This window comes from Helianthus annuus, chromosome 17 (assembly GCF_002127325.2).
Source record: "Helianthus annuus cultivar XRQ/B chromosome 17, HanXRQr2.0-SUNRISE, whole genome shotgun sequence".
In the NCBI taxonomy this organism is placed as follows: Eukaryota; Viridiplantae; Streptophyta; class Magnoliopsida; order Asterales; family Asteraceae; genus Helianthus; species Helianthus annuus.
In genome coordinates, this window is record NC_035449.2 from 85193864 (window position 1) to 85265952 (window position 72089).

Consider the following 72089-nt stretch of genomic DNA (forward strand, 5'->3'; position numbering starts at 1 on the left):
AAATGTAATTTAACCAAACCAATATGAAAGGTGTTCAAAACATAAGTGCAATGTCAATGTTTAGCGGAAGCATAAAAACAAACCCAACATAAGTATGAATATGTAATGTCAAAATGTTTAATCAAAGCATTCACGATCCTTGTCCACAACGACCGCGCCTCCCAGTGCAAGCTCCATGTATACCTAACGACCTGTAAGGCATGTAACAGAGAGTCAACAACTAGTTGAGCGAGTTCACAGTGGGTTGTTTAGTAATAGTGTTCATTTAGTAAAACGTTTGTTTGTTTTGTAACCCATGTATCGTTTATAATTACATCGCGACCCTCCAGGCATGTTTGCGAAGTTTAGTATCAGTATCGCAGCCATTCCAGGCATGTGTGCGAAGATCAGTATCAGTATCACGGCCATTACAGGCATGTGTGCGAAGATCAGTATCAGTATCGCGGCCATTACAGGCATGTGTGCGAAGAGTAGTGGGGGCTTCCCCATGTATTACTAGTCTAGCAGTATCATTAAGTGACCTTTCCTAAATGAGGTAAGTAGTACGTAACTCCCATAACCATGTAAGTACAATCAATCAATCAATCCCATTCCCTACCCCGGGAATCCCATGCCTTAGTAAGAGTGTGAACTCACCTTGGTTTGCTGGGTTTGTTATTGTGCTTCTAGTGTTAATTAATGGTTAGGTCCGTTACACACGACCTAAGGTACATTGCACATAAACTCGATGTAAGTGTTTACGTTCAATTAAGGTTTACAATTCCTTGGTGTCCAAACAACTGTGTTCCGTGTGATATTTGTTTATAGATGGACAAGACATAGATTGCACATACATACAGTAACATACAATACAGTAACATACAGTATCATACAGCATCATACAGTAACATACAGTAGCATACAGTATCATACAGTAACATACAGTGGCAGGATAAGTGTTTTCATTCAACATTTAACCTGATTCAAGCTCGGAATATTATTAAACTTGGGCCTTACAAGCATCAACAAACTCGGATCATGCACTACTTATAAAATTCGGACCAGGTTTCATTTACAAAACTCAGACTATATAACATTCAATCAAAACTCGGACCAAACACCCTATAAAAGTCGGACCATACATCCCTTATAAAAGTCGGACCAAACACCCCCTTATAAAAGTCGGACCAAACACCCCCTCTTAAACTCGGACCGGACACCCCCTCTTAAAACTCGGACCAAACATCCATCCCAAAACTCGGACCAAACTTCACTTATAAAACTCGGACCATGTTTCATTTATAAAACTCGGATCATGTGTTTCATTACTAAAATTCGGACCACAAGTCTTGTAAAATTCAGACCATACATTGTTTACTAAAATTCGGACCTTGAGTTCCTTTACAAAATTCGGACCTGTGACTTCACAAAGTCCTGACACTTAACTCCGAGTTATCACATGCGTGAATTCCAAAACCATTTTACAGAATTTCAATGGAACAGTTACATTGCAGGTTACGATCAAAAACCCTAATTTTCATACATTGGCAATGCTGTAATCTAATCAACAATCAAACAATTCTAACATATCAGGCATCTTAACATCAGGCAAGTGATTACACAACTGTTCATAAACTATTTCACAACAATCAGAATGATCAATAAACACAGAACCATTGTTTGGAGAGCTAGGGTTTGCATGAATCAAATAATCAATGATTAACAACAAATAATCATTAAACGTTTACCTTAGATTGATTCTAGATGGATTGGGAAATCAAGATTGATGCGAGAGAACTTGTGTAGCCAAGAATGATGAGAGCAATGGTTGTAGAGAGAATGATTTGAACTGCCGTATGATTGGAATTGGTGAGAATGATTAGGGTTGAGAGGTTTTGTTTTATTTTCCTTATTAACACTAAACACCCCTAAGTATCATCTTTTACATAAAACACACACACCACATATAAATTACAGTCAAGGCACAAAGTTCTCATGTAAGTCAAATCATTCGTAAAATAACACATAACCATGCAACAATCACAATACACTTTATCATATCACAACGTATACAATTACAAAGCAAACAAATTGTGTAAGTAACCCACTAGACAAACAGTTAACGTGCAATAAATGCGAAGGTGGAATCTCGGAAACTCGTGTTGTCACAGTCTCAATTACTCAACGGTAGGGGTGTGCAAAGTTGGTTAACCGTGGGTTTGGTTAATTGAAAAGTATTGGCGATAATTGTAACCGATGGTCGGTTAACCGTTGTTCGGTTAACCGTTGGTTATGGACTGGTTTTGGTTAATTATCCAATGTATATAAAACTTGTAATATATAAACTCATGAATATAAAACTTGCAAAATTATATACCACATGCATATTCGTAATGAGCCCTATGTACATAATAAAACAAACACTAATGGACCCTTAATTGGACTAAAAGGTTAAAAAAATCTATTGACCGTAAACTTATAAATAATATTACATTAAGAGAGTTTGGTATGTGTATATATATATATATATATTTATATATATATATACATATATATTGGAAAATGGTAAAATGAGAACCACCTTGAGTTGTGAGAACCATGAGAACTAGACCTTCGAAAAGGTTTTTCCAAAAAAAAAAAATTCTCAAAAACCTTAGAAAAATCACCTGTTACATTGAGAAAACACATCTAAGCTATCCACTATTGCAGTTATCCAAACATATGTTTGGCCATACAGATGTTTGGTCTTCTCCATCAGACCTTTGACTTCATCAGTGCTTTGGATATCATATGTTCCTTTGTAGGTTTAACAAGCTCTCACCTCACTTTCTTTCATGTTTCTTCACTTCTTCTTCTTCTTCTTGAAAGCTTGGAACACTTCTAAAAGTGTTTCCACAAGTTTACAAAGGAACACAGATGTTTGGTCTTCTCCATCAGACCTTTGACTTCATCAGTGCTTTGGATATCATATGTTCCTTTGTAGGTTTAACAAGCTCTCACCTCACTTTCTTTCATGTTTCTTCACTTCTTCTTCTTCTTCTTGAAAGCTTGGAACACTTCTAAAAGTGTTTCCACAAGTTTACCATGGTAAACTAAGGTGGAACATCACCATTTTGAGGTCCAAACTTTTTGTTTTGATAAAAGTTTTACTTAGACTATCTACAAACATGTTAACCTTGTGAAATCTTACACCTACCTTGCTTCCAACCAAGTATATGGTTGTGGTGCTTGAGTATGATTGATTTTTATAAGTTTAGAGATTCAAATACCATTTAAACTTTTTGTTTTAACAAGGTTTCAAGCAACCTACAAGTGTTGAGACCATCCAAGCTCAACATCTTCAATATGGTGACATTTGTGTTTTTGGTAATTGTGTAAACCATGGAAGCTTTGGATTTCCAACCTTGATTCCACTATTTCACTTGCTTATTTTGTAATCTACATCTAAATTACCAAGTAAACTTACTAGTAACAAAGTGACCAAACTACACCAAGTATCCAAACATTTGCCATGATTGGAATGCACTATTCTAGTTTGAGCTCACTTGGTTACTTGGTAAATTAGATGAATACTTTTATTCTATATTCAATTCATGATAAATCGAAATCATCAACTAAGTTAATGATTTTGTGCTTTGGTGAATTATATAATGAGGTTTAATGGATTGAAATCCTCCTACCTCCTTGCATGGCCATTTTCATGGTTCCTTACTTTATATAATCGCTTATATCATTCTCTATATTCCAAATCTAATCCAATAATCGAATCCGCAACTTACACACCCATGTTTCCCTCTTAGGGTAACTTTGGTGCTCCAAAACTCAAGACTCGTCAAACTCACTTTCGTGGACTCTCTACGCAAACCGTGAGTATACATGACCCTTTTTTATATTAAACGCACTTTGGGTGTAACATATGTAAACTATCAAATTCACACTTATACATGCAATCACATTATTCAATCAATCAATCAATCCTAATGTCGCAGCCCCTGACCCCTACCCCGGGAGCGGGAGCCGTGAACCAGTTATGTGGTATCGGTGTTTATTAATTTGGCAGCGGAATTAAAACATCAAGATCGTAGTTAGGAAATAAATTTCAGAGTTTCAAAACACCAAACGTTTATAATAAATAAATGGGATAAAACCCATGTTTTATTTACAATACATTTATAGGGATAAATCCTAATTATTGAAAACATAATCTCCCCTTTATTTAGGTAACTTTTATAGCCACTTCCTTAAGCCTTCAGTGCTCCATAGATGGCTTCTTATAGCTTCACATTAAGTTACCTGAAACGGGTTTTAAAAAGAATTTATCAGCAAGAAATACTGACGAGTGCATCCCAGTTTAATCAAAACAAGCTTTTATAACTTTACAATATTGAGAGCGATTACAATGTTTATATCTAACAATATACTCATTCAGTACTTGTCACTCGACCGGATATGTAACTATCGTCATATCACACATTGGCTAACCCGTTGTCTAATGGTGACGCTTATCAAGTAATGTATGCAAAACCCTATAATACCGGCAGCAAGTGTAGAAAACAAAGACTCAATCACTGTAAGTATACTTGAAAATATTTGAGATTTTGTAAAAACAGTTTGGTAGAAAAGGAGAATGACTCACTTTTGTAGACTTAGGTAATTCTATAGCTTCCTGTTGCTTTTCCTGATTATTTTCTATTAAAAATAAACAGTGCACACGTGTTAGTAAGATAACCCAAATCACATTAGCCATATAATCACGAGACAGAACTCCAACGAACTTAGTTAGGCAGAGCCTCGACATGCGTTACGGAGTCCTAGATCAATCGGGTACGGTAACGAATTAGTGATCGAGGGTCAAAATACTTACAACGGGGCAGAGCTTCGTTGCTTAGGGGTATCTTAACTATAATTTTTGCCTATTAGAAGTATGAGAGAAGAAGAGAGGATGAACGATTTGAAATGTGCCGTTGATGCTCAATTTATAGGCTAAACCCGGGTTCCCTCGCGCCCTGCGACCTACTGGGGTCTGCGCTTCGTGCCCCGCGGGAGACCCTAGCTAGGGCTTAGGTCAAGTTAGTCACCATCCTAGCTTAGATGTGTGTCATGCCACGTGGCACGTTGGGTGTCCAGCCAGGTAACTCACGGTCGTGCCCCGCGAACCATAGGGATGTCCCTGTCGCGGCTCGCGAGTCACCCAAAGACTTTGTTTTATTTGATTTTTGTTAAAATTAAGGTTATACAGGTGTAATTTAGCGTATACGGGGTATATTTAGAGCGTTTTATGAGGGTTGTTATATCCTCCCCACATTGTTTTAAATCTTGTCCTTGAGATTCATTGGAACATGTGTGGATATTTTCGTTGCATTTCTGACTCGAGCTCCCAAGTGTATTCTGGTCCTCTCTTTGAATCCCATTTCACTTTGACCAAAACTAATCTCTTGTGCTTGAGATTCTTGATCTTTCCATCTTCAATCTGAAGTGGTTTCTCTACAAACTTAAGTTTCTCATTTACCTCTATGTCCTGGAGAGGTACCACTAATGATTCGTCTGCTATGCACTTCTTGAGGTTACATATATGAAATACATCATGTATTCCTGCCATTTCCTCTAGCAATTGTAGCTGATAAGCTAGTGGTCCTATTATTTTGATGATCTCGAAAGGTCCAACATACCTTGGGCTTAGCTTTCCTCTTTTAACGAATCTGACCACTCATCTGCATGGAAAAACTTTTAATAATACCTTATCTCTAACTTGAAATTCCAATGATTTTTGTCGGTTATCTGCATAACTCTTTAGACGATCTCTTGCACTATCTATGGTCCAGATAGTTGCTTTTCTCCAATCTCTGCCCAATAGACTGGAGTTCGGCATTTGCGTCCATAAAGGGCTTCAAATGGTGCAGCATTGATGCTGGTATGATAGCTATTGTTGTAGGAAAATTATATTAATGGTAAATAATCATCCCAATTTCCTCCAAAGTCAATTACACAGGCTCTAAGCATATCTTCCATTGTCTGAATTGTCCTTTCGCTTTGTCCATTCGTTTGAGGATGATAAGCGGTGCTTAGATTCAACCTGGTTCCCAATGCCTTTTGGAAACTTGTCCAAAAATGAGTTATAAAACGGCTATCTCTGTCAGACACAACAGATAAAGGAATTCCATGTAATGAAACTATTTCATTTACATATAACCTGACTAACTGTTCCATACTGAAAGTTTCCTTCATAGGTAAGAAATGAGCAGATTTAGTCAATCTGTCTACAATCACCCAGATTGTATCATTACCATTTCGTGTCTTGAGTAATTTGGTAACAAAATCCATTGTTATCCATTCCTATTTCCAGATTGGCATCCTAATTGCTGCAATAACCCTGAAGGTTTCTGATGTTCAGCTTTAACCTGTGAACAGGTTAGACATTTAGCAACATAGTTTGCTATATCCTTTTTCATTCCTATTGATGTGTGCGGTGTGTTATAGGTTTTATGTATATTTTTAGCCCTTTTTACACTTTAGTCAAGTTTTAAATTTTTAAAACACGATATTTTACTAACACTAAACACACATATGGGCAAGTACACCCATGTTGGGATTGAACCCTACCAAAGGAACAGATAATGAAAGCCAAAACTGGATCACAGCAGTAGATTCAGAATAAGCAGATGTTTGGTTGCAAGTCTCTCCCCTTGAAAGTGGTTTCAACATCTGCTGACCTCCTATCTGCTGATCATACAATCTGCTGACCTACAACCGCTGACCAAGACAAAGTCTGATAGAAGAACTAAAGCTCTGCTGCTCAATCTACTGCCTTGGTTCAAGCACTGCTGATCATGACAAGTACTGCTGGGTTCACATCAGTGGAAGGATGCAACAGCAGTTTATGTTTAGTTTATGCATTGAAATGTAATATCAGTAGTTAGCATAGCAGTGTTTGTATAGATCAGAGGTTAGAGTTTGTTAGGAGGTTAGATGTCACTTTCATGGTGACATCAGCTTTGATGCTCAGTGGTTTGCAAGTGCCTATAAATAGAACAGTACTCTTTACTGTTCTGTTCAGCTCATTCACCATCTTCTTTCTGCACGAACAAACAATGAGCTCAGGCTGAGGGGGAGTTTGCATATCATACACACATTGTAATCAGAGTTTAAAAATAAATTTAATCATTTGATTCAGTGTTAGAAAATGTATGATTGATAGCATTTCTTCTGTTTGATTGTGAAAAGTTTGGTTCCATTAAATTCCGCTGCACTACTCTTTCATTTGTTCATCTAAATTCAAACACAAATCACAATCAATCCAAACTCAGATCCTAACAATTGGTATCAGAGCTTGGACAGTCAAACTTGATCTAACAATCATTTTGACGTAAATAGTTCAGCTCGAAATTGTTGATACAGATCGTTTGTTCGTTGTGTTGAAAAACAGAGTAAGGTTTAATCACCGATAAAGTTGATTAATCAGTACCTGTAAAATAACCGGAAAGATGTCGCAATCACAAGATGATAAAAATAACATTGGCTCTTTGTTTAAACCACCTATGCTGAAAAGAAATGAGTACAACATCTAGGAGCGAAGGATGCGTCACATCCTCGCTCAACAAAACACTGGATGTTGGTGGTCTGTCGTTTTCGGTCCTCATGTTCCTATGGTGCCAAGCGTAGAGGACGCCAAAAAATCTGTTCCTAAACCAACTGAAAATTACACTGAATTGGATTTTCAGAAGTTTGAACTGGATGCCAAAGCGTTTAGCATCATAGCCTCTGCACTCCCCAACGAAATCTATGCTGGACTGTTACATTGTGACAGTGCAAAAGAATTGTGGGATGCATTGAAGGAAAAGTTCGGAGGAACAGAGGAGGTTATCGAAAACAATAGGGAAATTCTGAATCAGCAGTATCAAACGTTTTGTCACATCAAAGGGGAATCACTAACCCAACAATTTGAACGTTTCAGTTGTCTCATCAGTGAGCTAAGGCTTGTTAAGGTTACATTTCCAAATGCAACCCAAAATAGCAGGTTCGGTAGATCATTGCTAGAAAAGTGGGACACAATTGTTTTTGTCACCAGGAATTCAGCTGAATTCAAAGATCTGACCCTGACCCAGCTCCATGGTAGACTCCTGACCTATGAAAGGGAGTTGAACCAAAAAAGGAGGTTGCAAGAGTCTGGTAAAGTTGCTGATGACTATTCATTCGGCAGCATAGCTCTGTTTGGTCAGGAAGAATCTGGCAGTAGTAGTAAGGATCAGAGTTATGATCATTTTATTGACATAACAGCTGGGGGTAACTTCGTCAACTCTGATTCTCACTCTACAAATTATGCTTTCACAGCAAATACTGAAAACTAGATGTCAGATAATTTGTGTTTTGAGCTGAATGATTTGCAACATTTTGATCCCACTGACTTAGAGGAGATGGATATCTTGCATCAGTTGGCCTTGCTTAGTGTAAGAACAAGCAAGTTCTACAAAAGAACAGGGAGAAAATTTCCAGGGCTTCCTGGAAATTTAAGGGTGGGGTTGGATAAATCGAAAATCAAGTGTTACAAGTGTAGTAGGCTAGGTCACTTTGCTAGAGAATTTAGGAGTCAAACTACTGGTCCCATAATAACTCACCCTTGCACAAATCCTAGACCACAACAACAAAACACTGTGCACTATACCCAATATGCCCCTGTAGCACATGTTAACACTGCTCATTATGCTGCATCCCCTGTGTCGGTGCATTATGTTCAAACCACTGTTCCACAAATTCAGTATGTTCAAGCCCCTGTCCCTCAGGCACAAGTGCAACCTGCTGCACCTCAAACATCTGCTCCAACTGTGACACAACCAGATCGGAAAGCTTTTTCACACAAGGCTTTGTTGATTGGAGCAGCATGCCTGAAGAGCTTAGTGATGAAAATTTTTCTCTATATGCTTCTAATGATGCTTTTAATGATGAATTTTGTTTGATGGCATTAGAGTCAATACCAGAAGGGGATGAAGCTGAAGGTGAACAGCTAAGTGCTGAAACAGTGGATGAAGTTGCTGAAGCAGTGGTTACTGCAGTTGCTGGTGAACTACTGCTGGAAGAAAATTCAGAAACCCTGATTGAACCACTTACCGACCCTTGGTCCAAAGAAGACAAAGAGGAAGAAGAGTCGAAGAAAGCCGGTGATGAAGAAGAGAGAGCTGATGAAGAAGATAATCATCAATGTGATTGTGCCATGATGGCTGCTGCTAAGGTATCACCTCAAGTTCTTTAAAATCTGTGTTCAGACAACTGTATTATTGCATTTGCTAACATTAAAGAGGTGAATGAAAACCTTAGAGATAAAATCTTGTCTGATGAGGTCAGATTTGAAAAGTCATTGAAAGAACTTAGAAACAAATTGGCTGAAAAAGATAAAGAGATCAGCAGTTTGAAAGAAGAACAAAGCATAACCAAAACTCAACTCCAAACTATGGTAGAAAAATACCAAGTTTGCAAAAAGGAGTTAGAGTCTACCCAGATCACCTGTGAAAGGTGGGTGGAGTCTTGCAAAGGGTATGAGGTTATGCTTGAGAAACAGCTTAAAAGCAATGTCAAGTTTGGTATAGGTCATAGAAAATATGATGACATTGCAAGCACTGCTGCAATGCAAGCTGTTTCTTCTAAAATCATACGAACCAACAAAAATGGCCAAGAGGTTAAAATAACCGACAAACTTGGTAACAAAATTACTCTGGAAAGATCTGTGGGATCCTCAACTTTTGAGGAAATTGAGAAATACCAATTTAAACCCACATGGTCTGATGAGTGTGATATCCTTGAAAATTTCAAACCAATGAATTTCACAACCACTGATGGTGTAAAAGCTCCAAAAGCAAGAGTCATTCCTATCAAAGATATCCCAACAGAGGTTCAAAACTCTGTTGCAAAAGGAATCTGAGAAAAGGAAGAAAAGAGAAAAGATCAAAAACTTGTTTTGTGAATTCTGTGAAAAGAAGAATCATCTAACAAAAGATTGTTTTCATCTAAAAGCATATGATATAAACAAAACAAGGAACATTTCACCTGCTGCAAGCTGCACCATATGTGGTAAAAATAACCACAAAACTAAGGAATGTGTGTATCTCAAAAACTTTGATGAAAAGAAGAAAGAGTACACTGCAAAAACATCCTTAAGTTCATCAGCATCATCTGTTAAGTTCACCAAGAAACAACCACTGTTCATCCCTGTCCAAACTGCTGTCACAAAACAGCTGAACCAAACATCTGTTCAAAGGGATGTACAGGTGACAGATGCACTTCCAGCCAACCAATTCAGAAAAGGCAAGGAAAAAGCATCATACCAAAGGATTCCACACGTTTATGAGACTTACAAAAAGCCCTCTAAACCAAAAGTGAACAGGCATCCTTTTGGTTATCAACAGATGATAGGTCAAGACCCCCAACAGTGGTTAGATAAATACATTCCCAAAAATGTACAAACCCCTGAGCTAACCACTGTCCATCCAGACACAGTTGAGACCCCATCCAAAGCCCTGTTGGCTTTGGAAACCTTTTTGAACTAATCCTTTACTTCATGTGCAGGGAGCTTCTGCATGCTTAGATAGTCTTTGGTATGTAGATAGTAGAGGCTCCAGGCACATGACAGGATGTAAAGCCCTTCTTCAAGATTTCAAAATTCATGGAGGGGGTGATATATCCTTTGGTAATAATAGTAAGGGAAAAGTTCTGGGGTATGGTACTGTAAAGTCTGGAAATGTAAAATTTGAAAATGTCAATCTTATTGATAATCTGAAATTCAACCTCCTGAGTGTGTCTCAAATGAGTGATAAAGGGTTTGGATCATTCTTCACAAAGGATTGTTGTAGGATTGTCGGACCAGAAATGGTTAGTAAGATTGAAGCAATAATCAAGAAAGGCTCAACAAAACTTGTTGCTCAAAGAAGTGGCAATGTTTATGTTGTTGACTTGTCAAGAGAGTGTCCCAGAGCTGATGCCTGTCTGTTCTCAGCTGCCTCTAACAAAGAGATAGAGTTATGGCACAAAAGACTGCGACACACAAATCTCAAAACAATCAATGAAATTTCAAAAAATGGCTTAGTAAGAGGCTTACCACAAAAAATGTTTTCATGTCCTGAACACTGTGTTTCTTGTTTAAAAGGAAAACAACACAAGAGCTCTTTTAAGTCCATTGAAGAGTCCAAAACAACCTAGTGTTTGCAAATGCTGCACATGGATTTGTTTGGCCCAGTGCAAGTCATGAGTCTTAAAAAGAAAAGATACTGTTTAGTTATTGTTGATGGCTTCTCTAGGTTTACATGGACCTTCTTTTTACACTCCAAAGATGAGACTGTAGGTATTTTGCAAGACCTTGTGATACAGGTTGAAAAGCAATTTGACCTTCCAGTAAAAGTCTTCAGGAGTGACAATGGCACAGAATTCAAAAATAAGGAGTTGGATGCCTTCTGTGTGAAGAAAGGGATTGTAAGGCAGTACAGCATTCCTAGAACACCAGAGCAAAATGGGGTTGTTGAAAGAAAGAACAGAACACTGATTGAGGCTGCCAGAACCATGCTTGCAGATTCAGGTTTGCCATTAACTTTTTGGGCAGAGGCAGTAAACACTGCTTGCTATGTCCAAAACAGAGTTTTAATCAACTCCAGGCACAAAAAGACTGCTTATGAAATTCTGTTTAAAATAAAGCCATTAATCTCATATTTCAAAGTTTTTGGTTGCCCATGCTTCATTTTGAACTTAAAAGATTCTATCTCAAAGTTTGCAGCCAAAATCGATATGGGTTATCACCTGGGATACTCATCCACTGCTAAGGCCTACAAAGTGTTCAATACACGGACCAAAGTAGTGGAAGAGACCTTGAATGTAAAGTTCAATGAACTTTCATCACTAATAATCCCTGCAAATCCTGCAAAATTGTTCGATCTTGAAAAATTCACTTTTGAAAATACTGCTGTCAAGACTAACACTGCAGGTCCATCAGAGAATTCATCACCAGACTATGGATATGAAATCATCATTCCTCAAAAGTCTGCTTCAAAAGGGGGAGCATCAGTTGTTCAAAACAGTTGTCAAAGCTCAACCACTGCTTCCACCTCATCAAACACTGCTGATAAAAGTCCTCAAACAGTGGATCAAAGTCAGCAGGTGTTCACACCTTTACCTCCAATGCCTCCACCTTTTGAAGCCACTACTGGGTCATCAAAGTCACCAGCAGTGGTTAGCTCAGATGATACAAATCTGCAGCCTTCACCACAAAATGCCATCATTCCCTATCAAGGAGAGCTAATCTTCTTGAAATCTCCTCCACCAGATCAAATCATTGGCAACATCAATGAAGGGGTGCTCACAAGAAAGCAGTCCCAAAACATTTGTCTTTTTGCTGGCTTTTTATCACTAAATCAGCCAGTCAAGTACCAAGAGGCACTGAAAGGCAACAGCTGGGTAGAGGCCATGCAAGAAGAGCTCCAACAGTTCAGAAGACAACAAGTATGGGAGCTTGTACCACTGCCAGAGAATTTAAGTCCTATTGGCACAAAGTGGGTCTTCAAAAACAAAACTGATGAAAGGGGCATTGTTGTCAAGAATAAAGCCAGGCTTGTGGTTCAAGGCTACAGACAAGAAGAGGGAATTGATTATGATGAAACATTTGCTCCTGTTGCAAGACTTGAAGCAATCAGACTCTTTCTGGCCTTTGCTGTCAACCACAATATCAAGGTGTACCAAATGGATATAAAATGTGCATTCCTTTATGGTAAGATTCAAGAAGAGGTATATGTCTGTCAACCTCCAGGTTTTGAGGATCCATTTTATCCAGATCATGTCTACAAGCTAAACAAAGCTTTGTATGGCTTGAAACTAGCACCCAGAGCCTGGTATGAAACTCTTTCCACCTTTTTACTTTCCATTGATTTCACCAGAGGCAGGATTGATAAAACACTGTTTTTAAAATGGAGAGGAAATGATTTGATGATTGTCCAGATTTATGTGGATGATATCATTTTTGGAAGCACATGTAATAAAATGTGTGAAGAGTTCAGACAACTCATGACAGCTGAGTTTGAAATGAGTGCAATGGGTGAACTCCAGTGCTTTCTTGGTCTCCAAGTAAAGCAGCTGCAAAATGGCACTTTCATCCATCAAGGCAAATATGCAAAAGAACTTTTAAAGAAATTTGATATGGATCACAGCAGTAGATTCAGAATAAGCAGATGTTTGGTTGCAAGTCTCTACCCTTGAAAGTGGTTTCAACATCTACTGACTTCCTATCTGCTGATCATACAATCTGCTGACCTACAACTGCTGTCCAAGACAAAGTCTGATAGAAGAACTAAAGCTCTGCTGCTCAATCTACTGCCTTGGTTCAAGCACTGCTGTTCATGATAAGTACTGCTGGGTTCACAGCAGTGGAAGGATGCAGAAGCAGTTTATGTTTAGTTTGTGCATTGAAATGTAATATCAGTAGTTAGCATAGCAGTGTTTGTATAGATCAGAGGTTAGAGTTTGTTAGGAGGTTAGATGTCACTTTCATGGTGACGTCAGCTTTGATGCTCAGTGGTTTGCAAGTGTCTATAAATAGAACAGTACTCTGTACTGTTCTGTTCAGCTCATTCACCATCTTCTTTCTGCACGAACAAACACTGAGCTTAGGCTGAGGGGGAGTTTGCATATCATGCACACATTGTAATCAGAGTTTAAAAATAAATTTAATCATTTGATTCAGTGTTAGAAAATGTATGGTTGATAGCATTTCTTCTGTTTGATTGTGAAAAGTTTGGTTCCATTAAATTCCGCTGCACTACTCTTTCATCTGTTCATCTAAATTCAAACACAAATCACAATCAATCCAAACTCAGATCCTAACAATTGGTATCAGAGCTTGGACAGTCAAACTTGATCTAACAATCATTTTGACGTAAATAGTTCAGCTCGAAATTGTTGATACTGATCGTTTGTTCGTTGTGTTGAAAAACAGAGTAAGGTTTAATCGCCGATAAAGTTGATTAATCAGTACCTGTAAAACAATCGGAAAGATGTCGCAATCACAAGATGATAAAAATAACATTGGCTCTTTGTTTAAACCGCCTATGCTGAAAAGAAATGAGTACAACATCTGGGAGCGAAGGATGCGTCACATCCTCGCTCAACAAAACACTGGATGTTGGATGTCTGTTGTTTTCGGTCCTCATGTTCCTATGGTGCCAAGCGCAGAGGACGCCAAAAAATCCATTCCTAAACCAACTGAAAATTACACTGAATTGGATTTTCAGAAGTTTGAACTGGATGCTAAAGCGTTTAGCATCATAGCCTCTGCACTCCCCAACGAAATCTATGCTGGACTGTTACATTGTGACAGTGCAAAAGAATTGTGGGATGCATTGAAGGAACAGTTCGGAGGAACAGAGGAGGTTATCGAAAACAATAGGGAAATTCTGAATCAGCATTATGAAACGTTTTGTCACATCAAAGGGGAATCACTAACCCAACAATTTGAACGTTTCAGTTGTCTCATCAGTGAGCTAAGGCTTGTTAAGGTTACATCTCCAAATCCAACCCAAAATAGCAGGTTCCTTAGATCACTGCCAGAAAAATGGGACACAATTGTTTTTGTCACCAGAAATTCAGCTGAATTCAAAGATCTGACCCTGACCCAACTCCATGGTAGACTCCTGACCTACGAAAGGGAGTTGAACCAAAAAAGGAGGTTACAAGAGTCTGGTAAAGTTGCTGATGATTATTCATTCGGCAGCACAACTCTGTTTGGTCAGGAAGAATCTAGCAGTAGTAGTAAGGATCAGAGTTATGATCATTTTATTGACATAACAGCTGGGGGTAACTTCGTCAACTCTGATTCTCACTCTACAAATTATGCTTTCACAGCAAATACTGAGAACCAAATGTCAGATAATTTGTGTTTTGAGCTGAATGATTTGCAACATTTTGATCCCACTGACTTAGAGGAGATGGACATCTTGCATCAGTTGGCCTTGCTTAGTGTAAGAACAAGCAAGTTCTACAAAAGAACAGGGAGAAAATTTCCAGGGCTTCATGGAAATTTAAGGGTGGGGTTGGATAAATCGAAAATCAAGTGTTACAAGTGTAGTAGGCTAGGTCACTTTGCTAGAGAATGTAGGAGTCAAACTACTGGTCCCATAATAACTCACCCTAGCACAAATCCTAGACCACAACAACAAAACGTTGTGCACTATACCCAATATGCCCCTGCAGCACATGTTAACACTGCTCATTATGCTGCAACCCCTGTGCCGGTGCATTATGTTCAAACCACTGTTCCACAAATTCAGTATGTTCATGCCCCTGTCCCTCAGGCACAAGTGCAACCTGCTGCACCTCAAACATCTGCTCCAACTGTGACACAACCAGATCGGGAAAGTTTTTTCACACAAGGCTTTGTTGATTGGAGCAGCATGCCTGAAGAGCTTAGTGATGAAAATTTTGCTCTATATGCTTCTAATGATGCTTTTAATGATGAATTTTGTTTGATGGCATTAGAGTCAATACCAGAAGGGGATGAAGCTGAAGGTGAACAGCTAAGTGCTGAAACAGTGGATGAAGTTGCTGAAGCAGTGGTTACTGCAGTTGCTGGTGAACTACTGCTGGAAGAAAATTCAGAAACCCTGATTGAACCACATACCGACCCTTGGTCCAAAGAAGACAAAGAGGAAGAAGAGCCAAAGAAAGCTGGTGATAAAGAAGAGAGAGCTGATGAAAAGATAATCATCAATGTGATTGTGCCATGATGGCTGCTGCTAAGGTATCACCTCAAGTTCTTGAAAAACTGTGTTCAGACAACTGTATTATTGCATTTGCTAACATTAAAGAGGTGAATGAAAACCTTAGAGATAAAATCTTGTCTGATGAGGTCAGATTTGAAAAGTCATTGAAAGAACTTAGAAACAAATTGGCTGAAAAAGATAAAGAGATCAGCAGTTTGAAAGAAGAACAAAGCATAACCAAAACTCAACTCCAAACTATGGTAGAAAAATACCAAGTTTGCAAAAAGGAGTTAGAGTCTACCCAGATCACCTGTGAAAGGTGGGTGGAGTCTTGCAAAGGGTATGAGGTTATGCTTGAGAAACAGCTTAAAAGCAATGTCAAGTTTGGTATAGGTCATAGAAAATATGATGACATTGCAAGCACTGCTGCAATGCAAGCTGTTTCTTCTGAAATCATACCAACCAACAAAAATGGCCAAGAGATTAAAATAACTGACAAACTTGGTAACAAAATTACTCTGGAAAGATCTGTGGGATCCTCAACTTTTGAGGAAATTGAGAAATACCAATTTAAACCCACATGGTCTGATGATGGTGATATCCTTGAAAATTTCAAACCAATGGATTTCACAACCACTGATGTTGTAAAAGCAAGAGTCATTCCTATCAAAGATATCCCAACAGAGGTTCAAAACTCTGTTGCAAAGGAATCTGAGAAAAGGAAGAAAAGAGAAAAGATCAAAAACTTGTTTTGTGAATTCTGTGAAAAGAAGAATCATCTAACAAAAGATTGTTTTCATCTAAAAGCATATGATATAAACAAAACAAGCAACATTTCACCTGCTGCCAGCTGCACCATCTGTGGTAAAGATATCCATAAAACTAAGGAATGTGTGCATCTCAAACACTTTGATGCAAAGAAGAAAGAGTACACTGCAAAAACATCCTTAAGTTCATCAGCATCATCTGTTAAGTTCACCAAGAAACAACCACTGTTCATCCCTGTCCAAACTGCTGTCACAAAATAGCTGAACCAAACATCTGTTCAAAGGGATGTACAGGTGACAGATGCACCTCCAGCCAATCAATTCAGAAAAGGCAAGGAAAAAGCATCATACCAAAGGATTCCACACATTTATGAGACTTACAAAAAGCCCTCTAAACCAAAAGTGAATAGGCATCCTTTTGGTTATCAACAGATGATAGGTCAAGACCCCCAACAGTGGTTAGAGAAATACATTCCCAAAAATGTACAAACCCCTGAGCTAACCACTGCCCATGCATCTGCCTCCATCCCAGACACTGTTGAGACCCCATCCAAAGCCCTGTTGGCTTTGGAAACCTTTTTGAACTAATCCTTTACTTCATGTGCAGGGAGCTTCTGCATGCTTAGATAGTCTTTGGTATGTAGATAGTGGAGGCTCCAGGCACATGACAGGATGTAAAGCCCTTCTTCAAGATTTCAAAATTCATGGAGGGGGTGATATATCCTTTGGTAATAATAGTAAGGGAAAAGTTCTGGGGTCTGGTACTGTAAAGTTTGGAAATGTAAAATTTGAAAATGTCAATCTTATTGATAATCTGAAATTCAACCTCCTGAGTGTATCTCAAATGAGTGATAAAGGGTTTGGATCATTCTTCACAAAGGATTGTTGTAGGATTGTCGGACTAGAAATGGTTAGTAAGATTGAAGCAATAATCAAGAAAGGCTCAACAAAACTTGTTGCTCAAAGAAGTGGCAATGTTTATGTTGTTGACATGTCAAGAGAGTGTCCCAGAGCTGATGCCTGTCTGTTCTCAGCTGCCTGTAACAAAGAGACAGAGCTATGGCACAAAAGACTGGGACACACAAATCTCAAAACAATCAATGAAATTTCAAAAAATGGCTTAGTAAGAGGCTTACCACAAAAAATGTTTTCATGTCCTGAACACTGTGTTTCCTGTTTAAAAGGAAAACAGCACAAGAGCTCTTTTAAGTCCATTGAAGAGTCCAAAACAACCCAGTGTTTGCAGATGCTGCACATGGATTTGTTTGGCCCAGTGCAAGTCATGAGTCTCAAAAAGAAAAGATATTGTTTGGTTATTGTTGATGACTTCTCTAGGTTTACATGGACCTTATTTTTACACTCTAAAGATGAGACTGCAGGCATTTTGCAAGACTTTGTTACAAAGGTTGAAAAGCAATTTGACCTTCCAGTAAAAGTCTTCAGGAGTGATAATGGCACAGAATTCAAAAATAAGGAGTTGGATGCTTTCTGTGTGAAGAAAGGGATTGTAAGGCAGTACAGCATTCCTAGAACACCAGAGCAAAATGGAGTTGTTGAAAGAAAGAACAGAACATTGATTGAGGCTGCCAGAACCATGCTTGCAGATTCAGGTTTGCCATTAACTTTTTGGGTAGAGGCAGTAAACACTGCTTGCTATGTCCAAAACAGAGTTTTAATCAACTCCAGGCACAAAAAGACTCCTTATGAAATTATGTATAAAATAAAGCCATTAATCTCATATTTCAAAGTTTTTGGTTGCCCATGCTTCATTTTGAACTTAAAAGATTCTATCTCAAAATTTGCAGCCAAAATCGATATGGGATATCACTTGGGATACTCATCCATTGCTAAGGCCTACAAAGTGTTTAATACACGGACCAAAGCAGTGGAAGAGACCTTGAATGTAAAGTTCAATGAACTTTCATCACTAAAAATCCCTGCAAATCCTGCAGAATTGTTTGATCTTGAAAAATTCACTTTTGAAAATACTGCTGTCAAGACTAACACTGCAGGTCCATCAGAGGATTCATCACTAGACTATGGATATGAAATCATCATTCCTCAAAAGTCTGCCTCAAGAGGGGGAGCATCAGTTGTTCAAAACAGTTGTCAAAGCTCAACCACTGCTACCTCAACAGTTGTTGACCAAAGTAGCCCCTTAACCACTGCTTCCACCTCATTAACCACTGCTGACAAAAGTCCTCAAACAGTGGATCAAAGTCAACAGGTGTTCACACCTTTACCTCCAATGCCTCCACCTTTTGAAGCCACTGCTGGGTCATCAAAGTCACCAGCAGTGGTTAGCTCAGATGATACACATCTGCAGCCTTCACCACAAAATGCCATCATTCCCTACCAAGGAGAGCTAATCTTCTTGAAATCTCATCCACCATATCAAATCATTGGCAACATCAATGAAGGGGTGCTCACAAGAAAGTAGTCCTAAAACATTTGTCTTTTTGCTGGCTTTCTATCACTCCATCAGCCAGTCAAGTACCAAGAGGCACTGAAAGACAACAGCTGTGTAGAGGCCATGCAAGAAGAGCTCCAACAGTTCAGAAGACAACAAGTATGGGAGCTTGTACCACTGCCAGAGAATGTAAGTCCTATCGGCACAAAGTGGGTCTTCAAAAACAAGACTGATGAAAGGGGCATTGTTGTCAAGAATAAAGCCAGGCTTGTGGTTCAAGGCTACAGACAAGAATAGGGAATTGATTATGATGAAACATTTGCTCCTGTTGCAAGACTTGAAGCAATCAGACTCTTTCTGGCCTTTGCTGTCAACCACAATATCAAGGTGTACCAAATGGATATAAAATGTGCATTCCTCTATGGTAAGATTCAAGAAGAGGTATATGTCTGTCAACCACCAGGTTTTGAGGATCCATTTTATCCAGATCATGTCTACAAGCTTAACAAAGCAGGATTGATAAAACACTGTTTTTAAAATGGAGAGGAAAGGATTTGATGATTGTCCAGATTTATGTGGATGACATCATTTTTGGAAGCACATGTAATAAAATGTGTGAAGAGTTCAGACAACTCATGACAGATGAGTTTAAAATGAGTGCAATGGGTGAACTCTAGTGCTTTCTTGGTCTCCAAGTAAAGCAGCTGCAAAATGGCACTTTCATCCATCAAGGCAAATATGCAAAAGAACTTTTAAAGAAATTTGATATGGATGATTGTAAGCCATGTAGTACACCCATTGCAACTAACAAATTGGTCATGTCTGAAGAAAAGGATGATTTGGTTGATCAGACCTTATATAGAAGCATGATTGGGTCTTTATTGTACCTAACTGCATCTAGACCAGATATCATGTTTACAACATGTGTCTGTGCAAGATCCAATCATCCCCTAGAAAGTCAAACCTTATTGCTGTAAAAAGGATATTCAGATACCTCAAAGGTGCTCCCACACTAGGTATCTGGTATCCAGCTGATGGTAAAATTGAGCTTTTAGGTTTCTCAGACAGTGACTTTGCTGGATGTGATAAAACAAGGAAGTCCACTTCAGGAGGGTGCCAATTCCTAGGCAATTTCTTAGTGTCTTGGCAAAGCAAAAAGCAAGCAGCTGTTTCCACATCCACTGCTGAGGCAGAATACATAGCTGATGCAAGCTGTACAGCCAACTGCTCTGGCTTCAAAATCAGTTACTGGATTTTGGTATCACTACCTTGAAGACACCACTCATGTTGGACAGCCAGGCAGCAGAAAATATAATCAAAAATCCAGTTTCCCATTCAAGCACCAAACATATCGACATCAGACATCACTTTGTGAGGGATTGCTATGAAAAAGGTTTGATTTCTCTGCATCATGTTCCAACTAAGGATCAGTTGGTAGATGTGCTAACCAAAGCATTAGACACATCTACCTTTGAAAGCTTGATCTCTAGGATTGGTATGCTCAATATGGAATAACAGGCAAAATCTTGTTTTTCTATGAATAAAAACATTAAAATGTTTTCAGAATATCAAAAATCCATCCTTAAAAATAGCTAAAAATGAATTTTTCATTAAGATCCTAAAAGTCTGCCATAACCACTGATGAGTTCAAAAGTCTGTGCTGCTACAAAAGTCTGTCCTCTGCTGAAAGTCATCCCCTGTTCTCATTTTCTTTGGTTAACCACTGATGGTCAAAATCCGTGGTGTATCCACTGCTAGACTATCTACTGATGGTAAAAAGCATCCACTGTCATCCATTATCACTACAACTACTGTCATCACCAGTTGTTTTCACAACCTGTACTGTTTAAAAGTACCGTCCTTCACCTCACCAGGGGATGGCATGTGGGCAGTACTTAGTGGTCAGACCTTTTGTAACTGCTGCCACGTCAGCATTCACTCTTCATCTATAAAACCCCTTTTTTCAACACCCAAACAAGGTTTCACTGTCGAATTGAATTCTCAAAAATTCTCTTCTCAAAACAGTTTCCATCACATTTCGTCAAATTCCTTCACAATTTCATCTTCGATTCTCATCTTCAAAATGACAAAATCGAAATCATCCGCAAAAGCTTCTAAAGGGGCCTCTCAAAAGGCTACCTCCACCGACATCCCACATAAACCATCTCACAATCTACTGGGTCTTCTCACAAAACCCGGCAACATCGATACATTTGACTCCATCCTCGACATTATCAACGCTTCAAAGTACAAAACTTTGTTGACCGCTGATGCACCAATTTATCTGCAAACTCAGAGAGAGTTTTGGAAAAATTGCATCCTTGAAAAACAAGGAAAAGCTGTCATAGCCATTAACTCTACTCTGCAGAAGAAAGCAGTCCGAATAACACCGCAATCTATATCTGAAGTCCTTCAACTCGATGATCTGCAAGGTAAAGACTCTTTCCCTAAAAACGAGTTAAAAATTGACTTCATTGAGAGAGGGTATGCAGACACAATGATGAAGAGGGATACCTTAGAAAAAGGTTTCTTCCCTTCTGCAACCAGATTTTTATTTCATACCCTTCTCATGTGTGTTTCAAACAAAACCACTTCCTTTAATGAAATACCAATGAAAATTCAAAACTTGGGGTATGCTATTTTACAAGGAGAAAATCTTAACTACTCCAAGGCAATTTTCAATGATTTGGTTAAAAATGTTGAAACAAAATCATTTTTACTGTTCCCAAGATTTTTAAGCTATTATTTTGAGAAACAGTTCAGTAAGGATGATATTGCGGTAATAAACCAAGGTGAATCTTTTCAAATAAACAACTTAACTGCTGAAACATTTTCAAGAATGTTAGCACCTTGTAAACACAAGCAGAGGTGCCTGAGCAGACTTTAGCAGCAAACACTGCTCCTCAGGTATCTGCTCTAGGCAGCCAAACAACTGTCTTGAAACCCACACCTGAAATCACCAAAAAGAGACTGGGCTGGATGTATCAATCTTTGCTAACCCACCAACACAACCTGAGGAGGTTACACCCCTTGAGTTACACGTAACTCTTGGTGGTATTCCAAGTGAAGCAGCCACTACAAGTGTTGAACCTACAGGTTTACACTTGGACAGTGGTTACATCAATAAGACTTCCTTGGAGGCAATTCCTTCTATAACACCTCTGTTATCTGCCAGTGAGTTTGTACTAACCACTGGTAACATCAAAAGATTATCAAGTGTTGAAGGAAGAAGACCCAGTACCAAGAAAAAGGGGCATCAGTTGTTGATGTTTGGAGTACACTCCCTACTTCAACTTCTGATAAAACCACTGCTAGTGGGAAATCATATGATCCCATTAAATTGGGTGATGGTTTAAAGTACCAAGAATTGACGGAACGTGTTGAAAAATTGGATACATCTGTTGCAGAAATTAAAGAAATGCTGCAACAGTTGTTAACAATTCAAAAGGTACCATCCACTGTTGTTCCATCTCAAACACCTGCTCCACCACCAACAGATGTTACAAATGAGCTCTGGAACCTCTTTCAACCTTTTCTCCATCAACAATTTCAGTTGGCCGAGCACCAACATGCCAAACATGTTCAAGAGCTCAAAAAGGCAATGGAGTCTAGGTTCAGGGATACAAACGATGACATCAAGGCTCTTAAGGCCCATTTGTTGACTACCACTGGCACTGCTCCTCCAACTGTGCTTTATATTGATGACCTCCCTGCAGATAATGCCAAAAAGGGGGAGAAAATCAAGGAGTGGACAAAGAAAGGGATTGAAAATGGGCTATATCTTGATACAGTAACAGGTGCAATGCTCAGAGATATTCCTTTGCCAGATGGTAGTAAAAAGGTTGATGTTATCCAGAATGCACTTGATGATGCTGTCATAAGTGTAAAAAGGGATAGAGCGGCAAAGGCCTTGTCAAGGTGGAATGAGGAGAAGAAAGCTTTCATGAAGCTGAATGCGCAGGGTTGTTCTAGTGAAAAGGATGATCAAAATCCGATTCCAAAAAGAAATCTTACTAGAAAAGTAAGGAAACCCAAATCCACACCATCCAGCCTTCAAAAGCACACTCCAAAACCACTGTCCAGAAGCCACCAACATCAAACCTCCACCCAAACAGTTGTTACAACAACTGCTCCCACTCAAACACACACCACTTCAACACACACCACTACCACTGCCTTACCACCACCATCTGTTCCTGCCCTAAAGCAGAAGACAGCAGATGACAAAACATCTGCTGTAATGACAACAGTGGCTGAAACACCAGTTGTTTCAACAGCTGTTAGTCAACCACAAACCACTGATTCACCCAAAACATCATCTGACTTCCCTAAAATAAAAAGAAAAAGGGTTGTCATATCAGATGATGATTCTCCATCACCACCACCAAAAGCTTCAAAATCCCAAGCACTTGGCACAGTTTCAAAACCCATTCCTCTCTTTTCAGCTCAAATGTACAAACCCTTACCTCCTGCAGGTGTTCAATTTCCTCTTGAACTTGTAACAGTCAGAGAAGAAATTAAGTCCTTCTACTATGAGGATGACCCTGCCAAAAGGAGCTTGCCATCGATTGAAGTGTAGGATCGTATGCTGACCCGAACGAGTCGTTCAGAGGTGTTTTCGTCAAGTACAGGTGCGGAAAACAAGTAAATGACGTAGGAATAGCTAGTATATCACTTTAAACGCTTTTTCTATTGATTTGACGATGAGTACAACCTGTTTTCGATCCGGCAGCACTTCGGTACGAAAATCAGGAACTGTTACAAATGAGATCGCTCCTATGGTATATATAGAGATCTGGAACCGCTTATTGGACAGGCCCAATAAGCGGTCCATACATATGTCACATTAGCGATCCTACCTGTTGACACATAAGTGGTCCAACCTATTGTCATATGAGCGGCCCACAGACCCTATGTACCTATGAGCGATCCAAGAACTATAAACCTATACAATCTCACTATTTCTCGTATATTGTGCCCAGATCTAACATTTAAGACTATTGACTCGATACAAGACGTAATCAGCAGATGTAGTGCACCAACAGACTCCCCCTCAGATGTTGATGGAGTCGACTATCGAGTCACACCATGCTGTTTCTTCTCATCTTCAGTCTTGATCAGTCTTCGAGCTTTTTTTCTCTCTTTCTACAGACTCCCCCTCTCGATTTGCTGGCATACCTTTGATCTTCAGCAACATCTTCAGGATCGTTGTCTGATCTACACAGGCCTTCGGAATCAAATAACCTGGCTCTAAAAACACTTTAATTCTCTTGATCAGATTTCTTGATTCCTGCACAATCTTAACCCAGAATTAAATTTTCTAGATTCATCACATATCAACAACCTGTGCATCAACCCATGACTCTTTCTCACCAATCTATGATGAACCACTTGAAGAAGGTTAGATTTAACGAAAACAGTTAGATTTACACAAAAACTCCCCCTCAAATACTGCTCATCATGTTTAGCACACGGAATTTTGAAAATCAGTTTTCCAATATCAGTTGTCGAAAATCTTTTTGACTTTTTCAAAATTATGCTAAAACACACACAAAATCTTTTTGGATTTTTTCAAGGTGAGAAAATAAAATGCAGAAATAAACTATTTACACACAATATTTTTGTGAGTTCGTGCAAGAGGATCATATCAGTTTGTGAGACAAATCACCAACACCGTTAAGCTTGATTTCATTTTTAGTTTTAAACAATTTACCTAGATTGTCAGTATGTTTGTCCTCTTAAATTCTCAACACAAATTTCAATCGATTCGAGATACGATATTAATGTTTTAAAGACTTAAACTTAATTGTGTATCACTCCACTTGAATATACTCCCGTATCCAGATCCCAAATATTCAGTCTTACAGGTGAGTATACCACAGATGATATCTGTAAAGGGTAGATGCGAAACCGTGAGAGCTCAGGTCAGAACTTCCGTTCAGCAGAGAGATGACGGCTCGACTTTTGGTGGGTCCCCTTTAGAGGATCTTTTTGCCTTTCAACAGCAGCGACTATCAATTTTATTGTTTCATCAGCATGCTGAGGGCGAAGCTTATGTTTCAAAGCTTTAGCAGAAAGTATTATCCGGGGACTAGGTCAGTACTTCCATACAGCAGAAGTCCCGGGATAATACCCCAGATATCACTGAGTATAAAGACCTAGTATCTCAGAATACGGGACCTTTCAAACAAGATTTCGGGGGTTACCCATATATTCAAGAATAGTTACCCACGAATTAAGCAAGTTTGATTTAGGTTTATATCTCGTTTCAATTTACTAAATGTGCGAAAATCTACTGACACATCCGCAGTAAGATTGTTTATCACATTTAGACTTTACATTTCTTTAGCGTGCCGTGATAGTCCACTGATGTACTATCATTTCCTCTTTTTCGCAACAAAACTCATTTTTGAATTGTATCATGTTTTTGGCTTTTTCAAATTTTCAAATGTTTTTGGATTTTCTGAAATTTCCCTACTCCCCCTAAAATGCAAACACATTTTAAAGAAAAATTTGAAAACTTCTAGACTTTTGACCTACTAGAAACATAAAAAGTAAAACAAACTATACAGAAACTTGACAACTGACACTGAATCACATCAAATCGCCATTCACCAGGCATAAACAATCTGAACTCCCCCTTTCACAAATCATGTTCTCATTTAGATTTCAAAACACTTAAGTTTGTTTTAATCAAAATGATTTTTCCGGAAAATGAATTTGTGTTGATAACAACCACTTGTAGGAGTATCAATTTTAAGAACGGGGATGTGGTTCATCATCTTGTCTATATTTTGCCATGAATAGTAAATCAAGTACAATTTAATGTCCTTGATTTACCATTTGCCTTTAAGAACCTTCTGTACCACTTGTAAATGTACTCACTTCAAAGTATACAAACTTTTCAAGATTTAACCACAAATACCACTTGTGGGATCAAGATTACCACTTGTAGATACCCAAAAACTACCAATTATAGGAATATTACGTCTACATCACCATTTTACCAATTAAAATGCCGATTCCTGCTTCGCAATTAACCACCTGGAAGCTCCGGCGTAGTCCTTTCACCTGTAAAATCAAACATCCAAACATTAAACACAAACATTCAAACTTCTCAAATACTAGAAAGATGCCGATTCATGATCCACGATATAAACTTGGGATCTCCGGCGTAGTCCTAAGACTATCATGGAAAACAAACATCCATCCAAGTCTTTTCAGACTTGATGGATTTCAACTCCTGAGCAGTCGGGTTGTATGTAGCCTTTTTCGTAGCGTAAAAATCTTTGACCCCCTTTGCTCTTCCACTCAACATTTTCCCAAATATCTTTTTAACATTCCCGTTGAATGTTTTTTCGACATCAAAATCATTCTTTTCTTTGTAGAACTGATTCGAAATCTCAGTTTTTCCCACTTTCTTCTTTACTTCCTCAAACTTCAATGATGGAAACTCCTCATCATTTACTGAGATCTTTTTCTCAACCTGTGGCTCTTCTGGCTTTGTGGAACCAGATTCATCGCCAACAATCACATCATCTTTCTTCGCAACCCACACCTGGTTGTCTTTTCCTTTCTTCTCATACTTGTTCTTTTGTGAACATTCACCAACCTCGAATTTTGAATTCTCAAACATTCTAAGTTTTTCAGTCGGTGGTTCAACATCAACAACTTTCTCTTTCAACTTCTGAGACACTCCGTGTTTTGCTTTGGCATTCCGTGTACAGTTCCATGCAATGTGACCGACTTCATTGCATCTGTAACAGGTTCGAGTCTCTCTTTGATAACAAATCTCATCTCCATTTTTCTTTTTCTCAGCAAGAAACTCCTGGTTTGATTGTCTCCAGAACGGTTTCTTCTGTTCCTCGTCTGAGCTTCCACCTGACACAAATTCAAATTTTGTTTTAGAATTTTTCATATTTTTATCATTTTCTGGTGGAATAAAACCTAAACCTTTCTTTTTGTAGCTACGATTTTGGTTAGGTTTCTTTGAAAAACCAGAACCAGAATTGTAACATTTTTTCTTGTTTAGACGTTGTTGAAATCTGGAAGTATATTTTTTAGATTTTTCAAAATTGTTCAAAGCTTTTAATTCAAGAATATTAATCTCTACTAGTTTAAAAATGTTGTTGATTACTTCCGTTTTGATATTTATTATCAGAAACTCTTTGTTGTAATATAATTTGTCAGAACCATTCAAAGTATAAACAACTTCGAATGTTTCATCATCCAAATTTGCTTTCGATAACAAAAATTCTTTACTGTAACACCGTTTGACCAACGAATTTTGACTGTTAACTGACGACTTTGACCCTCCAGACTTAGATATCGACTCGGACTCCTCATCAGTATCCAACACTTGATCGACCACCTTTTTGATTAGAACAGACTCATGATCAGTATCGGACGAGGTAAACGTCACATCAATATTTTCTGGTAAAACGTCAGTTGTGTCGGTTTTAAGCTGTATATTGACTGCTTTTGCAAGTTGTTCCTCATTTGGTTTCCTAGGTGAATACCCATCCCAAATTGGAGGTGGACACTTGTTATAGCTAACAGTCGGTTTCTTACCACAGTCTTTCTTCTTCTTTAGCTTCTTGTCTTGAAAAGCTTCCAAACCTGCAACAGTTGGATAAACACGATCAATGAGATAATCAGAAGTAGTGTAGCTTAACAATAATCTCCTAATTCTCTCATTCTCTATCTTTTTCGTTTCCAACTCTTGCTTCCATTTCGCACTCTCTTCAATGTAGAAATTTATCGCTTTTTGCTTCGACATTAGAGTTGCATTCATCATTGTCAGCGCCTGTTCTCTCTCAGTGTTTGTTGTTTGTAGACCAGTTACTTTTTTGTTCAATACGTCGTACGATTCCTTCACGTAGTTGAGATTGAACAATAACTGCTCTTTCTTCTTTTCATACTCAGCAATGATGTCATCTTTAGCTGCACAATCCTTGCATGCTTCTAAACACTTCTCACATGGCTTGACAACTTCAACAATCTTTTCTACTTCGACTGTCTTAACAACTTCAATCACTTTCTCTACTTCAATCACCTTTTCCACTTCAATCACATTCTCTTCTTTCACAGCTTCTGTAATCTTTTCAGCAACATTTTCAACATTCTGAAATTCACCTTCAGATTCAAATTGTTGTTCTTTAGCAGCTCGTTTTTCCTTCAGTTTCTCCATCCTTTCTGCAAAATATAAATGAAAACTATCAGGAGAAAGATGAGACTTATCAACATTCATATGTTTTTTCTCGTCATCACTACTGCTGTGATCAGGTGACTGATCAAACTGAACAGATTTTTCAGAATCACCAACATATTTTTCAGAATCACCATCAGAAACACCAGAATCAGACGATGTTTTATCAAATATAACTGGTTTTTCTGAAACACTTTCATTCTGTACACTCTCATCAGAACTCAATAAACTCTCATCTAAACCATCTGAAATTTCTCCAGATCTTTCTGAAAGTTCATCGGTACTTTCTGAATTTTCATCAGATGACACCGATTTTTCATTCTCACTAGGCACATTCACACCAATCGATTTCATCCAAGTAGCAAACAAATCTGGCTCTCGGATAATCTTGGCAATAAAAGCTTTGTATTCTCCCTTCTCATCCACAAACATATCCCAACTGAAACCTTCTGGTAGTTTTTCATCATCTTGATCGATAATGCGTTCTGCAGTGTCTTTGGATGATATATAATCACTCCAGCTGAAATCTACCAAGCATGCTCTTTTCGGATCTTCAATCCTTCTTCCGTGAGCTGTCTGAGGTTCCTGGGATTGACCAACTTGCTGATAGATAGCTTTGCGGTAGTAGTCATCTTTCCCGAATGGATTCTGTGCTCCGCTAGCTTCTCTTCCTTTGCACTCCCATTTGAAATGGCCCTTCTCCCTGCATCGAAAACAAGTAACTTTAGATTTATCAAAACCTAAAGTAGAAACATGTGCATCAAGAAAGTCATTTCTCCCGGTAATGGTTTTGAATTTCTCAGCCCGACGAAGAACACTAGCAAGACACCATTTGATATCCCGGCGTCTATTTGGTCGTAATCCTCTTTAGTGAGCATAGGATTTCCGATCCGACCAGCAACTAGACCTTCATAAGATAACAGAACTGAACCCAGAAGTGCCATGTGGTCTTTAGCAGTGTCTTCAGAGAAGCTTTGACCTTCTGGAAGGTTGAGAGCTATGTTGCACTGAATTATGTATCCATTTCCGGTTTTTGTACTTTGAGACTGAAAGCTTGTGTTAGTCTCTTTTGGATTCACACTCGGAAACGATGAAAACCCGCTGCTAATCTTGCTTGAACTCTGATCAGCCTTTTCTGATGAATCTCCAGCACTAAAGGCGGTTTGAATCTTTGGACTTCTTTCAGCTTCAGAAACTGGAACACTACCTTTATAGTACATTTTAACATCCTGTTGACCACTAGGACTGTTCATTCTAGCGATCTTTTGCTGTTCAAGATTCTGAGCCTCTAATTTTTCAATAAATTGCCCAATTGTCAGTCCATCATAAACACCTGTGTTTTTCAATATCATCAAATACGTTCCCCATTCTTTCTGAGGTAACGCGTCAGCCAATTTATCCACATACTCTTCAGATTTTTTATCAACACCAATCATTGTTAATGATCTCACTAAGTGACAGTATCTCTCAATCAGCTTCTTAGTATCTTCTCCTGGTAGACTGCTAAAAAGATCAAACTCTATATTAAGCAATGCCTTTTTGCTTTTAACCATACTCGTACTTCCCTCGAATTTGGTTTTAAGAGCTTCCCATATTGACTTAGCAGTTTTGTCGTGTTCCAACAGAATGAATATATCTTCTTTAATCGCTTGTTGCAATAAACTAATCATCATTTTCTCTGCTCTGTACATTGCACGTTCTTGATCTGTGAATTCAGATATCTCTTTGATAACATTCATCTCTGTTCTCGGTAACACATACTTCTTCAAGATACATTCCCATGATCTAAGATGATTTGCTTGAACCCAGTTTTCAAATCTATCCTGCCACCCGTAGTATTCTTCAATACTCATCAGTTTCGGGGGTTTCTGGGTGGTTCCCGTCTCATTTTCAAGATTCATGGCTTGAGCAATCGCGACTGGAGTACTTGGTGTAGCAAAGGCATTGAAGAATTCAGAACTCATGTTGACGTAACACAAAATTCAATGCAGCTGACAGAAAAGCGGTTCAACAACAATCACAAAAGCGATCCAATCAAAATTCAACCTAATAAGCGGTCCAAACCAATGATGTTCGAGCGGTTCAAGTGTTGTTGTTCGAGCGGTTCAAGTGTTGTTGTTCGAGTGGTTCAAGTGTTGTTGTTCGAGCGGTTCACGAGTGTTGTTCGAGCGGTTCACAACTGATTTTGGAGCGGTTCACAAGTTACTCGACTGAATAAGCGATCCAAGATAAGTTCAAACGAAAAAGTGGTCCTAAACACGTACGAATAAGCGGTTCAGGATTGGTCCAATAAGCGATCCAGAGTGATTCAGAAAAGCGATCCAAATTCGGACGATGATTTGACCCACAATTTCTTCGAATTTCAACCCCAAACTTTCAAGGGTTTGCCTTTATACCATTGCGCACAATCTCAGGGATTTTGAGCAAGTTTTGACCGTGAGAAATATCTGAAACTGAAACAGAATGAGTAGAAGACAGAATATTCGGCAACTTCCAGCTAATTCCTGTAGAACTCCTCCTCCTGAAGCTCTGATACCACTTGTAGGATCGTATGCTAACCCGAACGAGTCGTTCAGAGGTGTTTTCGTCAAGTACAGGTGCGGAAAACAAGTAAATGACGTAGGAATAGCTAGTATATCACTTTAAACGCTTTTTCTATTGATTTGACGATGAGTACAACCTGTTTTCGATCCGGCAGCACTTCGGTACGAAAATCAGGAACTGTTACAAATGAGATCGCTCCTATGGTATATATAGAGATCTGGAACCGCTTATTGGACATGCCCAATAAGCGGTCCATACATATGTCACATTAGCGATCCTACCTGTTGACACATAAGCGGTCCAACCTATTGTCATATGAGCGGCCCACAGACCCTATGTACCTATGAGCGATCCAAGAACTATAAACCTATACAATCTCACTATTTCTCGTATATTGTGCCCAGATCTAACATTTAAGACTATTGACTCGATACAAAACGTAATCAGCAGATGTAGTGCACCAACATGAAGGATATCCCAAGCCAACTAATATTGAAGAATACTTGAAAATCAAGGCCAAGCAAGCAGAGTATATCTCAATAAAAAACAAACAAGGGAAATCTGATAGAGAGTATCAACAAAACTATCAGTTTCTACTTACACAGGTCAAAGCTTTGGAACAGTTTGCAAAGAATGTATGTCAACAAATCTCAGACAAGGCAGATGAATCCTTGAGAAAAGACTACATTGAAAACAACATGACCTACAAGACATACAAGGGGGAGAAGCACATGTTCAGAAACTGGACTATTCCTGAGCTTAAAAAGGAAGTAGCCAGGATTCATGAAATGATCAAGAATAAAGTCAAACAGACTCCCCCAGAAAAATTCAAAAGGGTTGAAGCTGATAAGGCCTTAGAGCTGAAGAGAATGAAAGAGGAGCTGATAATTGCTGAATATGGGTCAAAGAACTCTGTGTCTAAGTGGGGAGAAGCGAGGGTCAGGGCCACCTACAAAAGTTTGGAAGAGCTAAGGAAGAAAGATCCAAAGGCTCCACAAAAGCCTGACTACTCCAAAGCAGAGGTTTCGAAAGGATCATCAAAGCCACATCCCAAAAGAACCACTGCTCCTGCTGGTACTGCCATCTACAAAAGAAAGAGACAAAGCCAGTTAGGTTCTGAAACAGTTCAAGAGATTCTTACTGGAAATGCCATTGTGAGAAAGGGCACATTGCTAATGTTGAAAGAAGAATCTGAACTGGAAAAATCTGCACATACTGCTCAGCCAGTTATGAATAGGCCAGCCTCACCAAACTCCTCAACAAATAAAAATCTCCCAAGAAATCCATCTCGCCTAAAAATACAAGAGTGGAAAACTGATAAACAGAACCACGTATTGACTATGGTCAGGGCAGATGGTGAAGTGAAGAAATTTACAAGGGAACAAGCTCTTGGCTTGAGACTTGAAGATTTGCAGGATCTCCTAGATCTTCCACTTAGCAGGGATGAAGATGATACAGATGCCTTAACCTTTGAACTACAATTCAAAGGGCAAATAAGGGAACTGTTGTTGAGGCAATAAAAATCTACAATAATGGAGAGTTTTGGTATTATCTGTTCCAGGGGGAGATTGTTGAGATTGAACCCTACCAAAGGAACAGATAATAAAAGCCAAAACTGGATCACAGCAGTAGATTCAGAATAAGCAGATGTTTGGTTGCAAGTCTCTCCCCTTGAAAGTGGTTTCAACATCTACTGACTTCCTATCTGCTGATCATACAATCTGCTGACCTACAATTGCTGTCCAAGACAAAGTCTGATAGAAGAACTAAAGCTCTGCTGCTCAATCTACTGCCTTGGTTCATGCACTGCTGTTCATGACAAGTACTGCTGGGTTCACAGCAGTGGAAGGATGCAGTAGCAGTTTATATTTAGTTTATGCATTGAAATGTAATATCAGTAGTTAGCATAGCAGTGTTTGTATAGATCAGAGGTTAGAGTTTGTTAGGAGGTTAGATGTCACTTTCATGGTGACGTCAGCTTTGATGCTCAGTGGTTTGCAAGTGCCTATAAATAGAACAGTACTCTGTACTGTTCTGTTCAGCTCATTCACCATCTTCTTTCTGCACGGACAAACACTGAGCTTAGGCTGAGGGGGAGTTTGCATATCATACACACATTGTAATCAGAGTTTAAAAATAAATTTAATCATTTGATTCAGTGTTAGAAAATGTATGGTTGATAGCATTTCTTCTGTTTGATTGTGAAAAGTTTGGTTCCATTAAATTCCGCTGCACTACTCTTTCATCTGTTCATCTAAATTCAAACACAAATCACAATCAATCCAAAGTCAGATCCTAACAGTAAGCTATGTAGTACACCCATTGCCACCAACAAATTGGTCATGTTTGAAGAAAAGGATGATTTGGTTGATCAGACCTTATATAGAAGCATGATTGGGTCTTTATTGTACCTAACTGCATCTAGACCAGATATCATGTTTGCAACATGTGTTTATGCAAGATCCCAATCATCCCCTAGAAAGTCAAACCTTATTGCTGTAAAAAGGATATTCAGATACCTCAAAGGTGCTCCTACACTAGGTATCTGGTATCCAGCTGATGGTAAAATTGAGCTTTCAGGTTACTCAGATAGTGACTTTGCTGGATGTGATAAAACAAGGAAGTCCACTTCAGGAGGGTGCCAATTCCTAGGCAATTGCTTAGTGTCCTGGCAAAGCAAAAAGCAAACAGCTGTTTCCACATCCACTGTTGAGGCAGAATACATAGCTGCTGCAAGCTGTACAGCCCAACTGCTCTGGCTTCAAAATCAGTTACTGGATTTTGGTATCACTGCCTTGAAAACACCACTCATGTTGGACAGCCAGGCAGCAGAAAATATCATCAAAAATCCAGTTTCCCATTCAACCACCAAACATGTCGACATCAGACATCACTTTGTGAGGGATTGCTGTGAAAAAGGTTTGATTTCTCTGCATCATGTTCCAACTAAGGATCAGCTGGCAGATGTGCTAACCAAAGCATTAGACACATCTACCTTTGAAAGCTTGATCTCTAGGATTGGTATGCTCAACATGGAATAACAGGCAAAATCTTGTTTTTCTATGAATAAAAGCATTAAAATGTTTTCAGAAAATCAAAAATTCATCCTTAAAAATAGCTAAAAATGAATTTTTTATTAAAATCCTAAAAGTCTGCCATAACCACTGATGGGTTCAAAAGTCTGTGCTGCTACAAAAGTCTGTCCACTGCTGAATGTCATCCCCTGTTCTCATTTTCTTTGGTTAACCACTGATGGTCAAAATCAGTGGTGCATCCACTGCTAGGCTATCTACTGATGGTAAAAAGCATCCACTGTCATCCATTACCACTACAACTATTGTCTTCACCAGTTGTTTTCACAATCTGTACTGTCTAAAAGTACTATCCTTCACCTCACCAGGGGATGGCATGCGGGTAGTACTTAGGGGTCAGACCTTTTGTAACTGCTGCCACGTCAGCATTCACTCTTCTTCTATAAAACCCCCTTTTCAACACCCAAACAAGGTTTCACTGTCGAATTGAATTCTCAAAAATTCTCTTCTCAAAGCAGCTTCCATCACATTTCGTCAAATTCCTTCACAATTTCATCTTCGATTCTCATCTTCAAAATGACAAAATCGAAATCATCCGCAAAAGCTTCTAAAGGGGCCTCTCAAAAGGCTACCTCCACCAAAATCCCACACAAACCATCTCGTAATCTACTGGGTCTTCTCACAAAACCCAGTACCATCGACACATTTGATTCCATCCGCGATCTGCTCAATGCCTCAAAGTACAAAACTTTGTTAACATCTGATGCACCGATTTACCTGCAAACTCAGAGAGAGTTTTGGAAAAATTGCATCCTTGAAAAACAAGGAGAAGATGTCATAGCCATTAACTCTACTCTGCAGAAGAAAGCAGTCCGAATAACACCGCAATCAATATCTGAAGTCTTTCAACTCGATGATCTGCAAGGTAAAGACTCTTTCCCTAAAAACGAGTTAAAAATTGACTTCATTGAAAGATGGTATGCAGACACAATGAAGAGGGACACCTTACAAAAAGGTTTCTTCCCTTCTGCAACCATATTTTTATTTCATACCCTTCTCATGTGTGTTTCAAACAAAACCACTTCCTTTAATGAAATACCAATGAAAATTCAAAACTTGGGGTATGCTATTTTACAAGGAGAAAATCTTAACTACTCCAAGGCAATTTTCAATGATTTGGTTAAAAATGTTGAAACAAAATCATTCTTACTGTTCCCAAGATTTTTAAGTTATTATTTTGAGAAAAAGTTCAGTACGGATGATATTGCGGTAATAAACCAAGGTGAATCTTTTCAAATAAACAGCTTAACTGCTGAAACATTTTCAAGAATGTTAGCACCTTATAAAACATAAGCAGAGGTGCCTGAGCAGACTTTAGCAGCAAACACTGCTCCTCAGGTATCTGCTGCTGAGCCCACTGCTCAAGGTGATCAAGGCAGCCAAACAACTGTCTTGAAACCCACACCTAAAATCACCAAAAACCCACAGAAAAAGAAAAATCAAACCCCCCCCCCCCCAAACCCATCAAAAAGGAAACCCTGGAGGATGAGATACCAGAGCAACTGCCTGTGATTGCACAAAAATCATAACAAACCACTGCTGCTACTTCCTCACAGCAGTTGGTAGAAATATCTCAACCTATACCTGAAACTCCTCCTGTCTCTTCACAAAAAGAACAGGTTGTACACACAGGGTCACCACATCATGAGGCTCTGGAAGCACTCGTTTCCATCCTCCACAGCCCAATACCCGGGGCAATTCCACTTTCTAAACCTACCTTCACACCCCCAATTCCACCAAACACCAAATTGTTGTTGGATGCAATTGATTTGAACCTAGCACAAACCAGTCCTTCTCAATCACCTGTTCATGAGAAAATACCTCAACAAGAGACTGGGCTTGGTGTATCAATCTTTGCTAACCCACCAACACAACCTGAGGCGGTTACACCCCTTGAGTTACACGTAACTCTTGGTGGTATTCCAAGTGAAGCAACCACTACAAGTGTTGAACCTACAGGTTTACACTTGGACAGTGGTTACATCAATAAGACTTCCTTGGAGGCAATTCCTTCTATAACACCTCTGTTATCTGCCAGTGAGTTTGTACTAACCACTGGTAACATCAAAAGATTATCAAGTGTTGAAGGAAGAAGACCCAGTACCAAGAAAAAGGGGCATCAGTTTTTGATGTTTGGAGTACACTCCCTACCTCCACTTCTGATAAAACCACTGCTAGTGGGAAATCAGATGATCCCATTCAATTGGGTGATGGTTTAAAGTACCAGGAATTGACGGAACATGTTGAAAAATTGGATACATCTGTTGCAGAAATTAAAGAAATGCTGCAACAGTTGTTAACAATTCAAAAGGTACCATCCACTGCTGTTCCATCTCAAACACCTGCTCCACCACCAGCAGATGTTACAAATGAGCTCTGGAACCTCTTTCAACCTTTTCTCCATCAACAATTTCAGTTGGCCGAGCACCAACATGCCAAACATGTTCAAGAGCTCAAAAAGGCAATGGAGTCTAGGTTCAGGGATACAAATGATGACATCAAGGTTCTTAAGGCCCATTTGTTGACAACCACTGGCACTGCTCCTCCAACTGTGCTTTATATTGATGACCTCCCTGCAGATAATGCCAAAAATGGGGAGAAAATCAAGGAGTGGACAAAGAAAGGGATTGAAAATGGGCTATATCTTGATACAGTAACAGGTGCAATGCTCAGAGAAATTCCCTTGCCAGATGGTAGTAAGAGGGTTGATGTTACCCAGAATGCACTTGATGAGGCTATCATAAGTGTAAAAAGGGATAGAGCGGCAAAGGCCTTGTCAAGGTGGAATGAGGAGAAGAAAGCTTTCATGAAGCTGAATGCGCAGGGTTGTTCTGGTGAAAAGGATGATCAAAATCCGATTCCAAAAGGAAAACTTACTAGAAAAGTAAGGATACCCAAATCCACACCATCCAGCCTTCCAAAGCACACTCCAAAACCACTGTCCAAAATCCACCAACATCAAACCACCATCCAAGCAGTTGCTGAAACATCTGCTCCCACTCAAACACACACCACTTCAACACACACCACTACCACTGCTTTACCACCACCATCAGTTCCTTCCCTAAAGCAGAAGACAGCAGATGTCAAAACATCTGTTATAATGACAACAGTGGTTGAAACACCAGTTGTTTCAACAGCTGTTAGTCAGTCACAAACCACTGCCATCCAAATCACTCCCACTGGTCCACCCAAAACATCATCTGCCCTCCCTAAAATAAAAAGGAGAAGGGTTGTCATATCAGATGATGATTCTCCATCACCACCACCAAAAGCTTCAAAATCCCAAGCACTTGTCACAGTTTCAAAACCCATTCCTCTCTCTTCAGCTCAACTGTACAAACCCTTACCTCCTACAGGTGTTCAATTTCCTCTTGAACTTGTGACAGTCAGAAATGAAATTAAGTCTTTCTACTATGAGGATGACCCTGCCAAAAGGAGCTTGCCATCGATTGAAGGATATCCTAGGCCAACTAATATTGAAGAATACTTGAAAATCAAGGCCAAGCAAGCAGAGGATATCTCAATAAAAAACAAGCAAGGGAAATCTGATAGAGAGTATAAACAAAACTATCAGTTTCTACTTACACATGTCAAAGCTTTGGAACAATTTGCAAAAAATGTATGTCAGTAAATCTCTGAAAAGGCAGATGAGTCCTTGAGAAAAGACTACATTGAAAATATAATGACCTATAAGACATACAAGGGGGAGAAACACATGTTCAGAAACTGGACCATTCCTGAGCTTGAAGAGGAAGTAGCCAGGATTCATGAAATGATCAAGAATAAGGTCGAGCAGACTCCCCCAGAAAAATTCAAAAAGGTTGAAGCTGATAAAGCTTTAGAGCTGAAGAGAATGAAAGAGGAGCTGATAATTGCTGATTATGGGTCAAAGAACTCTGTGTCTAAGTGGGGAGAAGCGAGGGTCAGGGCCACCTACAAAAGGTTGGAAGAGCTAAGGAAGAAAGATCCAACAGCTCCACAAAAGCCTGATTAATCCAAAGCAGAGGTTTCGAAAGGATCATCAAAACCACATCCCAAAAGAACCACTGCTCCTGCTGGTACTGCCATCTACAAAAGAAGGAGACAAAGCCAGTTAGGTTCTGAAACAGTTCAAGAGATTCTTACTGGAAATGCCATTGTGAAAAAGGGCCTGTTGTTATTGTAGAAAGAAGAATCTGAACTGGAAAAATCTGCACATACTGCTCAGCCAGTTATGAATAGGCCAGCCTCACCAAACTCCTCAACAAATAAAAATCTCCCAAGAAACCCATCTCGCCTAAAAATACAAGAGTGGAAAACTGATAAACAGAACCACGTATTGACTATGGTTAGGGCAGATGGCGAAGTGAAGAAATTTACAAGGGAACAAGCTCTTGGCCTGAGACTTGAAGATTTGCAGGATCTCCTTGATCTTCCACTTAGCAGGGATGAAGATGGTGCAGATGCCTTAACCTTTGAACTACAATTCAAAGGGCAAATAAGGGAATTGTTGTTGAGGCAATAAAAATCTACAATAATGGAGAGTTTTGGCATTATCTGTTCCAGGGGGAGATCGTTAGGATTGAACCCTACCAAAGGAACAGATAATGAAAGCCAAAACTGGATCACAGCAGTAGATTCAGAATAAGCAGATGTTTGGTTGCAAGTCTCTCCCCTTGAAAGTGGTTTCAACATCTGCTGACCTCCTATCTGCTGATCATACAATCTGCTGACCTACAACCGCTGACCAAGACAAAGTCTGATAGAAGAACTAAAGCTCTGCTGCTCAATCTACTGCCTTGGTTCAAGCACTGCTGATCATGACAAGTACTGCTGGGTTCACAGCAGTGGAAGGATGCAGCAGCAGTTTATGCATTGAAATGTAATATCAGTAGTTAGCATAGCAGTGTTTGTATAGATCAGAGGTTAGAGTTTGTTAGGAGGTTAGATGTCACTTTCATGGTGACGTCAGCTTTGATGCTCAGTGGTTTGCAAGTGCCTATAAATAGAACAGTACTCTGTACTGTTCTGTTCAGCTCATTCACCATTTTCTTTCTGCACGAACAAACACTGAGCTCAGGCTGAGGGGGAGTTTGCATATCATACACACATTGTAATCAGAGTTTAAAAATAAATTTAATCATTTGATTCAGTGTTAGAAAATGTATGATTGATAGCATTTCTTCTGTTTGATTGTGAAAAGTTTGGTTCCATTAAATTCCGCTGCACTACTCTCTCATTTGTTCATCTAAATTCAAACACAAATCACAATCAATCCAAACTCAGATCCTAACAATCCATCGTGAGCGTAGTATAGTGTTGGTAAGATACTGATGTCGTCCAAGGACACAAGAGCTTTTAGTACCGGTTTATCCTCAACGTCTAATCAAATCAAAATTTTAGAAAAACGATTAAACATGAAAATAAAAACTAAAAATGCTGAAAATAAAAATAAAAACAGATAGACAAGATGAATCACTTGGATCCGACTCGCCTTTAGTGTAACCTTTGATTATTTCCGCACTTTTGCACTTTTTAAGAGATTATCTTAGTTATAGTAGTAGGCCCCTCTTTTGAAGGTGACGTTACCCTCAACCCAGTAGTTTGAGTCAGCAAGGATACAATCCTAAAGGGTTGGAATATTGAAAGATAATTAATTAAGTTATTAATGTGTAATGTGGTAGGCCCCTCTTTTGAAGGTGACGTTACCCTCGGCTAAGTAGTTTGAGTCAACAGGGATACAATCCTAAGAAGCCGGGTTAATGTTTTAATAGTAGTTTACATATGAGGGGATCAAGAAACTCGGATCCTCGCCATCCAATACCAGTGGGTATTGAAGGAGGTCCTACTAAGCTTGACCCAGGTCCTTGCAGGATCTATACACTAAACAAGGAAAGACGCTTACCAAACCATTCCCTTAACCCCCGACCAGGTAGCCAACATATCTCCATATAGACTGTGGAGATATGAATGGTGTAAATCTTTTATTTTATATAGACAGTAAAATAACGACAAGACACCACGGACAAATGATAAGGAAGTTTCACCTTCAACATAAGAAACTAGTTATTAAAGTCATTAATACATAACCAAATAAAAAGTGCGAAAAGATTAAAAATAAAAAGTATTACACTAAATTCTTGTATTCACCAAGTGATGTAAGAGACTTAGGCAAACATGGCCTTTGATTGTCAAGAACTCTTACTATCAATCTTGGATCCCGAGACTACTACACACACTCTATGATGGATGATAGATGATGGTGGTGGATGTGGGTTGTGATGGTGGTGGTGGGTGGGTGAAGTGTGAGAGAGGTGGTTTGCCAAGGGATGCCATTGAAGTGAACCAAGCACCTCTATTTATAGCCTGCACAGAAGCCCAGACACGGCCCCGTGTCCATTGGGCACGGCCCCGTGTCCATCCATCTTCTCTTTCTTCATTAAATGCAGTTTGTCTGCATTAGTTGACCACGCCCCCGTATCTGCTGGGCACGGCCCCGTGTGCAGAAGCGTATCTGTACTATCAAGATTTGCTTCGATTCTTCGAATCTTAGCGTTAACCACGGCCCCGTGTCCGATGGAAACGCCCCCCGTGTTGGGTGATAGAAGCTTCTACAACTTTATCTTTTCTGCAGACACTTGGGCACGCCCCCGTGTTCAATGAGCACGGGGCGTGTTCAGCCTTCTGTTCTCTTGTTTTTGCTTGGGAAGATGCTGTCGAGGGCTCGGGGATGCCATGCTTATTCCTTTTCTTGTATTAATGTTAGATTTAGCTGCATTTTTGCTTCTTCTGTTCATTTGAGCTCATTTAATCCTGAAAATTCAAAAGGAAGACAAAAGCACACTTTTCCAACATTAGTACTAAAAAAAGGGTTAGTTTTATGCCTCATTTGATGTAATTTATATGCTGCATTTTACACACACCAGAAATTCTTTCTTAAATCTTGATACATCTTATCACTAACAGGATATATCGTATACTTAGACTTATGGGCTTCTTCTAGGATTTGGTTTCATAGGATTCCTTGAATAGGTATCCAGATCCTTTTCTAACGGAATCTCCAAATTCCATATGTTCCTTTTTCTAATTCCTTACTCATACCTTTCAATCCTTCAGCGTCGTCCTTGATTGATGTTTCTTGTATTTCTCTAATTTGCTCATTTAAATCTATCTGCAGATTTAGTCTGAGAGAGCGTACTCGTTTTGGCTTTTCATGATACTTTCGACTTAAAGCATCAGCTACTACATTAGCTTTTCATGCATGATACTGGATATCACAATCATAATTGCTAAGAATCTCCATCCATCGTCTTTGTCTCATATTTATTTCCTTTTGTCCAAAAGCATATCTTAAGCTCTTATGATCGGTAAATACAACAAGCTTACTACGGTAAAGATAGTGTCTCCAAATCTTAAGGGCAAAAATTATGGCTCCTAACTCTAGATCATGGGTTGTATAGTTCTCTTCATGTTTCTTTATCTGTCTAGAGGCATAAGCTATAACCTTTTGATGTTGCATCAATACACATCTGTATCCTAACTTAGATGCATCACAATAGACTACAAAGTCTTCAGTTCCTTCTGGCAACGCGAGTATGGGTGCGTTGGTTAACCTTTGCTTTAGAATCCTAAATGCTTCCTCCTGTTTTGATCCCCATTCAAACTTAACTGATTTGCAAGGCAGTTTGGCTAAGGGAATGGCTATTCTAGAGAAATCTTGAATAAAGTGTCTATAATACCCTGCCAATCCAAGAAAACTTCTTACTTCTATTGGTGATTCAGGGACTTCCATTTAGTAATCTCCTCGGTCTTTGTTGGTCCACATGAATTCCTTCATGATTAACCAGATGTCCAAGGAATTGCACTTCTTACAACCAGAATTCGCATTTTGAGAATTTAGTATAAAGCTTTTCTTTTCTTAACAATGTCAGAAGTATATGCAAATGCTCTGCATGATCTTCCTTACTCTTAGAGTAAATTAGAATATATCTATAAAGACAATTATGAATTTATCCAGGTATGGCTTACATATCATGTTCATCATGTCCATAAATGCGGCTGGGGCATTGGTTAAACCAAATGACATGACCGTAAATTCATAATGACCGTACCTTGTCTTGAAAGCAGTTTTAGGAATGTCCTTTTCCTGTACTTTCAATTGATGATATCCTGAACTTGTTTGTTTATTTCTTGACTTCATCATCATTATTGTGTATATATATATATATATATTGATAAGGAATGTCACATGAAAAAACGGGCTATTTACTAAAATAAAGGGTTTAAAATGAAAAAAAGGGTTTTGGTGGGTAAAAGGTGTTTGTTTTGTGGGTTTAGAAATGAAAAGGTTTAGGCTCAAAGGGGTTAACTAGGGGGATTTTGGGTAGGAGGTAAAAAAAATAATGGTGTTGAAAGAAAAGGGTTAGTCCTAATGCCTCCATCATTTTTACTTACTTGGGTTTAAGTTGGTAAGGATCGGGAATGTATCGTCATGGCAAGTTCTAGAGTCGTAAGAAACCAAGCGATTATTCACACAAGAAACGAAAAATGAGCACTTAGTTTTAAAGATGTGTATTTATATGCTCAATAAAGGCTCAAAACTCACTTTTTGTGGGAATTGGTTTTTATGTGATCAAGTATATATAATCAAATTTTAACTAGATTTGTCATGCCGTTTCATAATTTTCTTATGTTGGTTCTTTTTATCACGACGCCATCGGTTGTAAATTTGTAAAAATATAACCTTTTTAGAACTTGTAATTCCCAAATTAAACCAAGACAAGTAAAAAAATGAAAAGTTTTTGAAAATTTTTTTTTAGGGTGTTTAGCGGTTCCAATAGAGTTTTGTGTAAGGCTTGTAATTAGGACTTGCAAAATTCAAGGTTTTAGCATCCCCCCCCCACACTTAAATTACACATTGTCCTCAATGTGTCTCAAAAATAAGTTTTTAGGTTGATTGAATGTGTAAAAGGTGTGTTAAAAACAAAATTTTATGTTACTGGGCATCTGGACACGGCCCCGTATCGGATGAGCACGACCCCGTGGTCAGATTGCCAGTAACGAGAACTTAGAGAAGGTGGACACGGGGGCGTGTCTGGTGAACACGACCCCGTGTTGAACAAAAATCTGCATAATTTTGGCAAACAGCAGGTTTGGGCGATGGGCACGGGGGCGTGTCGGATGAACACGACCCCGTGTGGACAAACTGCAACAAATGTAAAACAGGTTTCTGCCTTTGGTTTTGCTGTCCCAGTTTTAGTAGCACTAATGTTTAGTGCCTTAAGCCTCGTAGGTACCTGTTTTACTAATAAATACCACACCAAACAATCATAACAAACATCCTTGTGACAACCCGAACTTTCAAGGTCAGTGACGTTTAATTTGTGCCGTTATAATTCCGTTAAACTGAAACTTAACGTATAATAACTCCGTTAAATAACCTACACTTATGTTTTTGGGCTGCCCTTATCCCTAAACTACTTGGGCCAGTCGCATTTATATTTGGGCCGCCAGCATATGTGAACCAACTTGGCCCAACTCGCATATTATGATTAAACTCGGCCCAATCCCTCTCCTTTGCCTCTTATACGTAAACTAAGGTGTTAAGATACAATTTAGTATTGCAAACCCTAAAACAACTCTCACTCCATCAATAAATTGCGACGGCAGAACCCCCCCCCCCTTGTCGAAGCCCCTTTCTCTTAGAGATCATCCTTTGTGCCTAGTTCTATACATCGCCTGGTTAGTTATAGCATCTCGGTTTTCTTATGTGTATATTTGTGTTGATTATTGGTGTTGATTGTTTGTACACCTTGTTTAGAAGTAATAATACTCACTGATAACAAAGAATTATGTGTAGGAATCTGATATGTGATTAGATGATGATTAGTGTATGATTGCTTGACTTAACTCTCTTGTTATATTCAACTGTATGATCATATGCTCGAAAATTGTTACATGATAATTCAACTATGAAACTGTTTGATGATTGATTTGGCTGTTAGGATGGCTATTGTTAATCGAAAACTAGGGTTTATGTAACTTAATGGTGGTGGTATGGAATGTGATCGACGAATCAGTGTTCATAGGGTGATGATTAAATCTGTAACTGAAACTGAATTATAACTGCATGATTAGGGTTTGCAGAGAACCACCATCAGCTGTGTGTTAGTGCACTACATCTGTTGATTACGTCTAGGTTGTCTAGGATCAGGTTTTACATTGTATTGTATAGCTTAGGGCATGAAATACGAGAAAACTCGAGTCTGTATGTGTTTTATAGGCTAGGTCCGCTCATAGGAACATAGGGTTCTAGGTTCGCTTATTTGACATGTTGGTCCGCTTATGTGGACTAGTGTGGTCCGCTCTTATGGTCATGTGACACATAAGCGGACCCAATCATCTATATATAGGGGATGTTAGAGCGGATCTGTAGTAGTTGTTGTTGGATTCCACGCCGAAGCTCTGCCGGTGTGAAGATCGAGCTGTAAATCGTTTTAAATCAATAAAACAAGCAGTTAGGGAGAAGAACAAGCTATTTCTACTTGTGTTTCTTATTATTCCGCATCTGAAACGCAAGAGATAACCTCTGAACGACTCGTTCGGGTCAGCAAACGATCCTACAAGTGGTATCAAAGCTTGGGAGGAGGTTTTCTGCAGATTGTAGCTGTTTTTCATTGTTTCTTCTTACTTCTACACCTTCTTTTCTCATTTCCAGGAGATTTCACGGTCAAATTTCGTTCAAAAACTCACAGATTGTGTATTATCATACAAAGACAAACCCTTGAAAGATTCAGGCCGAAATACAGCTTATAAATAGGTCAAATCCTGTTCGAATTGAGGTTCGCTTTTTTGGTCATCTGAGAGGTCCGCTTATTTGTCTGTATCAGGTCCGCTCATCCGTACAGATTTGTTACTGGTCCGCTCCAAAATCATTTCTGGTCCGTTCCAAAAGAAGTTCTTGGTTCGCTCCAGAGTATACTCCAGGTCCGCTTATCTGTCAAGACAAGTCCGCTCCAAATTCTTTGTTGGTCCGCTCAAAAGTCCAGAACAGGTTCGCTTATTAGTCAGTTGTGAAGTGTTTCGCTCCAGTGTACAGTTCCGGTCCGCTTTTCAGTCAGTTTTCAGAAGGTTCGCTCAAAAGGGGTTCGCTCCAAAGTACTGTTCGCTTTTGTGAACATCTGGTTCGCTTATCTGTTCAGTGTTGGTTCGCTTGTGTGTACAATACCAGTTCGCTTATTTGGATCCTTCTGGTTCGTTTTTCTGTCACTTGCATTAAAAAAAAAGTGTTAAGTCAACATGGATTCCGAATTCTACAACGCATTTGCATCATCGACTACTCCAGCCGCAATCGCTCAAGCAATGAACTTAGAAAACGAGACGGGAATGACTCAAAAACCCCCTAGATTGATGAGCATTGAGGAGTATTATGGATGGAAGGATAGGTTTGAAAACTGGGTTGAGGCAAATCATCTCAGATAATGGGAATGCATATTGAAGAAGTATACTTTGCCTCGAACAGATTTGCAAGTTGTTAAAGAGATATCCGAATTTACTGATCAAGAAAGAGCAATGTATAGAGCTGAGAAAATGATGATCATTTTGTTGCAGCAGGCGATAAAAGAAGATATATTCATTCTGTTACAACATGACAAAACTGCTAAATCAATATGGGATGCTCTTAAGGTCAAGTTCAAGGGAAGTGAAAACATGATCAAAAGCAAGAAAGCGTTGTTAAAAAAAGAATTCGATTTATTTAGCAGTTTGCCAGGAGAGGATACTAAAAAGTTGATCGAAAGATACTGTCACTTGGTGTGATCACTGTCAATGTTGGATGTTGAGAATGGTCGTGAAGAGTGGGTGGATAAATTAGCTGACGCGTTACCTCAAAAGGAGTGGGGAACGTATTTGATGATTTTAAAGAATACTGGTGTGTATGACGGACTGACAATTTCACAGTTTATTGAGAAAATCGAAAGTCAGGATCTTGAACAGCAAAAGATCGCGAGGATGAACAGTCCTAGTGGTCAACAAGATGTGAAAATGTACTACCGGGGTAGTGTTCCAGCCACTGAGTCTGAAAGAAGTCCAAAGATTCAAACTGCTTTCAGTGCTGGTGATTCATCTGAGAAAGCTGATCAGAGTTCAAACAAGAGTAGCAGCGGGTTTTCATCGTTTCCGAGTGTGAATCCGAAAGAGACAAACACAAGCTTTCAGTCTCAGGGTACAAAGACCGGAAACGGATACGTGATTCAATGCAACATAGCTCTCAACCTTCCAGAAGGTCAAAGCTTCTCTGAAGACACTGCTAAAGACCACATGGCACTTCTGGGTTCAGTTCTGTTATCCTATGAAGGTCTTGTTGCTGGTCAGATCGGAAATCCTATGCTTACCAAAGAGGATTACGATCAAATAGACGCCGAGGAAATGGAACTCATGGATATTAAATGGTGTCTTGCAAGTGTTCTTCGACGAGCTGAGAAATTCAAAACCATTACCGGGAGAAATGACTTTCTAGATGCTCATGTATCTACTTTAGGTTTTGATAAATCTAAAGTTACTTGTTTTGATGCAGGGAGAAAGGTCATTTCAAGCGGGAGTGCAAGGGAAGAGAAGCTAGCGGAGCACAGAATCCATTCGGGAAAGATGATTACTACCGCAAAGCCATCTATCAGCAAGTCGGTCAATCACAAGAACCACAGACAGCTCACGGGAGAAAGATTGAAGATCCCAAGAGAGCATGTTTGGTAGATTTCAGCTGGAGTGATTACATATCATCTGAAGGCAAAGCAGCACACATTATCGATCAAGATGATGAGAAACTACCAGAAGGTTTCAGTTGGGATATGTTTGTGGATGAGAAGGGAGAGTTCAAAGCGTTCATTGCCAAGATCGTCCGAGAGCCAGATTTGTTTGCTACTTGGATGAGATCTATTGGGGAGAATGTGAAAAGTGAAGATGAAAAGTCTGTGTCAACCGATGAAGGTTCAGATAGTACTGATAAACTTTCAGAGAGATCTGGAGAAATTTCAGAAGGTTTAGATGAAAGTTTACAGAGTTCAGATGAAGATGTACAGAATGAGTTTATTTCAGAAAAGGCAGTTGTTTTTGATAAAACACCGTCTGATTCTAGTGAATCAGATGATGATTCTGATAAATCTGTAAAATTTGATCAATCACCGGATCACAGTAGCAGTGATGATGAGGAAGAAAAACATATAAATGTTGCCAAATCTCAGCTTTCTCCTGAAAGTTTTCATTTCTATTTTGCAGATCGAATAGAGAAACTAAAGGAGAAAAGAGCTGCTAAAGAGCAACAGAAGGAATCTGAAGGTGATGTTCAGAATGTTGAAGGTGTTGCTGAGAAGATTACCGAGGTTGAGAAAGAAGAAGAAAAGGTGATTGAGGTTGTTAAAACAATTGTCGCTGAGAAGATGGTTGAAGTCGTCAAGCCTTGTGAGAAGTGCTTGGAAGCTTGTAAAGAATGTGCTGCAAAAGATGACATTATAGCTGAGTATGAGAAGAAGAAGGAGCAGTTACTGTTCAACCTTAATTATGTGAAAGAATCATACGATGTCTTGAACAAAACAGTAACTGGTCTCCAAAAGACAAACTCAGAGAGAGAACAAGCACTGACAATGATGAATGCTGTTATGATGACAAAGCAGAAAGCAATCAATTTCTACATTGAAGAGAGTGCTAAGTGGAAGCAAGAGTTGGAGACAGAAAAGATCGAGAATGAGAGAATTAGACGTTTACTGCAAAGTTATTCTAGTTCTGATTATCTCATTGACCGTATTTACCCAACTGTTGCAGGTATGGAAGCTTTTAAAGATGAGAAGCCAAAAGAAAATAAAGATTGTGGTAAGAAATCGACTGTTAGTTATAACAAGTGTCCACCTCCGATTTGGGATGGTTATTCTCCTAGGAGACCAAATGAGGAACAATTGGATAAAGCAGTCAATATAAAGCTTAAAACCGACACAACTGACGTTTTACCAGATAATATTGATGTCACGTATACCTCGTCCGATACTGATCATGAGTCTGAATTAATCAAAAAGATGGCCGATCAGGTGTTGGATACTGATGAGGAGTCTGAGTCGAAATCTGGGTCTGGAAAGTCAAAGTCAGTCAACAGGGAAAATTTGTCGGTCAAACGATCTTATAGTAAAGAATTTTTATTATCAAAGGCAGATTTGAATGATGAAACATTTGAAGTTGTTTACACTTTGAATCGTTCTGACAAATTGTATTACAATAAAGAGTTCCCAATAATGAGTATTAAAACGGAACTAATAAACAAAACTTTCAAACTAATAGAAATTAATATTCCAGAATTAAAAGTTTTGAAAAGTTTTGAAAAATCTAAAAAATATACTTCTAGAGTTCAACAACGTATAAATAAGAAAAAAGGGCAACAATTCTGGTCCTGGTTTTCAAAAGAAACCTAACCAGAATCGGAGCTACAAAAAGAAAGGTCTTGGTTTTGTTCCACCAGAGAATGACAAAAACATGAAAAATTCTAAAACAAAAACTGAATTTGTTTCAGGTGGAAGTGCTGAGGAAGAACAGCAGAAACCGTTCTGGAGACAGTCAAACAAGGAGTTTCTTGCTGAGAAAAAGAAGAATGGAGCTGATATTTGTTATCAAAGAGAGACTCGAACCTGTTACAGATGCAATGAAGTCGGTCACATTGCATGGAATTGTACAAAGAACGCCAACACAAAATAGGGAGTTTCTCAGAAAATGAAAGAGAAAGTTGTTGATGTCGAACCACCAACCAATAGGCCTAAAATTTTTGAGAATTCAAAATTTGAGGTTGGTGAGTGTTCAAAGAAGAACAAGTATGAGAAGAAAGGAAAAGACAACCAGGTGTGGGTTGAAAAGAAAGGATATGTGAATGTCGGCGATGAATCTGGTTCCACAAAGCCAGAAGAGCCACAGGTTGAGAAGAAGATTTTAGTGAATGATGAGGAGTTTCCATCATTGAAGTTTGAGAAAGTGAAGAAGAAAGTGGGAAAAAATGAGATTTCGAATCAGTTTTACAAAGAAAAAGATGAATTTGATGTCGAGAAAACATTCAATGGGAATGTTAAAAATATTTTTGGGAAAATGTTGAGCGGGAGAGCTAAGGGGGTAAAAGATTTTTATGCAACGAAAAAGGCGACATATAACCCTACTGCTCAAGAATTGAAATCCATCAAGTCTGAGAAGACTTGGATGGAAGTCTGCTTCCCATGATAGTCTTAGGACTTTGCCGGAGGTCCCAAGTTTATATCGTGGATCAGGAATCGGCATCATTTTAGTGGTTGAAAAGTTTGTTTGAAAGATTTTGAATAATGTTTAAATGTTTACAGGTGAAAGGACTACGCCGGAGATTCCAGGTTGGTAATTGAGAAGCAGGAATCGGCATCTTTCTGAATAATTTGACAAGTGGTAAAGAGGTTTCTGTAGATGTTTAATTCCTACAGCAAAACCTACATATGGTATTTTTGATCTACAAGTGGTATTTGTGGTTATACCTTGAAGAATTTACATTTACAAGTGGTACAGTGATTCTGAACTGCAAATGGTAAATCAGGGACATTAAGTTGTACTTGATTTACTATTCATATGAGATTGATAAACAAAATGATGAACCATATCCCCATGCTTCATAAGTGGTAAACTTAAAAGTGGTAAACACAAACTCATTTTCCGGAAAAATCATTTCGATTAAAACAAACTTAAGTGTTTTGAGATCTAAATGAGAAAATGGTTTGTTGAAATGGGGAGTTCAGATTGTTTATGCCTAGTGAATGGCGAATTGATGTGATTCGATGTCAGTTGTCAAGTTTCTGTACAGTTTGTTTTTACTTTTCATGTTTCTAGTGGGTCAAGAGTCTAGAAGTTTTCAAATTTTCTTTGAAATGTGTTTGCATTTTAGGGGGAGTAGGGAAATTTCAGAAAATCCAAAAACATTTGAAAATTTGAAAAAGCAAAAAACATGATAAAAATTCAAAAATGAGTTTCGTTGTGAAAAGAGGAAATGATAGTACATCAGTGAGCTGTCACAACATGCTAAAGAAATGTAAAGATAAAATGTGATAAACAATCTCACTGAGGATATGCCAGTAGGTTTTTACACATTTAGTAAATTGTGACGAGATATAAACTAAATTTCAAACTTGCTTGTTTTGTGGGTTAACACAAACTTGGATATATAAGTAACCCCTGAAATCTTGTTTGAAAGGTCCCTTATTCTGAGATACTAGGTCTTTATGCTCAGTGATATCTAGGGTATTATCCCGGGACTTCTGTTGTATGGAAGTACTAACCTAGTCCCCGGATAATGCTTTCCGCAAATGCTTGAAACATAGCATCGCCCTCAGCAAGCTGATGAAACAATAAAATTGATAGTCGCTGCTGTTGTAATCAAAAGATCCTCTAAAGGGGACACACCAAAAGTCGAGCCGTCATCTCTCTGCTGAACGGAAGTTCTGACCTGAGCTCTCACGGTTTCGCATTTAACCCCTGAACAGATATCATCTGTGGTATACTCACCTGTAAGACTGAATATTGGGATCTGGATACGGGAGTATATTCAAGTAGTGGGACACACGGATAAGTTTAAGTTCTTAAGACATTAATATCGTATCTCGGATCAATTGAACTTTGTGTGAAAATTTCAGTGGATCAATATACTGACAATCTAGGTGAATTGTTTAGAACTGAAAATGCAATCAAGCTTAACGGTGTTAGTGACATGTCTCATAAACTGATATGATCTTCTTACACGAACTCACAAAAATATTGTCTGTAAATATTTTCTTTACTGCATTTCAGGTTTCTTTATTTCAAAATCCAAAAAGATTTTCAGTGTGTTTTAGCATAAATTTTTGAAAAAAAATCAAAAAGATTTTCGACAACTGATGTTGGAAAACTGATTTTCAAAATTCCGAAGTGCTAAAGATGATGAGTAGCATTTGAGGGGGAGTTTTTGTGTAAATCTAAATGTTTTTACTAATCTAACCTTTTCATGTGATTCATCATAGAGATTTGAGGGGGTCTGTTAGTTGGTACATATGAGGGGAGTCAAGTGTTAGTGAATAGTTTTGTTAAATGTGTGTGAAAGAAATTTATTTCTGGATTGAGATTGTGCAGGTTGCCAGGTTTTGATTCTGGATATGTGTTAGAAAGCCAGGTTACGATTCTTGAGGACTCTAATTAAAGAGAGCCAAGTTTCGATCCTGGAAATCAATCTCGAAATCGCTGATGCTGATGAACTTAAGGAATCAAGAGATCTGATCAAGAGAATTAGATTGTTTTAAAGACAGGCAAAGATCCTGAAGATGTTACTGAAGAACAAAAGAATGCCAGTAAATCGAGAGGGGGAGTCTGAAGAGTGAGTGAAGAAAAAGCCCAGAAATTGATCTAGACTGAAGATGTGAAGACACAGTTTTGCAGTCAGGGTGTATTGGCGACTCCATCAACATCTGAGGGGGAGTTTGTTAGTGCACTACATCTGTTGATTACGTCTAGGTTGTCTAGGATCAGGTTTTACATTGTATTGTATAGCTTAGGGCACGAAATACGAGAAAACTCGAGTCTGTATGTGTTTTATAGGCTAGGTCCACTCATAGGAACATAGGGTTCTAGGTTCGCTTATTTGACATGTTGGTCCGCTTATGTGGACTAGTGTGGTCCGCTCTTATGGTCATGTGACACATAAGCGGACCCAATCATCTATATATAGGGGATGTTAGAGCGGATCTGTAGTAGTTGTTGTTGGATTCCACGCCGAAGCTCTGCCGGTGTGAAGATCGAGCTGTAAATCGTTTTAAATCAATAAAACAAGCAGTTAGGGAGAAGAACAAGCTATTTCTACTTGTGTTTCTTATTATTCCGCATCTGAAACGCAAGAGATAACCTCTGAACGACTCGTTCGGGTCAGCAAACGACCCTACACTGTGAATTTGCAGCGACGAAAGACATAGTCCCTTGTTGGCTGGCTCTCGACGAAATACCTATGTCGACGAAAAGTAGGTTTTTCGTCGACAGGGTTATGCCAAATAATGGGTCTTTCGTCGTTTGGTTTATGACGAATCACATGATCTTTCGCCGTGTCTAGCATTTGGCGAAACATGTGGATCTTTCGCCAAGAACTTGAATAATAACAGTAAGATATGTGAATGGGATACTGTTGCTAATGATGATGTAGGAGTGCTTAGATCCAAATTACAGCCATTAGGGTTGCATACACTTGGGCCGGGTATGGGGTTGTACCGCACACACCCAAACACATGGGATGAATAATTGTTGGATCATACACGAGGCGTTGGGCCATCAGTACACATCGAGCCGTACATTTACTTAGAATATATTCTGGACTAGAATGCATGAATCACTATAACATGAGTAACAAAGATTGTTATGGTGAGCGGGTATATTATGAGTTGCAATTCATTGAACATTGTGTCTCATTTTAATTGGACCATGACTTCGTAACTGGGCCGCACCCTGATGTGCGTAAAATGAAACATATAAAATACATCAAATAAGGCATAAAACTAACCCTTTTTAAGTACTAATGTTGGAAAAAGAGTGCTTTTGTCTTCCTTTTGTATTTTCAGGATTAAATGAGCTCAAATTCACAAAAGAAGCAAAAAGACAGCTAAATCTAGCATAAATACAAGAAAAGGAACATAAGTGGATTGCCCGACCCCTCAACAACATCCTCCCAAGCAAAATAGAGAAGACAGAAGACTGAACACGCCCCGTGCTCAGCCAGCACGGGGCCGTGCCCAAGAAGCAGCAGAAAAGACAAACCTATAGAAGCTTCTATTGCCCACCACGGGGCCGTGTCCAGCGGACACGGGGGCGTGGCGAAAGTACAGCAGGCGCATTAATTGTAATTGCGAATTACAATTAATGAGGAGAGAGAGTGTCAGACAGGCACGGGGGCGTGTCCAGCGGACACGGGGCCGTGCCCAGCCTTATGTTCAGCCTATAAATAGGAGTGCTTGGTTTCATTTCAACTCATCCCTTGGCACACCACCTCTCTCACATTTCATCCACCACCCACCACCACCATAACACCATCATCCACCACCATCATCCATTGTCCATCATAGAGTGTGTGAGTCGTCTCGGGATCCAAGAATGATCGTAAGAGTTCTTGACAATCAAGGCCATGTTTGCCTAAGTCTCTTACATCACTTGGTGAAGACAAGTGTTTAGTATAATACTTTTTATTTTTAATCTTTTGCACTTTTTATTTGGTTTTGTATTAATGACTTTAATAACTAGTTGCTTATGTTGAAGGTGATCTTTCCTTATCGTTTGTCCGTGGTGTCTTGGCATTATTTTACTGTCTATATAAAATAAATGATTTTTACCATTCATATCTCCACGGTCTATATGGAGGTATGTTGGCTACCTGGTCGGGGGTTAAGGGAACGGTTTGGTAAGGGTCTTGCCCTTGTTCAGCGTTTAGAGGTCCTGCAAGGGACCTGGGTTAAATTTAGTAGGATCTCCTTCAATGCCCATAGGTATTGGATGGCGGGGACCCAAACTCTTTGACCCCCTCATAAGTTAACTACTATTAATACTATAACCCGGCTATTTAGGACTGTATCCCTGCTGACTCAGACTACTTAGTCGAGGGTAACGTCACCACCAAAAGCGGGGCCTACCATAATTTGCATTAATAACTTAATTCATTATCTTCCAATAATCCAACCCTTTAGGATTGTATCCTTGCTGACTCAAACTACTGGGTTGAGGGTAACGTCGCCTTCAAAAGAGGGGCCTACTACAATAACTAAGATAATCTCTTAAACAAGTGCAAAAGTGCGAAAATAATCAAAGGTTATACTAATACATGAGTCGGATCCAAGTGATTCATCTTGTCTATCTGTTTTTATTTTATTTTTATTTTTCAGCATTTAGTTAGTTTTTATTTTCATAGTTTAAAAACCTTTTCTAACATTTTGATTTGATTAGACGTTGAGGATAAACTGGTACTAAAAGCTCTTGTGTCCTTGAACGAGCTCGGTATCTTACCAACACTATACTACGTCCACGATGGGTGCACTTGCCCATGTGTGTGTTTAGTGTTGTTAAATATCGTGTTTTATAAATTTAAAACTTGGCTAAAAGTGTAAAAAGGGCTTAAAATATACATCTAAATTATGTTTCACTACACACGCATCAAGTTTTTGGCGCCGCTGCCGGGGACACAAGGATTTTAAGAAAGTTAGGAATCAACGGCCTAATCATATTTTTATTTTTCTTTTTAGTTTTTTTTAGGATTTTCTTAGTTTTTCAGCTTCTGTAGAGCTCAGCATGGGCCGTGCCCGCTGAACACGCCCCCGTGCTCAATAATTGGAACTGGCAATCCTGTTTTAAGTTAGACAGTAAGCTGAACACGGGGCCGTGCTCACTCAACACGCCCCCATGCCCAAGATTCACTTACTGAAAACATAACCGTTAGATCCCGGCGGTTGGTAAATTCTGACATAAACATGAGTGATAGTAATTCTTTTTACTTTCGGCACTCTTATGGTACGTGGTGTCAATTATGTGGAGGCGAACATGAAGAAGTAAAATGTTACTTTCTAAATTATAGGCCCCACTACATAGACCCACCGATTCCTTATAACCTTAAGAGGGGCGAAAGTAAAAACAATCACTATCTCTCCCTCGAATGCGCCCAGCCAGATATTCTAGGAGAAATGCTCCTTGACGAGTTATTTCAACTAGAAGAGCTAATTCTAAATTGGTTAAAAGAGCTTAGGAAGGATTTCATTGATCCGCCCCAAGACGATGACCATGAAGAAATGTTGGGATCGCATTCCGACAACCTCGTTGCTCCCAAAAATACCTTCATTCCTAGCGAAGACTTGGACGATAGTCGTCCCTGTGCCGATTGTGCCATGAAGGACTCTCCATCGACTTCGTTCGGTGCATACATAGACCTGAGCGATTCGGTATACACCTTCTTTAACGAGAGCCCGGGAAAGGGTTGGACTTGTCCACCTAGAATGAAAATAGGAATTACCCTCACCGACAACCTCTTGCGTTCTCGCCTTAGTCTAGGACAATTAAGGTATCTTAGGCACTTTGGGGTTGTTCCAACCAGTAAGGAACCACCCGATATCGACGAGATCCTTAGAAGTAACAAAACTCCATAAGACAGCCTCCAGACACGGGGCCGTGTCCAGGTCAACATGCCCCCGTGCTCACCTAAAAGATTCTCTGCTGATTTTGTCAGAATACGGACAAAATGTGTCAGGATTCCCTCTGCACACGGGGCCGTGTCCAGCCAACACGGGGCCGTGTCCAGTGCGCTGTCGTTTTCTTTAAATGCAGCCTGATCCCTGCTCATTTTTGACCACTTCAAAAGACAGAGATTCCTGGGATTTTCACTCATACCATCCTAGGTAAGTGCTAAAAGAAGGTTCCCAAGGACCATCTTGTCCCTTCCACTTTTATTCATTTCCTCTTCTTTCAAAATTTTTCAACATTTCCTCCATGGGAGCTTGGAAACTCCATGATTCCAACCTTCTATGTGAAGTTTGTAAGATTATTTGCTAAGGATTCTTGTTTAAAGTTAGTTGTATAACTTTGTTTTAAATTATCTAAGCTTAAAACCCAGCTAAAAATCATGAAAATAATTTAAAACTCCAAGACTCCTTAGCCTAAAATCCTGCAGACAAATGGACACGGGGCCGTGCTCAGCGAGCACCGGGCCGTGTCCGAGGCACTGTTTCGTAAAAGTTTAGCTTTCTACGGTTTCTTTCTTAGAAAATGGCAAGTAGAACAAGCGGATCATCTTCAAGAAATAACCTGTGACAACCCGTATTTCGAAGCAACTTTCGTGTAACGTTACGTGCTTATGTGAACTATACTGATTGAATGAATGCGTGATTATGTGATATGTGATTGTGTATATTTTTACATGAACGGAACATTTATCCAATTACACAACCCACTTGGCCCATGTATGTTTGGCCGACTCGAGACCAAGAGGCAACCCAAAGATGGGTTCGGCCCATTCCCCAAATTGCATAACATGTGAGGTGTTGTAAACATCTCACATTTGTACCAAACATACACAAAGTTCACAAACCCTACACACTCTCCTTCTCTCTCTTGAAGCCGGCGACAACCCTCTTGCAACTCGAGACCTTACGGGTTTTTATTCTTCGAATCCGGTTAGTGTATGTTTACTGAGTTCATGTTTAATATGTGTGATTTTGTGATGATGTTGTTATTAATCGGATTACATGATCTAGGGTTCTTGTTAGCATGAATTATTATGTTGTTGATTCTTGGTGTTCATGAAATCGGCTGCGTGTATGATTGGCAATATGATGATTAGTCCGAATATTGCTTATTAAACCGGCTGTGATAATATGATTTCGGGTTAGGATGGCATGTTTGGTCTAGAATCCGGTTACATGATAGTTAAATGATTCGGTTTAGGGTTGTATGTTGATCCGATTGTTTGTTCTTGATGATGATGATTATGAACATGATTGAATATGGATTAATTGTTGATTTGATCTATTTACGAAACTGCTAAGTTGTTAGCTGAAATTACGGAATGATTGTTACTAATTAAATAAGGAAATCTGTTACACTTTGTCTCGACCAGGGTTGCGAGTCGAGAACTCTTAGTCTCGACTCGAGACCACAACACTCGCACACAAACAGCACAACTCGAGACCAGCGTTTACGAGTCCGGTTGCGACTCGAGACCGTGAAGTCTCGACCAGACCATGACAACTCGAGACCTCCTTTGTTGCGACTCGAGATCTCTAGTCTCGACTCGAGACCGTGAACACTTGCACATTATTATTGGACTTGCACCGTCACGAGCCCAACTGTTTGGGCCGGATACTTGGACTTGTTTACGTGTCTGCTATTGGACTGCTATGTAATACTTGTGCATGCCATGATTTTACCTGTGTACATTACGTGTAGAACATACGTGCTATATTCGAATACGAACCTGACGTGTATGATAACCATGCTAGGACGTGGTTGATCACCATATAGCTTACTTGAACTTTCTGTGTATCTGCCGAGCAAACCAAGGTGAGTTCACACAGCCAAGGCATGGGTTCCCGGGTGGGAATGGGATTGGATGACTTATTGTATATACTCGGATGATAGAACCTAACGACAAGATACGACTAGACTAGTAACACTTATTGAACTGATCTTCGCACACCTGCCAAGGGTTGGCCGCGATATTATGACTGACTTCGCATACCTGCCTTAGGAAGGCCGCGAACTAAATTTACTAATCTTCGCACACCTGCCTGGGGGGCCGCGATACAAATAAACCTAGTCTAGAATACTTGGGAAAAACATCCCCTAAATAGCTTCGCATACCTGCTTGGGAGGCCGCGATGGAAACTGATACGATACGATACATGACATAACGAACGAACATAATGCTACTCACACTATACTATTACTGAACTGTTAACTGTGAACTCGCTCAACTAGTTGTTGACTCTCTGCTGCATGCCTTGCAGGACCTTAGGTACTTATGGAGCTTGCACAGGGAGGAGCAGGTCGTTGTGGGCATGGAACGTGAATGCTTATTAAAACGTTTATGACATTACATACTTAATACTTATGGTTGGGTTTTTACATTTATGCTTCCGCTACTTAAACAAAGTTTGGTTTGAACATCAATCGTATTGGATTGGGTTTTATGAATTACTTTAACTACTATACACTATGTTTGATATGATTGGTGGCTTGATCCTGGTCATGTCACGCCTCCAAGCGGTGGTACACCGCGTGTGGATTTTTGGGGGTGTGACAGATTTGTATCAGAGCCATTGGTTATAGAGAACTAGGTTTTAATATGGGAAAACGTTTATTAAAACCAGACTATAACCAGAACAGCGCTCTCAACGATCCACAACGACGCTTCGCTCCACGTGCAAGACTCGACATCCTAGGTAATATGGTTTATGTTTATTACCTGCTTGCTAGAACTATATAGAACTTTGCTCGTAGTATGCCTAGATACACATGACCCTGTTACACGAGAATACCTATGTGCTTACACTCTTCTGTCATCACACTTTACGCGAACCTCTCTCTTACCGATGTTATCTTTGCTATGAAGATCATGTCTGGACGAATTAACATGACCTAAGCCCAGTTGACGGCTCTCATTAATGAACAAGTTGCTGCGGCATTTGCAGCCGCACAAGCAGGAGGTATATCCTGTAGTCATAACTCACACTAGGATCTTTAGATCCTACACTCCTAGACCAACTCTTGTACTTAACTTTGCCCTATTCGTACACAATAGGTCAGCACGCACCGCAACCAGTCTGCACTTTCAAGAACTTCATGGTCTGTCGTCCAAGTACGTTCAGTGGCACGGAAGGAGCAGTGGGACTACTCCATTGGTTTGAGAAGCTCGAGTCAGTGTTCGAGATGTGTGAATGCCCTGAGGCTCGCAGGGTCAAGTATGCCACTGGTACGTTGGAAGGAATCGCGCTAACCTGGTGGAACGCGCAAGTTCAGATTCTAGGGTTGGCAGCTGCTAACGCCACACCTTGGAACGATTTTAAGGAACTCATCAAACGAGAATACTGCACGCGGGATGACATCCACAAGTTGGAGGATGAGTTTTACCACCTGAAAATGACGGTGTCAGAAATTGAAGCCTACACGAAACGGTCGAATGAACTGGCCATCTTATGTCCAACCATGGTGGACCCCCCCAATCAAGCGTATCGAATTGTACCTCAAGGGTCTAGGCTTAGAGATTCAGAGCCATGTTACATCGGGAAACCTCGACAACATCCAAGACATTCAGCGTCTTGCTCATCGCCTTACGGATCAGGCGGTGGAACAGAACAAGCTGCCCAAACGCATCAGTGCTACCACTTCTGTTGTCACTACTTCTGCTACTCCCAGTGACAACAAGAGAAAATGGGAGGGGGATTCCAGCAAGGGATCAGTTTCTGTTCAGTCTCAAGCACAGCAGCGCAAGATAAATGACTACCAGAGTCCGAATCAGCAATCATCAGGCAGTCAGGGACAGGGTGGATATCGGGGAATTCACCCATGGTGTAGTAGGTGCAACAAACACCACAGTGGAAGATGTCGCAGGGAACGTTGTCAGAGATGCCTCAAGATGGGTCATGAGGCTAAGGATTGTAGAAGCTCACGGCCAGCAAATCAGAACCAGCAACTCCCACCGCCAGCTCCACAGAACCAGCAACAGCAGCCACAACGTGGAAACCGGGGATGTTTCCAGTGTGGGGTTGAAGGCCACTTCAAACGTGATTGCCCTCAATTGAACCAGAACCAGAATCGCAACAACAACAATAACCAGGGCAATGGGAACAACAACAATGGAGGAAACAACAACAACAATGGCAACGAAGCTCGAGGTCGTGCTTTCGTGCTAGGTCAGGGCGACGCAAGGAATGATCCCAATGTGGTTATGGGTAAGTTTCTTCTCGACGATATTTATGTTACTGTTTTGTTTGATTCGGGTGCTGATACAAGTTACATATCGCTAAAAGTCAGTAAATTGCTAAAACGTGCGCCAACACTCTTAACCACCAAACATGTAGTAGAATTAGCTAATGGTAAGAGTCTAAAAGCCACGCAAGTAGTCAGGGGTTGTAAGTTGTCTTAGCCGGTCAAGCTTTCTCCATCGACCTTATTCCCATAGTCTTGGGAAGTTTCGATATTGTTATAGGGATGGATTGGTTATCCCAACATCAGGCAGAGATCTTGTGTAGCGAGAAGATCATCCGTATTCCCCGTTCTTGTCAAGAACCCTTCGAAGTTCAAGGCGACAAGAGTGGTGCTGTGGTTGGCATCATCTCCTTCTTGAAGGCTCAGAAATGGTTACGAAAGGGTCACACTTCTATTTTGGCACTCGTTACTGATGCATCTGCGAAGGAAAAGAAGTTAGAGGACATTCCAGTTGTTCGTGACTTTCCTCAGGTGTTTCCTGAAGATTTACCCGGTCTACCGCCTCATCGCCAGGTCGAGTTTCAAATCGAGCTAGCACCAGGAGCAGCACCCATAGCTCGAGCACCGTATCGTTTAGCTCCAACTGAACTGGAAGAACTGTCTAAGCAGCTGTAAGAGCTCTTGGAAAAGGGCTTTATTCGTCCTAGCTCTTCGCCTTGGGGAGCTCCAGTGTTATTCGTGAAAAAGAAGGATGGCACTTACAGGATGTGCATCGACTACCGTGAACTGAACAAGGTGACGGTGAAGAACCGTTATCCTCTTCCACACATAGACGACTTATTCAACCAGTTGCAAGGGTCGTGCTACTACTCCAAGATAGACTTGAGGTCAGGGTACCATCAGCTGAGAGTTCGAGAGGAGGATGTCTCCAAGACAGCATTCAGAACTCGCTACGGTCACTACGAGTTTCTTGTCATGCCGTTCGGGTTAACGAATGCGCCTGCCGTATTTATGGATTTGATGAACAGGGTGTGCAAGTCGTACTTAGACAAATTCGTGATAGTGTTTATTGACGACATTCTGATCTACTCCAAGAGTCAGGAGGAGCACGAGCAGTATCTACGATTGATTTTGGAACTCCTTCGAAAGGAACCGCTGTACGCTAAGTTTTCCAAATGCGCTTCTGGCTTCGTGAAGTCCACTTCTTAGGCCATGTGGTGAACAGGGATGGGATTCATGTCGATCCATCCAAGGTAGATTCGATCAGGAACTGGCCTGCACCGCGTACACCAACGGAAATACGCCAATTCTTGGGTTTGACAGGATATTACAGACGGTTCATCAAGGATTTCCCGAAGATTGCACAGCCGCTTACATTACTGACACAGAAGGGTTTCACATACCGTTGGGGCAACACTCAAGAAACTGCTTTTCAGCACTTAAAGGATAGACTTTGCAGTGCACCTATTCTCTCATTGCCAGAGGGCACAGACGACTTTGTGGTTTACTGTGATGCATCCATTCAGGGTCTTGGATGTGTGTTAATGCAGCGCGACAAGGTCATTGCTTACGCTTCGCGCCAACTTAAGGTTCACGAACGGAACTACACGACGCACGATTTAGAGCTGGGAGCTGTTGTTTTTGCGCTTAAGATATGGCGACACTACCTGTACGGTACCAAGTGCACTATTTACACCGATCACAGGAGTCTCGAGCATATCCTTAAGCAGAAGGATTTGAACATGCGTCAACGACGATGGGTTGAACTGCTGAATGATTATGAATGCGCTATCAAGTACCATCCAGGCAAAGCCAATGTTGTGGCTGACGCCCTCAGTCGAAAGGACACCCTACCTAGGCGTGTACGAGCCTTACAGCTTACGATTCAGTCTAGTCTTCCTGCACAGATACGAGATGCTCAGGTAGAAGCATTGAAACCAGAAAACGTAAAGGCTGAAGCCCTACGCGGCTCAAGGCAACGATTAGAACAGAAGGGAGACGGCGCCTACTACGTAACGGGGCGTATTTGGGTCCCACTATATGGCGGATTACGAGAACTTGTGATGGATGAAGCCCATAAGTCTCGCTACTCTATACATCCAGGTTCGGATAAGATGTACCACGACATCAGAACTACTTATTGGTGGCCTGGCATGAAGGCCCACATTGCCACTTATGTCGGCAAATGCTTGACCTGTGCAAGAGTCAAGGCATAATATCAGAAACCAGCAGGCTTACTTCAGCAACCAAAGATACCACAGTGGAAATGGGAGGAAATTTCCATGGATTTTGTTACAGGCCTGCCTAGATCTCAGCGTGGGAACGATACTATTTGGGTGATCGTGGATCGACTCACCAAGTCTGCTCACTTCTTGGCAATCAAAGAAACAGACAAGTTTTCCACACTAGCAGACATGTACTTGAAGGAAGTAGTCTCCAGGCACGGGGTGCCCACCTCTATCATTTCGGATCGCGATGCACGATTCACTTCAGAACTACGGCAAGCAATGCACAAAGCTTTTGGCTCACAACTAGACATGAGCACAGCATATCACCCTCAGACGGATGGACAGTCTGAACGCACGATTCAAACTCTAGAAGACATGCTTCGGGCATGTGTTATCGATTTCGGCAACGGCTGGGAAAAACACCTCCCTTTGGTGGAGTTTTCGTATAACAACAGTTACCACACCAGCATCCAAGCCGCTCCATTCGAGGCATTGTACGGACGTAAATGCCGGTCACCTCTCGGTTGGGCAGAGGTGGGGGATAGTCAGATCACGGGTCCAGAACTTATAGTGGACACCACGGAAAAGATTGCACAGATAAGACAAAGCATGGCGGCAGCACGCGACCGTCAGAAAAGCTACGCGGATAAGCGTAGGAAGCCATTGGAATTTCAGGTCGGGGACCGGGTTTTACTTAAAGTCTCACCCTGGAAGGGTGTGGTACGTTTTGGCAAGCGGGGCAAACTAAATCCACGGTACGTCAGACCATTCGAAATCATTGAGAAAATAGGCAAAGTAGCCTACAGACTAAACCTACCAGCTGAACTCGGGGCAGTTCACAACGTTTTCCACGTGTCGAATCTGAAGAAGTGCTTGTCAGATGAGACTCTCATAATCCCCTTTAAGGAACTCACTATCGACGAACAGTTGCACTTCGTCGAGGAACCAGTTGAAATCACGGACCGGGATGTTAAGGTCCTCAAGCACAAGAGAATCCCTCTTGTCCGAGTTCGTTGGAACTCCAAACGTGGCCCAGAGTACACCTGGGAACGCGAAGACCAGATGACAGAAAAGTATCCTCAATTATTCGGAACCAATGCAACCACTACTGAGGCTGAAGCTACTACTGCGGAATTTCGGGACGAAATTCTAGATCAACGGGGGGAGGATGTGACACCCCAGGAAAACCAGTGAACGATACAACTTACCTAGCTTCCTCAGTGAGTGCGTACCAAATTTCGGGACGAAATTTCTTTTAAGTTGGGGATAATGTGACAACCCGTATTTCGAACCTACTTTCGTGTAACGTTACGTGCTTATGTGAACTATACTGATTGAATGAATGCGTGATTATGTGATATGTGATTGTGTATATTTTTACATGAACCGAACATTTATCCAATTACACAACCCACTTGGCCCATGTATGTTTGGCCGACTCGAGACCAAGAGGCAACCCAAAGATGGGTTCGGCCCATTCCCCAAATCGCATAACATGTGAGGTGTTGTAAACATCTCACATTTGTACCAAACATACACAAAGTTCACAAACCCTACACACTCTCCTTCTCTCTCTTGAAGCCGGTAACAACCCTCTTGCAACTCGAGACCTTACGGGTTTTTATTCTTCGAATCCGGTTAGTGTATGTTTACTGAGTTCATGTTTAATATGTGTGATTTTGTGATGATGTTGTTATTAATCGGATTACATGATCTAGGGTTCTTGTTAGCATGAATTATTATGTTGTTGATTCTTGGTGTTCATGAAATCGGCTGCGTGTATGATTGGCAATATGATGATTAGTCCGAATATTGCTTATTAAACCGGCTGTGATAATATGATTTCGGGTTAGGATGGCATGTTTGGTCTAGAATCCGGTTACATGATAGTTAAATGATTCGGTTTAGGGTTGTATGTTGATACGATTGTTTGTTCTTGATGATGATGATTATGAACATGATTGAATATGGATTAATTGTTGATTTGATGTATTTACGAAACTGCTAAGCTGAAATTACGGAATGATTGTTACTGATTAATTAAGGAAATCTGTTACACTTTGTCTCGACCAGGGTTGCGAGTCGAGAACTCTTAGTCTCGACTCGAGACCACAACACTCGCACACAAACAGCACAACTCGAGACCAGCGTTTACGAGTCCGGTTGTGACTCGAGACCGTGAAGTCTCGACCAGACCATGACAACTCGAGACCTCCTTTGTTGCGACTCGAGATCTCTAGTCTCGACTCGAGACCGTGAACACTTGCACATTATTATTGGACTTGCACCGTCACGAGCCCAACTGTTTGGGCCGGATACTTGGACTTGTTTACGTGTCTGCTATTGGACTGCTATGTAATACTTGTGCATGCCATGATTTTACCTGTGTACATTACGTGTAGAACATACGTGCTATATTCGAATACGAACCTGACGTGTATGATAACCATGCTAGGACGTGGTTGATCACCATATAGCTTACTTGAACTTTCTGTGTATCTGCCGAGCAAACCAAGGTGAGTTCACACAGCCAAGGCATGGGTTCCCGGGTGGGAATGGGATTGGATGACTTATTGTATATACTCGGATGATAGAACCTAACGACAAGATACGACTAGACTAGTAACACTTATTGAACTGATCTTCGCACACCTGCCAAGGGTTGGCCGCGATATTATGACTGACTTCGCATACCTGCCTTAGGAAGGCCGCGAACGAAATTTACTAATCTTCGCACACCTGCCTGGGGGGCCGCGATACAAATAAACCTAGTCTAGAATACTTGGGAAAAACATCCCCTAAATAGCTTCGCATACTGCCTGGGAGGCCGCGATGGAAACTGATACGATACATGACATAACGAACGAATATAATGCTACTCACACTATACTATTACTGAACTGTTAACTGTGAACTCGCTCAACTAGTTGTTGACTCTCTGCTGCATGCCTTGCAGGACCTTAGGTACTTATGGAGCTTGCACAGGGAGGAGCAGGTCGTTGTGGGCATGGAACGTGAATGCTTATTAAAACGTTTATGACATTACATACTTAATACTTATGGTTGGGTTTTTACATTTATGCTTCCGCTACTTAAACAAAGTTTGGTTTGAACATCAATCGTATTAGATTGGGTTTTATGAATTACTTTAACTACTATACACTATGTTTGATATGATTGGTGGCTTGATCCTGGTCATGTCACGCCTCCAAGCGGTGGTACACCGCGTGTGGATTTTTGGGGGTGTGACATAACCGACAAGGGAGGAGATCATCAACGGCAGAGGACTCTCTTGTAAACTACGTTTACGCCCTAAGGGAGGCTATTGACGAGATGACGGGAGTGGAGGAAGCATTTGTCGACCGTATCAACCATCTAACAGTAGGACTGGAGGGCTGTCTCTGAGAGGTAAACCTCTTGCACCAGAGGTTAAACCTTCTCGCCTCCCCGCCTTTGGTACCTATAATAACCCAAAGGGCGTGGAACGTGGTGCCCGAGGTCATCATTCCGGCCGAATGGTACGCCATGCACCAAGAGCCTCCGCAAAGGGTGGTGCAAGGAGTCTCGGTGAATGTTCCCCCTCAGCCACAATCTACTGAGGAAAATGAAGCCGCCTTCTTCCTTCCGAGGGATATCGAAGAATGGCTTTAAACGACATTTAGGGAAGAAAACCTTCGGCCAAAAGTCCTACTGTATCGAGAAACTATTCTCGAAATTTTCTTAAAATAGTAGAACTCTTTATGATAACCTCGTGTACCTGCTGACCTATTTAGTTAAGTTTTTGTTTTATCTTATTTTAGGAATATTATGTAAGATCTCTCTATGATTTCAATAAAATGATGGTTTTAAAGTTTGAATGGTCCATAATAAGTAAAACACACTCATGGTGGTAAAGGATGAAAAGGGGAACGAGAAACATGACCCCATGCACAAGAACAAGGCAACCCGACATCAATTTCTCCAATACAGAAGGTTCAACATGGGCCGTGTCCAACCAACACGACCCCGTGCTGAACCCCCTGCAGAAAAATGCCCAGTTCAGGTAACTGGACACGGGCCGTGTTCACCAGACACGCCCCCGTGTCAAGGCTGCTGTTTCTTTTCTTTAATTTTCGTTACTGGCACTTGAACACGGGGCCGTGTCCGGTCCCCACGGGGCCGTGTCCAGACTGCCAGTAACATAAAATCTTTGCTTTTAACACTATATTACACATCTAATCAGCCTAAAAATTTATTTTTGGGACACATTGAGGACAATGTGTAATTTAAGTGTGGGGGGATGCTAAAACCATGAAATTTTGCAAGTCCTAATAACAAGCCTTACACAAAACTCTATTGGAACCGCTAAACACCCCAAATTTTTTCAAAAATTCTCATTTTTTTTTACTTGTCTAAAGTTTAAGTTAGGAATCCTAAGATTAATAAGGTTATATTTTTACAAATTTACAACCGAGAGCGTCGTGATAAAAAGAACCAACATAAGAAAATTATGAAACGGCATGACAAGCTTAGTTAAAATTTGATTATATATACTAGATCACATAGAAAAACCCATTCCCACAAAAAGTGAGTTTTGAGCCTTTATTGAGCATACAAATTTACATCTTTAGACTAAATGCTCATTTTTCGTTTCTTGTGTGAATAGCCGCTTGGTTCTTACGACTCTAGAACTTGCCACGACGATTCATTCCCGGTCCTTACCAACTTAAACCCAAGTAAGTAAATGATGGAGGCATTAGGACTAACCCTTTTTCTTTCTACACCATTATTTTCCATTTTTTTTACCACCTACCCGAAATCCCCCTAGTTAACCTATTTGAGGCTAAACCTTCCATTTCTTTACCCTAAAACCTTTTTACCCACAAAAAAAAAAACCTTTTTATTTTTTACCCTTTTATTTTAGTAACAAGCTCGGTTTTCGTGTGACTAAAAAAAATGAAGTTAGAAATAAACAAAGAAAGCTCTTGAAACAAAAACTTGTTTGAAGAAATACTTCGAAATAAAAAGTCACTAAAACAAAGTGTTTTACGAAAACCGACGCTTTTTACGCTTTTCGCCCTTTTCCACTAACCCATTCACCCACCTTTAGCCCAAGCCTTTACCCAAAAAAAGTCCTCTTGGTATTTACAAAGGTAACAAGTTAAAAAGGAGGAGGATTGATTGCTTGGCAAGCTTATGGTAGGAATAAGTTCCATGCCGCTCTCGAGTGATTCACTAAAAATACACCTTCGGCCGAGTGTGAGTGATTTCTCCCGTGAGGTATGTGAACTTGTATATAAATGGAATTTTAAAAAGGCATGTTATGCCCAAATAAGTAATTTTTCCTATGAAACGTTCTAAACAAATCATAACGAATAGGACTGTAAATAAATAAAAATAAAACCCAAAAAGATCTTGGATTACCGACACTCTATGATAAGCCAAAACCTTCTCTTCTACCCATTCCATTTGGGAGTGTAAGCCACATATTAAAGAGTTTTGCTTGAGGACAAGCAAAAGTTCAAGTGTGGGGGTATTTGATGTGCGTAAAATGCAACATATAAAATACATCAAATAAGGCATAAAACTAACCCTTTTTAAGTACTAATGTTGGAAAAAGAGTGCTTTTGTCTTCCTTTTGTATTTTCAGGATTAAATGAGCTCAAATTCACAAAAGAAGCAAAAAGACAGCTAAATCTAGCATAAATACAAGAAAAGGAACATAAGTGGATTGCCCGACCCCTCAACAGCATCCTCCCAAGCAAAATAGAGAAGACTGAAGACTGAACACGCCCCGTGCTCAACCAGCACGGGGCCGTGCCCAAGAAGCAGCAGAAAAGACAAACCTATAGAAGCTTCTATTGCCCACCACGGGGCCGTGTCCAGCGGACACGGGGGCGTGGCGAAAGTACAGCAGGCACATTAATTGTAATTGCGAATTACAATTAATGAGGAGAGAGTGTGTCAGACAGGCACGGGGGCGTGTCCAGCGGACACGGGGCCGTGCCCATCCTTCTGTTCAGCCTATAAATAGGAGTGCTTGGTTTCATTTCAACTCACCCCTTGGCACACCACCTCTCTCACACTTCATCCACCACCCACCACCACCATAACACCATCATCCACCACCATCATCCATTGTCCATCATAGAGTGTGTGACTCGTCTCGGGATCCAAGATTGATCGTAAGAGTTCTTGACAATCAAGGCCATGTTTGCCTAAGTCTCTTACATCACTTGGTGAAGACAAGTGTTTAGTATAATACTTTTAATTTTTAATCTTTTGCACTTTTTATTTGGTTTTGTATTAATGACTTTAATAACTAGTTGCTTATGTTGAAGGTTATCTTTCCTTATCCTTTGTCCGTGGTGTCTTGGCATTATTTTACTGTCTATATAAAATAAAAGATTTTCACCATTCATATCTCCACGGTCTATATGGAGGTATGTTGGCTACCTGGTCGGGGGTTAAGGGAACGGTTTGGTAAGGGTCTTGCCCTTGTTTAGCGTTTAGAGGTCCTGCAAGGGACTTGGGTCAAATTTAGTAGGATCTCCTTCAATGCCCATAGGTATTGGATGGCGGGGACCCAAACTCTTTGACCTCCTCATAAGTTAACTACTATTAATACTATAACCCGGCTATTTAGGACTGTATCCCTGCTGACTCAGACTACTTAGTCGAGGGTAATGTCACCACCAAAAGCGGGGCCTACCATAATTTGCATTAATAACTTAATTCATTATCTTCCAATAATCCAACCCTTTAGGATTGTATCCTTGCTGACTCAAACTACTGGGTTGAGGGTAACGTCGCCTTCAAAAGAGGGGCCTACTACAATAACTAAGATAATCTCTTAAACAAGTGCAAAAGTGCGAAAATAATCAAAGTTTATACTAATACACGAGTCGGATCCAAGTGATTCATCTTGTCTATCTGTTTTTATTTTATTTTTATTTTTCAGCATTTAGTTAGTTTTTATTTTCTTAGTTTAAAAACCTTTTCTAACATTTTGATTTGATTAGACGTTGAGGATAAACCGGTACTAAAAGCTCTTGTGTCCTTGGACGAGCTCGGTATCTTACCAACACTATACTACATCCACGATGGGTGCACTTGCCCATATGTGTGTTTAGTGTTAGTAAATATCGTGTTTTATAAATTTAAAACTTGGCTAAAAGTGTAAAAAGGGCTTAAAATATACATCTAAATTATGTTACACTACACATGCATCACACCCCACCAAACTGGACTTAAGAAACCATGGGGCCGCACACTTTACATAGGCTGCATATTATACCGAGTCAAACAGTGTAGTTAGGCCCTTGACTTAGTGGAACCGCACACTACATCCGGCTAGACCATGTTAATGGCCGCATAGTTGCATGATGATAAATAATGGACTGTTGGGTGTTTGTTGAACATGAACTAATAATGTGACCTAGTGCGTGACCTGAATATATACTATGTGAACATATGATGATAATGAACTAGCGTGTTGCATGAATTACTGTTGTGACTTGTATTATGTAATGTGAAATCTGCGTTCGCTACAAGTGTGGTATGTGTAGAGAATACGTGTTCTATGTGCATATGAAAACTGACTATTATTGGTAACCACGATAGGGTTTGGTTGACCAACTAGGAACGGGTAATGTAACGTAACATACCGAGCAAATCTAAGGTGAGTTCACTTCTCTTTTTCCAAGCATGCGTCCCGGGGAGGGACATCTGGTAATCATTCCGGGGAGGAATGTCGGGTTATTGGGATGTGTTAATACTCACATATCTATCACTTAAGTCCCATCTACCGATTGTTGCCGGGGAGGCAACGGGGTATTAGTTAATAGCGCTATTTAGATGGCAACCTCACACCGCACTGGGGAGGTCGGGAGTGAACTAATGATCCCATTCTTGACCATTGCTTTGATAGAGGCAATGGGGTTTGGGCAAACAAACTGTAAGCCATCAGTGGTAATCGAGTTATTAACAACATCAAATCATTGAAACGTTTTAAACTGGAAACTGGTAACTAAACGCGTTAACAAAACTTTGAACTCACCAGAGTCGTCTGGCACACTTGTCTGCATGCTTGCAGGTCTGTAGGTTTATATCATGGAACTTGCTGTCTGGAAGGCTGGACAAGTGATTTATGCTTCCGCTATATACAATGAATTACGTTTAATGTTTTGTAATACTTTATGTTATTGAATGAAAGTTTTATTTAAATTGTTGTTATGAGTTCAGTGTGATTGGTGGCTAGATCCTGGTACGTCACACGTCCCGCAGGGTTTCCGCACGTGGTATTTTGGGATGTGACAATCCTAATTTACCAAAGTTAATCATCCACACCACAAGTTAAAAAAAAAAAAGAAAAGAAATGCAGAAAATATAAAGTGTTAAAGGAAAGTAAATTGTTCAACAAGTGGCACGCAGGCCAGAAATTGTTTATGAGATAAGGGGTTAACCTGTGAGACCTCCAACCGTGGGATGCTATCTCCAACTCCTCCCGCTTAGTCCATGTACTCGTCTTCATCATCATCACCTCCTCCGTGGCCCGCCATATACTCCCGGATGCTTCCAATGTCATCCTGCATGTCGGAGATGTTTCTTTCTATTGCTCCGATCCGGGCGTATGTGTTGTTGGCCATGTTGTAGTACTCCTGGTGCACATAAGGTTTTCCTGCAATAAATCATGTAAGCTTTGAAAGTTAGCAAAACCACCTCCTTGAGAGGAGGATTGACCCGGATCACCCTGGTGCTGGTAGTGGTACTGAGGAGGAGGACGGATGTGTGGAGCATGTAAGACGTGTGCTTCTTGCGGGTTCCATGCATGCCCTTGAACCCTTTGAAAACTGATCGTCCCGTTATCTGCTTCATAAATCAAGTTCATGAAGCGGCAAATGACCATGTCCACTATTCCCGACCATGGGCTCTTTTGGAAAGACCTCGGCATCCTATCAACAAAGAGTTTGTAAAGGTGGTAAATCCACCCTCCAAAGAAGATAGGAGTTGGGGGAGTAGCAAGTTGGTTCCAGTGCATGTTTCAGAGTAGTATTATGGAACATCAAGGTTGGTACGGGTGTTAATGCAATGGAGGACTAGCAGATCTCGTAACCCTACAACACCGCTGCTGTTGTGTCTCTGACTAAGAGAGTAGGTGAGGACCCTTTGAATGTAGCGGTAAAGAGGGTCTCTCAACTGTGTGCTCTTAGTTCGGCTAGCGTAATAGTGGCCCTCTCCGATTTGAGCCCAAGCAGCTTGGCGTTGGTCTTCTCGAATCTCGCGGAGACCGCCAGTGTTCTCTTCATCTCCAGCATCCTCATCCGCATACAATCCGACCATATTGCCCCAAATTGAGCGATTGAGATCCTGTATGTGGTCCCTCCACAACGAAACTCTACCCCTTCATTGTCAAATGGATCCGCTCTTGTCTTGAAGACGAACATGCTATAAAATTCCATGTTGTATTCATGCACGGAGCGAAGTCGAGTCCAAAGGGCAGCTCGTAGTGGGCCGGTGACAATGTTGTTGAACCAATCTAACTGGTTCACTGTTTCTAGAAGATACGTGCAAACTTGTCGTGGATACTCCTCGGGCCTAGTCCTTAGCACATCGTATCTTGCTTGAGCATCCAACTCATTTGCATTGAATCTGGTAAATTTCTTGGCCATCTTGATGTTGTTAGAAGTTGGGGAGACGTCGAAATCTGCAGAAAAATTCGCTGGAACCGGAGAGTTTATGGGTTAACGGGGCGTGTGGAATGAAGAAACTGATTGGAAAAGGGGTTTTATCATGACAGTTGCGCGGACATGGCCCCGTGCTCGCTGAGCACGGCCCCGTGGGCAGGCAAATTTTTTTTTAAGTGCTCGTGTGAGTGCCCTGTTTCCCAAAACTTGGTTTTAGAAAACTTACCGATTTAGATGTTCTCCCGATGTTCGTAACTTACAAGGTATGATGTTGATGCTATTCCTCGACCGTTTGAAGCGAGATTTATTTCTCCTCATCCTCAATAAATCCTTGGTAGAGCTTCAGCCGTTGGCCATTGACTTTGAATGGAATTCCATTCCGAGATTTAATTTCGACTGCACCGTGTGGGAAAATATGGGTGATGGAAAAAGGTCCTGACCACCTAGACTTTAATTTACCCGGAAATAATAATCGAAGTCGTGAATTAAACAATGAACTTGATCTCCTACCCGAAATTCATTAGGTTTAATATGTTTATCATGCAAATTTTTCATTCTTTCCTTATAAATTTCGGAGTTAGAATATGCATAATTCCTTAATTCGTCTAATTCATTTAATTGGCAAAATCGATTTTTACCGGCCATTTCTAAGTCTAAGTTTACATTTTTAATTGCCCAGTAGGCCTTGTGTGCAATTTCTACTGACAAATGACAACTTTTTCCGTAGACTAGCTTATATGGGGTTGTACCTATTGTTGTTTTATAAGCAGTTCGAAAAGCCCATAAAGCATCGTCTAACTTATCGGCCCATTCTTTTTTATTTAACTCTACGGTTTTTTCGAGTATTCTTTTTAAACCTCTATTAGTCAATTCGGCTTGTCCATTTGTTTGAGGGTGATATGCTGTTGAGACCCGGTGATAGACCCCATACCTTGTTAAAAAAATTTCAAGTTGATGGTTGCAAAAATGGGTACCTCTATCACTTATTAATGCTTTTGGTGTTCCAAAAGGAGAGAATAATCTTTTCAGAAATCTTACCA